The sequence below is a fragment of the Rhinatrema bivittatum genome, unplaced genomic scaffold (assembly GCF_901001135.1).
Source record: "Rhinatrema bivittatum unplaced genomic scaffold, aRhiBiv1.1, whole genome shotgun sequence".
Taxonomy (NCBI): Eukaryota; Metazoa; Chordata; class Amphibia; order Gymnophiona; family Rhinatrematidae; genus Rhinatrema; species Rhinatrema bivittatum.
In genome coordinates this window covers 2,893-60,228 of record NW_021820852.1, presented here as the reverse complement: position 1 = coordinate 60,228, position 57,336 = coordinate 2,893, and the positions used below count along the sequence as shown (strand labels likewise).

The following is a 57,336-nucleotide window of genomic DNA, read 5'->3' as shown; positions in this document are numbered from 1 at the left end:
CTCCGTTGTAGTGACATGGGTGAGTGTGCTGGATAAGAGTAATGTAGCAGTTGGTCTGTAAACTTGTTTATCACATATTGTGTTGGTTGTAGGTCCTATTAGATGTAAATTGAAGTTGCCGTGGTATCTGTCGAAGCACTTTTGAAATAGAAATGTTATGAGGAGCAGCGCATGTTCTGACAGTAAATGAATAATTCTTTAATATTTGTACAAGTATTTAGAAATTAAAAAAATTGTTTTCCAGGTGTACTTCTGTATGGATAAAACTTGACAAATGTTTATATTTTGTGAAATACTGTATTGGTGGTAAAGTATCATGTGTTAAAATATTGGGGTATGTGAGGGTATCCCCTGAAGACAACAGGTGTCATTGAAACTAGGGTCCTACTCAGGGTATAGTTGATTTTTATGGGATTCGATTTAGTTGTATGATTAATAAATTTGTGCTGTAGCAATACATTTTTATATTCCTATGAGGAAAGGCTGAAGTGATTAGGGCTGTTCAGCTTGGAGAAGAGATGGCTGAGGGGGGATATGATAGAGGTGTTTAAAATCATGAGAGGTCTTGAACGAGTAGATGTGAATCAGTTATTTACTCTTTTGGATAATAGAAAGACTAGGGGGCACTCCATGAAGTTAGCAAGTAGCACATTTAAGACAAATCGGAGAAAATTCTTTTTCACTCAATGCACAATAAAGCTCTGGAATTTGTTGTCAGAGGATGTGTTTAGTGCAGTTAGTGTAGCTGGGTTCAAAAAAGGTTTGGATAAGTTCTTGGAGGAGAAGTCCATTAACGGCTATTAATCAAGTTTACTTAGGGAATAGCCACTGCTATTAATTGCATCAGTAGCATGGGATCTTCTTAGTGTTTGGGTAATTGCCAGGTTCTTGTGGCCTGAATTGGCCACTGTTGGGAACAGGATGCTGGGCTTGATGGACCCTTGGTCTGACCCAGCTTGGCAATTTCTTATGTTCTTATCTATTTATTAAATTTGTCACTCTTTTTAATAGTACTTATATAATACCTTCATTTCTTATAATACCCATCAGATCCCCAGTAGTTGATCTATTTCTTGTCTCTCACTCCCAGGGATAAGTATTGGCTTTCCCAAGTCTATCTACTGTTTATGGACTTTTCCTTCAAGAACTTGTCCAGTTTTCTTTTGAAACCCACAATGTTAGTTGCCTAGATCATGTTCTCTGGCAAATTTCATAGTGTTACAATTTCAACTGCTACGCAGCCTCATCATACCCCGACCATGATGCCTCAACAGTAGAGGTCTCATCAGAGACCCATTCCATGCTACCCATGCCAGCTCCTCACTACTCAGCCTGTGGTGCAGCCTCCTCGCCACTAGGAGTCCTCAGTATGTCTGTTCTCCACCCTTGCCACACTCCTCCTTCTTGCTTGCACCACACCCTCAGCCCTACATCACCCTGTCTGTCCCTTGCATCAATACTTTTGCATCGGGTTGCCCTTGGCTCCTTGCCCTAGCCATTGTTGCCTTGTGGCTTAAGGGCCTTCTTTCTCTTTTCCCTCCCTTGCGGCCCCATCTAGACCTCCCCCTCACCTCTGGTCAATCTAGGCCTTCTTCTGACCTCCGGGCCTATCTAGGTCTCTCCTTTGTCTTGTCCCTCGGTGCCTTCCCTGCCAAAACTCTGTCTTTGGGCCTTTATGTTCCATGTTTTGTGTTGTCCTTGTCTCACCATATCCTGTTTTGTCTTAGCTCTAATTCTAGTGCTTGCCTACTCTCAAGCTCCAGTTACTGTCCAAGCCTTTGGAGCCTGTCCAAGTGTTGCTCCAGACTCACATGATAGCCTGCTGCCACAGAGACCTGCTGATCCCCATAACCCAAGGGCTGAACCTGCAGGGGAGGGGGCTGGTTAGGCAGAAGACAGGCCCTAGCTTTGCCCTGCAGTCCAGCACCCTCCAAAAATGATTTTCTGTACATGCAGCTAGGACCTGAGCCCTAGCACAGCTTGATAAGGCATTAGGGAGAATATGCTTCATACAATTTTTATTTATTTTTTTTAATCTGCCAGTTGCTAGTTTCATGAAGTGCCCCCTAGTCCTAGTGTAATTGAAAGAGTAAATAACCTTTCCCTATTTACACATTCTACCACATTCATGATTTTATAAATCTCAATCATATCCCCTCTGTCATCTCTTCTCCAAACTAAAGAGCCGTAATCTGTTTAGCCTATCACCTTTATCATCTTTTCACTCTTCTCCATACTTTTTCTATGTCCGCTAGGTCTTTTGAGATGGGGCAACCCAATATTCAAGTTGCAGTCATACAATTAATGTATATAAAGGCAACATTTTCTTAGCTTTGTTCTCTATTCCTTTCCAAATAATTCCTAACATTCTATTTGCCTTTTTGACTGCTGCCACACAATGAACCAAAGATTTCAAGCTATTGTCCACATGGACTCCAAGGTCTTATCCTATGCCGAAGTGGTGACATGCATTACTTTGCACATGTCCACATGAAATTGCATCTGCCATTTAGAAGCTCAATATCCTAGTCTCACAAGTTCCTTCAATGAGCTTCAGTGTGCTGCGGCAGTCAAAAAAGCAAACAGAATGTTGGGAATTATTAGAAAGGGAATGGTGAATAAAACGGAAAATGGGTATAATGCCTCTGTATCGCTCCATGGTGAGACCGCACCTTGAATACTGTGTACAATTCTGGTCACCGCATCTCAAAAAAGATATAATTGCGATGGAGAAGGTACAGAGAAGGGCGACCAAAATGATAAGGAGAATGGAACAGCTCCCCTATGAGGAAAGGCTGAAGAGGTTAGGACTTTTCAGCTTGGAGAAGAGACGGCTGAGGGGGGATATGATAGAGATGTTTAAAATCATGAGAGGTCTAGAACGGGTTAATGCGAATCAGTTATTTACTCTTTCGGATAATAGACTAGGGGGCACTCCATGAAGTTAACATGTAGCACATTTAAAACCAATCAGAGAAAATTATTTTTCACTCAATGCACAATTAAACTTTGGAATGTGTTACCAGGGGATGTGGTTAGTGCAGTTAGTATAGCTGTGTTTAAAAAAGGTTTGGATAAGTTCTTGGAAGAGAAGTCCATTACCTGCTATTAATCAAGTTTACTTAGGGAATAGCCACTGCTATTACTGGCATCAGTAGCATGGGATCTTCTTAGTGTTTGGGTAATTGCCAGGTTCTTGTGGCCTGGTTTTGGCCACTGTTGGAAACAGGATGCTGGGCTTGATGGACCCTTGGTCTGACCCAATATGGCATGTTCTTAGTATCTGGATCAGGAATGCTAGTCCACGGTTGAGGTACTGGTACCACTATCAAAAGGAAAAGAATTCTAATTTTCTGAAAAGGTGGGGAGTTCTGATGGCTTTTTTAGGAAACACACCTGTCAGATGCAGAATATAGTAAGCTAAAATGAAGTTCTTCCCTTTCACCCAGGTACAAGAATACCTCACTGCTTGAGCCATTTCCAAGTTGCTTCTAGAAGAGTTACCCTGTGAGAATTTGGGTTTCTGATAACTTGAAGTACTTTGTCAAACATATTTCTTTGTTTGCAACTCTATACCAGGATTTAAAGGATTGGCATTTTTTAATATCCTGGGCCAATTGCATTAATTTGGTTAAAATGTGCCTTCTACCTAAGCTCCTGTACTTACTCCAACACAAGCCAACAGGCTTCATGCATGGCCTTGAATGGACTGGAAGCTTTATTTGGAATGGTGAAGTGGCCTGAATTAAAATGGCTGTTTTATGCAGACCTAAGTGGTGGGGGGAATGGGGCTGGCCAGGCTGGCAGAGATATTGGGCGTTCATAGTTGGGGGAGCGATTCAGTCTGTGGGCCACCTGTTCCTGGTTGCAGATGGAGAGTGCTCGGAGGGAACTGAACTACTTCTGACATTGCCATCTCTCTTCCCCACAGTTAGGACTATTCAAAAAGCCTTATTGTTGTACTTATGTTTCATATTTGGAGGAAGGCGCCTACATGTTCAGAGCTCCTGGATTTTGGCTTCTTACCTATCATATCCTTGGCAAAAAAATCTTTGTCTTTATTGCTCCTTTTGCCGGAGTCGGTGGCTTGGCAGGAACGTAGCAGATGTGGAATGGGAGCACAATGCTTTTCAAGATTTATTAGGTAAGTAACATATTGATAGCTTAATCTTGCTACTAGGACATGTTTTGATGAAGCGAGTCTCGTGTCTCCCATCTAAATGGGAAATAGTGAGCTAGTTACTGCATTTCTGGCTGGGAGCAGCTCCCTGATGAAAGGATGCGCTCTCTGATCAGGAGCTGGTATGAGGACTTGCAAGGGTGTTTGGATAATAGAGAGTGGGATGAAGTTCGGCAAGCGACCCATTCCCTATTTATTTGCAGCAAGAAAATTGAAGTAATGGTTAAACTCCTTCATTGCACATATCAAGATGCTTTCTTTACTACTTTTTCTCATTCACTATCCTGTGTCTTTTGGAGGAGACGAGGGCTTAGAGACACATTACCTACAGGTTTAATAAAACACAAGACATCCATCACAAGGTAGCATTGTCCTGAGGAGCTCAGCACAGTACATTGTGCAGACAAATAGATTAAATACATTCATGGCAGATAGTTCAACAATTTCTCCTAAAAGTCAGGGATGCATCCCTGACGCCTGAATGCTGGAAGGGGGCTGGACAACGAGCAGGACAAATGCACTTGCCCTGCCCCGAGTGACATTATGCCTGCCTTGGAAGCTGAGACAGTCTCTTAGGATAGGGGGCCAGCATCCCCCCTTCATTCCTCTTCTCTCTAATCCTGATGTGCCAGGAGTGGGCCTTGAGCACTGTGCCCTGGTGGCATATCAGGCAGGTGTAGTGGCCTCCGTTGTTCTTGCCGGCAACGATGCGGAGATCTTGATTTTTCAGGAGGACGTAGCCTGGCACAGATGTGGAGAGAAGCTGTCCATCTTTGTACCAGCTGCAGAGAATCAGCAAAGGGTTAAAAGGTGGACACTCATGCTCCATTTGCTTTTACTAATTAATACAATGAGACTTGATAATCTTAGGGCAATCCACTGCTGCCAGACTGAAAGCTACCAAAATGCATCTGAGAGGTAAACAGCTAGACCTGAAGTGCTCAAAATGTGTTGAAGTGGAATTTGTTTTAATGAGCGTGTGGTGGGTGCACAGAGCCCTATGACTTGTGATAAAAGCAGCGAAGGGGCAGTGAAACATTTTTGATGTGACAGTCATTCATATTCTCTTAGGTTTTTTGATCATTAGTAGCTTTATAATTACTTGGAAGATTCTATAACATTTTTGGCATCAACTTTGTGCTTGAGTTTTGCCAGACACCACAGAAGGAGAAAGGCTAGATAGGAGTGGATAGAAAGTGCTGTATTAATAAGAACTGGGCCACAGAAGCAGATTTAGAACGGACCAAGGCCATGCTTGACACTGCAGCTAGTAGCCTAAATAACAATTACATACAAAGCGAGAATTAACATGCAGAGCAAAAGCAAATTAACATACGGTCATTTCAGAATGTTTATAGTAGAAAACCAAACAGACGTTTTGACAATTATGTAACCTAATTGAGGGGTTGGAAAGATACAAGTGTAAAATCCTATATAATGTTTTATCAATGAAATGTAAGAGTTTTATACTGGTACTGTGTTTGCATAGTTCTCTGCCAGTCTCTCTCAATAAGGTCTTATATTAATTTGTAGCATTTAATAAAGAAATGTTTTCTTCACAGCTGTTTCCTTTAAGCCTCTATTTCAGTGAACCACATCAAGTACATTAAATATAAAGGAAAAAAAAAATTTTTAAACTAACAAACTGTCCCGTGGAGCATCCCCCAAGCCCAGGACTGGCAGAAGCTTTTATGGAGCTTCCCCAGACAGGAGCTCTTCTATGGTTAAGATCCCCTTTTACTTATCAGAAGAGCTCGGGCTGCGATAGTCTCACCTGATTTTCGGCAGAGGCCTGGAGGCTCCCAGCCCACAGCGGAACGTCACCACGTGGCCCTTGGGGATATGTCTGACTTGGGGCTTTGGAGTCAGAGATGTGGTGGCCTCTGGAAGAGAGGAAGATATTTCATTGGAGGCAGTAGCAGTGTTGGAGGAAGAGGAGGCAGAGTGGTGACAAGACAGGACAGACAGAGGAGATACAAGGCAGTGAAATCTTCAGGCACAAATGACTCATTTCACACTTGTGCTCAGAGTCCCTGTTTCTTGGTTCAGTAACTCCTCCTGTCTCCTTTTATTTCCAGCTCATTCAGAAGCAGGGCTGAGACCTGTCACCATGGGCCATTACTTTAACAGACCCGCCCCGCTACTCCTAGTCTGGTCTTGCAGCCAGAGTCCTCGGGCCAGGAGCCAAGCATTGGGGCTCCTTCTGGAACCCTGCATCATGGGCTTTATCTGGCTGGTCCCCTTATCAATGACCATGGCTCCCCTCCCCCAGGGTTTGTGACATCTGCTTTTTCAGTCTCCCCAGTCCCAGCTGATGCAGACTGTGAAAGGCCTGACCCAGGAATTGAAACCGGGATCTGTGCATGTCAGCACTGCAACTGAACCTCTGGGCCAGCCTAGAGTCCCAGTACTGAACGCCAGAAATGACCACTGTTGCTGCGCTGCTCGTTATGTATTTCCGCACTGCCCAGTGTTGTATATTCCTCCCCCACACAGATAGGAAGCCTGGCACTGCACCTCACCAGGTATTTCTGTACCATGCTGTACTACACATAAATAGTTCAGCCCAGCACATTTGCCAGGTTTTACTGCAGTTGTAATGGAACGTGGCATGCAAATAGCATCTGACCAAATTCTACTGACTGTACAAAGGAAAAGTGGTTCTTACCTGCTAAGTTTCGTTCTTGGAATGCCACAGATCAGTCCAGACTCCTGGGTTTTGCCTCCCTGCCAGCAGATGGCGACAAGAAAACCTTTACTGATGCTGCTACTTAATGTGATGTTACCACCTGCAGTCCCTCAGCATGACCTGTTCCCAAGCCAAGATGAGAATATCTAAACACAATAACTGAGACCCTCAACCCTAGTCAACAAGCAGAAGGAAGGTGGAACCTCTATGGAAAACCCGTTTAAGCAGAATATATAACCAACCACTCTGCATCATTTACATACTGCTATGATGAGCGGGCTTTACTGAACAGGTGAGCTTTTGGACTGATCTGTGGTATTCCAGGAACAAAAATTAGCAGGTAAGAACCAATTTTCCTTTCCTGTTCATACCCAGATCAGTGCAGACTCCTGGGATGTACCTAAGCTAGTCTATACTGGGTGGGAACGTGACAGCTCCACTCGTAGTACACACACCAAAAAGCAGCAGAGTCTGGCGTCCGGACATTAATATCAGGCGAAAGTGACTAGTGAAGACCAAATAGCTGTCTGACAAAACTGTGGGGAAGCTGGCGTACACACAATCCACAAGGTAGTTCATTCGTGCCTCAATAGAATGGACCCTTAGTCCCTCAGGAACTAGACAACCCCTGCAAATGCATAATCTGATTGCCTCCTTCAGCCGCTGTGCAATAGTAGCTACAGAAGCCTGCCTTCCTCTCTATGGACCATTTCATAGCGCAAATAGGTGATCCGATTTCCAAAAACAGATGGTAACAATGCTTGACCGTTGTCTAACCGATGATGCTCTGACAGAAGAAAAACAGATTGGCAGAAAGAAAGGCAGTGTGCATCATGACTCTCCTGCCTCCAAAATCTGTAGAAAAGGGTCCCAACAAGAGAAGGTCTGCAGCTCCAAAATATTTCCGACAGAGCAAAGAGCCACCAAAAAGACTACCTTTACAGCAACATCCTTTTAGAGAGACCCTTATCAATGGTTGAAACAGCAGCACTCCATGGAGCACTAGCAACACCAAATTAAGGTTCCACACGGAACACGTCTTTTTCACTGGAGGGTGCAAATGTTTCACCCACAAAAAGAAAAAACAAGCTTGAGCTACCCCCTGCACCTCACCCCCAAAACAACCTAAAGCTGCCACTTGCACTTGAAGGAAATGAAAAGCTTAGTCTATATTCCAGACCCCTTTGCACAACAAGTCAAACTATGTTAAACCCAAGCTTGAGTAGGTTCAACTCTACCCCCAAGACATGTTTCAAACACTTTCCACCCTCTCATAAGCAAAAGAAATGGAAGGCCATCTAACTTGTAGCAAGGTGATAATGACCTCTGCAGAGTATCCCCCTTCCATCTCAATCCTTTCAAAAGCCAGGCTGAGACACAGAAGCAATCCCCTGATCCAAGAGCACTAAGTGCTGTCTAATAAGCGCATGAAGACAACAGAACCTTAGTGGGATGTACAGTCAAATTTACTAGGTCCACCAACCACGGCCACCATAACCATTCCGGAGCTACAAGTATCACCTTTCCCTGGAGCTTCTCTATCTGATGTAACAATCTGCCTGCCAGAGGCCATTGGGGGAAAACATTTATTTATTTATTTTTAATTCTTATATACCGATGTTCCTGTATAGAATACATATCGCACACATATAGGAGAATCTGTTGGTCACAGTAGGAATAGAGCAACGATGCCATCTGTTCCGTTCTCTCACCTGTGACTAACAAAGGACTCGCCTTGGCGCTCTGTTTTGATGCCACCAAATCCATCTGGGGTCTACCCCACATGGAGCATTGCTCACTGCCTTTGTCAGTTCCACTTCTTTGGGGTCCATCGAGACACTGATAGAGCTGTCAGGTGTTGCTCTGCATAGCCCAACAATTCCTTAGTCTCCTGAGACACCATCCAATATTTGGTTCTCCCATCAGTTGATATAAGCCATTGAATTGACTGATAGGACTCACGTCGCTCAACTATGCACACGCAAGCAATGCTAGGTAAGGTGCTATCGCTTTTGACCGACTGATAAACCACGATGCTTCCTCCGTCGACCATCGGCCTTGAGCCGTCTGCCCCTGAGAAACAACTCCCAGAGGCTGACCTCAGTGGTTATTACCCGCCAGTCCAAGATGTCCAAGCCCATTCCTGCTCCAGGTAGCCCCAAAGAAGGCCACCATAATTTACCAGACGTGGACTCTCCTTGAGTGGCAACATACGTTGAAAACTTTTCTGAAGGGCTCCAATGGGAAAGCAGCACAGTCTGAAGGGGCTGCATATGAGTGAACACTCAGGGAAACTAGATTCAGCGTCTGTGCCAGAGAAATCAGAAACTGTAGATAGTCCCCAACCCTGGAAAATAGTAGCCTCAAACGGCAAATCTGTATCTGCAGCGTTGTCACCCTATCCGCTGTGAGAAACACTTTGCCACTCCTGGTGACGAAATGGTCCCCAATATACTTCAGGGAAGGGATCAGAACGAGATTGCTGCCCAGAGACCGCAATCTCTCCATGACCCCATGCATCGACTCTCGTCACAGGGCCTCCGACTTCACCCGAAAGAGTCAGTCATCCAGATGAGGATGTTCTAGGACTCCTTCCTAGTTTGCAGTGCTCTCTCTAGTCCGAATGGAAAAGCGTGAAAACGAAAAATGATCTTTTAGACTCATAAGTGTTAGGAACTCCCGACGCTCCATTTGAAAAGATGGACTACCTTAGGATCTTTCCTTTCAGTCATTGGTCCCTCCAGAGCAACAGCAAGATCCTGCAACAATTTACCTGCTGGAAACTCTGCTGTTGGAATATCCGCTCCCTGAGTCCTCCAAGTCCCCCATCAAATTGCCTTGTTGACCTCACAAACCAAATAGCCACGAGATATTCCTAGACCTCTTCTGAGGGTCCAGCCTTGGTGATAATTTTTTTTTAAACCAGCCTCAGGCAACTCGGAGTGGGCACCCCTCTCCCCTGCCAACTTCCCGGCCAGGAAGGTCTCACGCAGAAGCAGGACCAACTCCCAACGCAAAGCCTTGTGACCGTGCAGCACCATCCTCGATGGGGTCCTCGGCATCTAAGATATCCTGCACACGGCTGGGGATAAAGAGGGGACACACACCCCCCTTCCCAGCTCCTTCTTTTCTCCTGCACAGGTGGACAGAGTGGCATCCATTCCCATGCTTGCCAAAACGGCTGTGGCGCCTGCACCCAACAATCGGGCTACACTCTTGTAGTCTGCGTGGTTCAGAGATGCAGCGGCCACAGAGAACTGCCTTGCATGTGGCTGACCGTGTCACCAGCTTCTGCCACAAACCTTTGCCAGCACCAGCAAGGTCTTAGAGGGCACGCGCTGACATCCATGCATCGTGTTCATTCCCCCCCCCCCACCCCCCCTTAGTGGCCCTTCACAGATGGAAAGCTGTTGCCCCGTGGTCGGTCCCCAAGTCAGCCGCTGCTGTATCTGCAGCCCCTGCTGAGCCCGACTCTCCTGCCTCCCGTGCCCCCCCAGTAACGCTGCACGGCTCCTAATTTTAGTGAAGCAGTTGCACAGTGCACCTTAGCTGATCCCAGGTGTTTTTTTCCACTGCCGGCTTGAGAGCAGTGATCTCTCCAGGCTGGATCACTGAGCCACATAAATCCCACTCCCAGGCACTCAACATTTGCCCTTAGGCATGCTGGCAAAATTTTCTCTTTTTTTTTTTTTTTTTTTTAAATCACCCAACAAGCAAACCGGTAAAGAAAGGCAATACTTTCCTTTGCTGATCACCAGCCTGGGAGGTACGAGAGAAGACCACATGGGAGACAAGAAGGGAGCCAGACCACTGACTGTCCATGTCCTCGCCATGGTTGCGCTGAGGGTCACCATCCCTCGATCTGAGGGATGACCTTTCCTGAAGCCCAACACCCCTGGGAGTACAGACAAGTCTTTCCTTGTGAATTTATTTTTTTTTTAATTCCAGGCTGCAGGTTTTACATCTCTACCATCTGCTAGAGTCTGAAATCCTGAGGGACTGCAGGGGGCACCCTAGGTAAGTAGCAGTGTCAGTAAAGCTTTTCTTCTCTGTCTCCATCTGCTGGCAGGGAGGCAAAACCCAGGAGTCTGGACTGATCTGGGGTATGAGCAGGAATGTAGGATAGCAAAGGTTAGTCCTGGTTTCTGGATCCCAGAGCAGCTATTCCCAATTTTTTGTTTTTAATGCCACAGCACACTCAGGGCTGGATTCACTGTGCTGGGGCAGGCACACTACTCCCCCCCCCCCCCCCCCCCCCCCCTTCCTTCTCCTCCCTCACCATACTACCACTTTTTTTACCCGTCCCTAACTCCTGAAACACCTCCTTCCATTACCTCCCAGGCCCCCCCCCCCCCCCGACATCAGCACCATCATCACCTCCTACCCTCTGCCATCAGCATACATCCTTCCCTCTCACCACCTTCCCTCTCTCCCCTCGCCACACTGCCTCCTGTTCCACCCCAACACCTCCCCCCAGCATTACAGTCTTCCCTTCCAGCCTTTTATGGCATCACAGCTTCCCTTCCACGTCCCCTTGGCATTGCCACCAGTGAAAGATACCACCATTCACTCTCTGCGCCTCCTCCCCAGATGACCTCCAGCAAGAGGAATCCAGCAAGCAGAATTTCTTACCCGATGTTGACAGGTACCAGCTCTCTTCTGGAGTATTGTCGCGCCGCACAGAGAGGTGCGCGGTACCGCACATTGTGGGGAATTGCTGCACTACATAGAGGCAGAGTAGCACTGTATATTGACTGATGGAGAAGAGGCTGGAAAAGTATGCAGAGAAGCACAGTTACAGAGGAGAGGAAAGCAGGAGCACGCTGGCTGGAAAGGGAGAGGAAGAAGTATCCGAGATGAAATGAGTATGACAGGGACAGAGTAAAGAGTGAGCTGAGAAACCGAGAGGATGGAGAGGGCCTCACCAAAGCAAGCGTTGCAGGTGCTTGGACAATGCCTCTTCATATAGACTGGCCGTCTCCTACAGAGAGGAGCCCAGAGCTTGCACTGCTGCTTCTTGTCCACACAACCTATCGAACAAGAAGTGCAAACATGGTAAAGTCAACCTGCAGTGTAAGGCCCTGAAACAATGGTAGTAACTGTCCTGCATCTGGAAGAAAACAATTTGTTCTGTTTTTAAATTCAAACCTGCAGCTCCTCCCCTCCATAATATAGACTGAGCAGATCCAGTGTGCAGTCTGCTTCCAATTCCCTCCCTAACCTGCAGCTCTCTCCCTCCATTAACCAGACTATGTAGCACAAGCTCAGCACCTTCCATCCTTCCCATGCTCTCCCCCACCCCCCATCGCTTCCCATGCTCACTCCCATCCATTACCATACAGCTGCTGAATAGCCCAGATATCATCCTGAGCCACGTGTCGTATCCTGGTGTACGTGGCATTTGGGTGCATCAATGCACTTAGATCGTGGGAGTGCCAGAGTCCAAGGGCATGTCCAATCTCGTGTGCTGCCACCTGTACCAGGTCATTGAGCCACACCCCTGCCAGAGAGAGAGAAGAGGTAGAATCAGACCAAGAAAACTGAACTGCAAGACAGACAAAAGTAGAAAAAAAAATCACTGAAACAGCATGGGATGCAGTCTGTCCACTTCCTCACTATAAAGCATTCCTATTACTCTTCCTGGACTTCTGCGTTTCATTACACTAATAAAAGCCACAGAAGGAACAAACCCAGGGCAGAAGTGCCTGTGCCAAATATAAAGAAAAATTCCCCCATCTCCATATCTCTCTCCCCCCTCCCCTGCAATATTTCCTTTCTACAACTACCACTTGGAAGATCTCACCCCAAAATCCCCAACTTTAACTTCTCCTGCCTACAATCTCTCCCTCTACTTGTACTCTCTGCCCCCTCCTTCCTTAATTTGAGCATTTCAGAGACTTGTATGGCCCAGGGACTGTACAGCAAACACAGAGACATTGGGCCCAGAGACTGCACAGTGAACATCACAGATGTGCAGACAGAGCAGAGCAGAACCATGCAAGGACTGAGCACCCTGGGGGTATCTGTTGATGTGCTTTAGGTGTTGTCATGTAGAGCAGCCCCAGTACCTTGTTTCCAGCTGAAGCGAGAATGGCCCAGGATCCAGAACTCATGGTTGTCAAAGTGAATATCTCCCTGGGGAGGCAGGAAAGCATGTGCCAGCTCTCCATTCACCCCATCAAAGCAAGGATGGAGGGGAGAAGACCAGCAGTCTGTGTGGTTGGAAGTGTAGAAGCCTGGCAGAGAGAGAGAGAGACGAACACTAAAGGGGCAGATTCTACCCTTACCCGGCACTTTGATTCACCACCACAGACTAACTTGCTGCTGTGAACTGGTAGAATTGATGGGTCAATCAGGATCAGCTCCAAGGCAAATGGTGCCATGGGTGAAAATAGTTAATGGTGACCCCTCATATCCGCTGCCTCCTGAAATGAATCCATGTAAAGCATGCACTCCCGCATTAAGACCCCTTAGGGCTGGATATTAAAACATTGCTAAACCGGATAAGACTTATCCAGCTGGCTACCTTACAAGGGATATTCAGCAGCTGAAACTCCACAAAAGTCGCTAATTCTCTGGCAAAATTAACCAGATAAGCAGCTCCTCCCCAGCCTTGCCACATTCATTCCACCACCATTTCTCTGGCTGACGATTTAGCTGGACGAGTACTTACCTGACGAGTGGTGGCTGCTGACTGCAGCTGGATATTCAGCCACCGCCACTTAGTGAAATTAGTTGCTACTTATTCAGCTAAGTAGTGCTGAATATTGGTCTCTTAGAGGTTTCATTTTGAAGAGCTATAAGCCCATCTCTCACATCATCTACATAAACATTGGACTTTTGTGGATAGTAGGCAAGTCAGGAGGGGGATGCTCCAGTGAAGCTCTTAAAATATATTTTAGCTTTATATATCTTCATATTCTTGCATATTTTAATGTAGGGGAGATAGATATTTTTCCAATTTTCTTGCCATAACATTGGCATAAATTTAAATAGAAATAAGTTTAAAAAATATTTATAGAGGGGTCACATGATGCTATGGTAGGCGTTAGACATGCTTTTGTCCTGCTCCTGGGGCCTCCCTGAAATGCACCCTTAACAGAGCACACCCTGCTTGCGAGGACTTCAATTTGACCTTAGCACAGTTGAGAATTGTTAGGCTGAGTGCCCATGGTGTTTTTAGGCGAGTCCTGATCAGATTCGTGAAAAAAGAAAAGGAAAAAGTGAAACCGGCAGATCCAAAGATGGCTGGAATTCCAGGAGAATAAGATTCACAAGGCAGAACCTGCATTGTTCTGGGAGACAGGAAAGGTGGGTTTTGCTTATTTAGAACACAGGTGTAGTTTCATGGACTCAAATTCTAAGATTGGAACAACAAGTATGTAGAGACATGTTATATTTGGCAAATCATACACAAGAGTCGGACAAATATCTTTTCATTGACAGCTCTTAACTCGCTGCTCTATCAAAGAGCAGAAGTCTGTTTTATTACAAGTTTCAATTATACCAACATGCTAACAAGGCGAGGAAGTTATTGGCTTTCCTAGTCAAATGCAAGCTAGGGGCAAAATATATTACTGCATTATGGGACAGGGGGAATAATATTGTTAACTCTGCTGAAGAATTGCAGGATGTGTTTCTGGATCATTTTCAGCATCTTTACTCGAGGCAGGCAATGGACATAGAAGTTAGAGAAAATATTTTTCAGAGATTCAAACCTCTGCAGCTCAAAAAAATCGCAGCTTGCCAGACTGAATGCACCAATTAGTGTGCAGGAGATTCAGCTGGGAATTTGGGAGACACCCTACTATAAAGCCCCAGGACCTGATGGCTTTGGTGAGGAATCTTACACAATTTTGATTGATTGATAAGATTACACTTCCCTTACTTACCATGTATGGATATATGATAGACAGGTTTCCTTACCAAATGAATAATGCCCTGATTTGATTACAATATTGCCAAAAAAGGCTAAAGATCCGTCCTTACTGGAATGGTATCAGCTGATAGCCCTTCTAAATTTTGATCTTAAGCTCTTGGCTAAGATTTTTACAGATTGCCTAGCAATCTTTCTGCCAGATCTAATAGCAGATCATCAAGTTGGGTTTGTCTGAGACAGGCATTCTGTAATGAATATAAGGAAGGTGTTGTCTTCCTTATATCGGAGTAGGGGTCATGACATTCCCTCCATGCTAATTAGTTTTGATGCTCAAACGGCCTTTGACTGGGTGGCATGGATTACCTTCATGTACTTGAACGCTTTGGCCTCATAGGTTTATGGCTGAATGTCGTTTGGCTTCTGTATACACAACCTAGAACACATGTCTTGGTGCATGGTAGTCCCACAAGAGAGTTCATTTTACAATGAGGTACACGCCAGGGTTGTCCCCCTCACCTTTGCTTTTCATTTGACTATAGTACCTTTGAGGGGAATTCACCAAAATGATAGTATTACTGGGATTAAAATGGGTAATAAAGTGTTTAAGACTGTGGTATTTGTGGATGATCTTATGTATTTGAGTATCCTTACCAGTATAGATGGAAGAATTCTCTCTCTTTGAATCTTTTAGTAGATACAAATTACATTTTCACAAGTTGGAAGTGTTGGTGTCACATGCTTCCCTTAAATCACACTGGAGAGAAGGGTTTCCGCTGCGTTGAGCGGGTGACTTCTACATAGTTGGGAGTGGACCTTCCAATTAATCCAGGTACGTTATATGAATTAAGCATATTACTATTGCTTAACTTAATTTTTGGCATGATATGGCCTGCCACCTTCTGTAATGGGCAGAGCGAATCTTTTTAAAATGATTTTATGGCTTAAATAATTCTTACTCTTGCAAAAAATGCAATGTTACTCTCAGATATGCTATGCTCAAAGTTTCTGTGGTGGGGTAAGAGCCAGGATTTCTATAGTCAAGATGGTGGATAGCTGGAGGGAAGGTGGTTTGGGAATCCCGAATGTTGAGGACTATAACTTGGCTGTTATGCCATGTTAGAGACAGTCTTTTAACGGGTCGCACTTCACACCCCTGGATTTTGAAAAAAGTTTCATAGCTCCTTCTCAACTTAACTATATTCTTCATGCAAAGATTGAAAGTCTTCCAAGAGGAAATCTATAATTTAATAATTCCGTTACAATGGGCCCGGGTGTTTCTTTGCCACAAGTTGGGACATAGTCCGAGAGAATTGGGATACCTCCTAATCAAAGAATTTAGATTTTACTCTGGGAATGCAATCTGGAGCCTTTGTCCATTGGGCTGCAAAGGGTTTAACCTTGGTATCACAGGTGGTGGATGATAAAGGGAAAATATTATCCTATTTAGAGTTACAGTCCAACTTTGCATTACACCATAAATAATTTTTAATTACAGCATTATATTAGAACTCAAGAACTAACTTAGAGGAGACCTTTCAAGAACAGATTGAGGAATTTTTTTCAAATAGAGGTAAGAAGAAAACTGAGGGTGTCACGTATCCGTAAGGCTCTTGTACTTTTGGGGCCCAAGGCCAGTTATGCCAATCTGTTGAGTAAGTGGCAAACTGAATTGTCGATTGCTTTAGATGAGCTTCAGCTGTCCTCCGCTTTTGCTCACATACCAGAGTTATCGGAAGATGCAAATCTAAGGGAACTGCAATATAAATTTCTACATAGAGCATAACACCTACATGGCTGTTCAGAGTGAAGAGTATTGACTGGATAAGTTCTTGGAGGAGAAGTCCATTACCTGCTATTAAGTTCACTTAGAGAATAGCCACTGCCATTAGCAACGGTAACATGGAATAGACTTAGTTTTTGGGTACTTGCCAGGTTCTTATGGCCTGGATTGGCCACTGTTGGAAACAGGATGCTGGGCTTGATGGACCCTTGGTCTGACCCAGTATGGCATTTTCTTATGTTCTTATGACTCTGATCTTTTTGTTAAGGGCCAACAAAATAGGGGTCTGTTGGGTTACTTTTGGATTTGTCCTGTTATCCAACGTTTTGGGGCAAAATCTGTAAATATTTTTCATCTTTTAGGTCAAAAACTGACATTTCCCCCTGATGGGGTTCTATATCCATGTCAGTAAGAGGCAAAGGGCCTGCTCTTTTACAGAGGAAAGCCTGACACACGGGGAAGAAAGCGATTCTTATGGTTTGGAGTGATCAATTTCCGCCCTCTTTTTGGGATTAGAGGAACAAAGTGCATAGATTAATGCAAATGGAGAATCAGGCTATGTCCAGATCCTATAAAAGTAAGGATACGGTCATTGCAATATGGGACCCGTATATTCAACAACTTTCACCCAGGGCTAGAAGCGAGCTGATAAATGATCCTTGAAGAATCACATTCTGTTTCTGTTACTTTAAGTGGTGATGTGCATGTATTTTGTGCAGTTGGGTAGAATTTATCTCATTTCCTGGAGTAATGCTCTGTAAAGCTAGGTAAAAGGATTGGTGGGGGGAGGGATTGGTGAAAGAGCCCGATTACAATAGAGAGATTACTATTCTTATACTGCAGTTGTGTTTTCTATACTTAGATGTGCCTTTTGATGTGTAACTCTCCTCGTATTTATGCTGGTGGGGGCTGAAGGAGGGGAGGGTGAAAATTGGATAAAACTAAGTTTACATGACTGTTTTTGAATGTTGCTAGATGTGGATCAGTGTTAAAATGTATATCTGGTATATTTTTCCCTCTTATTAATAGCTTTAAATTAAATATTTTTATCATTTTCATTACAGGATATTTGCAGAGCGTATCAAATATTAACAAACGTTATCCATCCGCGTTGTTAGTATACAAAAGCAGACAGGTGTATGTACTCAGTAAATATTAACCTGCCAGTTGTATTGTGAATCTTTTCAATTTTATTTTTTTTTTTAGTAGAAATTAGGTAAACAGTTGAGGGTTAAAGTGGAAAAAGAGCCATTTCCTTCATCCGCCCCACCACCCCAGAAAAAAAAAAAAAAGTTGGTTTCAAAATTTCAGGTCCCTCCTGAAGTGCAATGCCCTAGGAGGTTGCCTGGTTTGCCCATTGATGCAGATTCTGCAGGATAATTCAAGAGCAATGTTCTGAAGCAATCCCAAGAATCTACCATTCCCTGTCCGTACCCAGATCAGTCCAGACTCCTGGGTTTTGCCTCCCCTCCAGCAGATGGAGACAGAGAAGTTTTGACTAACACTGCTATTTATGATGAGGTGTCACCTGCAGCCCCTCAGTATTTTTCTGTCTCCAGCAGATGGTGGAGGTGCAAAACCTGCAGTCTGAAAGATAGAAAAAGAATGTTTGACAGAAGATTCAAGTTCTCTAAAGCCTCCCAGGGGGTAGTTAGGTTTCAGGCGGGCTATCCCTCCTGGTATTTGAGGCAGAAGGGCTAAGGGTCGGGGAGCCTTCTTCAGCCCTCAGCTCCTTAGTGCTGGTCAGGATTGATACCAGGGGTCCTGGCTCACTCATCCTGCAGGGGACAGACAGAGCCTGCTGCCTTCTCAGGGAAATGTTTCTTTTTATAAATTTTAATTTAAAAAAAAACCCAGCAAAACAGTTTCTCTGGGCTGTGACGCACTTTCCGACATGGCTCGCACCCTTATTTAGTTGAGCAGCTCTCCGGCTCCCCGTCTCTCCAGCGGCTTCTTTCGCTCCTGCCCCGCTGCATTTCTCTTTCTGGCCATGTACGAGCCTTTCGCAGGCGGCTTGTGCTCCCGATGCCTCCCCGGTGAGGAGGGCCCATCTGGGAGCGGAACGATGGACAAATTGGGTGGGTGCCATGAACCTGGCTGGCTCTCTGGCGCGGCAAATCTCCCGGGGACCCCTTCCCGCTCAGTGTGGGAATGGAGGTCATTTTGGCTGCCCTCAAGAAAATAGCCACTATTACTAATATGAGTAGCATGGAATAGACTTAATCTTTGGGTTCTTATGGCCTGGATTGGCCTCTGTTGGAAACAGGATGCTGGGCTTGATGGACCCTTGGTCTGACCCAGTATGGCAGGTTCTTATGAGAGCTATGGGTGCTTCCCTGTATGAACCTTTGAAGCGAATGACTCTTAATGATCTTACTTTGAAGGTGAGCTTTCTGGTGGCATATGTTCTGCTTGGAGAGTGTCCGAGCTCCAGTCCTTGTCATGCAGGGAGCCCTTCTTGAGGATTACAGATATAGGAGTGTCCCCAAGGACTTTCCCCTCCTTTCTGCCCAAGGTTGAGTCCTGTTTTCATTTAAATCAATCGGTGGAGCTCCCGTCCTTTCCAAATCCGGTCTCCGCTACACCTCAGTCTAAAGACTTACGGAGGTTGGATGTTAAGTGGGTGCTCTTGTGGTAATTTGGAGGTGACTAACAGTTTCTGCCTGTCCGATCATCTGTTTGTGCTGTGGAGTGGTCCCAGGCAGGGACATAAATCCTCTAAGAGCCACCATTGCTCGGTGGTTGAAGGAAGCAATCAGTTCCGCCTCCATTACTCAAGGTTGTCTGATTCCCGTCTGTCTTCGGGCAGCTTGCACTCGTTCGCAGGCAGCCTCCTGGGCAGAATGTCAGGTATCGCTGCAAGAGATCTGTAGAGAGACTACTTGGAAGTCTTTGCACACCTTTGCCAGGCATTACCCTCTGAATGTCCAGGCCCCAGACACTAGAGGGTTTGGAGAGTGTGTGCTTCGAGCGAGACTCTCGAGGTCCCACCCCAGATAGAGAAGCTTTGGTACATCCCAGGAGTCTGGTCTGATCCGGGTGCGTACAGGGAAAGGAAAATTGGATTTTACCTGCTAATTTTCGTTCCTGTAGTGCCACAGATCATTCCAGAGTCCCGCCCAGTGGGGGATAGGGAGATTAGGAGAGTCCGTTCGTTACTTCTTTTCTGTATCTCTGAAGACTGGCACATGTTCTTGTTCGTTTTTGCTCAGGGAGGTTAATTGCTCTGGCTATTCTCTGGCTTGGGTACTTTTCAATACTGAGGAACTGCAAGTGGCACCTCATCATAAGTAGCAGTGTCAGTCAATACTTCTCTGTCTCCATCTGCTGGAGGGGAGGCAAAACCCAGGAGTCTGAACTGATCTGTGGAATTACAGGAACAAAAATTAGCAGGTAAGAACCAATTTTGCTTTTTTGTGAACACATTTTTTCATATGAAAGTTCTTTATTAAGTAGAACATTCTACTGCAGTGCTAGATGCTGCCTAGCTGAAGGTTTGGAGTGGGCTGATATGAAATGAATTTTTAATCTCATTCCTAAGCAGGTTTCATATAGACTTCACATGCTGTTTGAGAAGTGTTGCTTCATGGGAATCCCAGGGCTCCAGTTATCAGTTACCTTCCACCGTGCTCTTCCTGTATGAGCCAGAATGCAGAGCTGGAATGTTCTCACAGCACATTCTTCAAGGTAGAGTTGAATTTCCTGATAAACCTGCACCTCTCAGCTGAAAGACTTCCTGGCTTCTGCCGCAGATCCCATTCCACAGCAGCCTGCCAGGCGTCTCATCGCAAGATGGGGGTTCTGTGGTGGCTCCGCGGGACCTCTGTCTCTTTCGCCGAAGTTTTAAAAGACTATTTATATGTGAGTTATATGGTCAGCTCATTTTTACAAGACTGTTGATATAATCTGTTGGTTGTTGGGAGTTTTTTGTTTTTATTTATAGTTTATTGAATTTATCGATTTTTACATCAGTAAAAACATAAGAAATTGTAAATGATAACAACCATATTACAATAATAATAAGGAAAAATAATATGAGGTAAGAAAAACCCTGTTACAATTCTTTTAGTCCTCAGTTTGGGGAGTGTTATAACAGGTAATTATCACTCACAACTCCATATCTATACCAATGAGAGATATCTATATTAATTATTCATCAAAATGTGCCCAACAAGCGGTTTGACACCCCCCCCCCCCCCCGTGACATCATCTATCCGGGACGCTTACCGGCATAAAAGCCAGGGGCCTGCAGCATGCAGCCGCCAGCGTGATGCCTAAGGGGCGCGCCCCTTGCCGAGTTCATCTCACTCTGTCGGAAAGAGCCCAAATTTAACACACATGGGCAGAAAAAGGAAGATAAAAGTGTTTCCCTCGATACCATCTACTTCTACGGCAAGGGGTCCTATGGACACACATATTATTCGAACTGTAAATTTGGATTCTTCAAACCCCAATCCGGAAGTTCCTTTCTCATCAGGTTCCACATGGAGTCCTGGCCAGCATTCATCACCTCAAAACCTAGAGGTTGTAACTAATATTGATTTAGAAAATTCAAATGTGATATCAATAATAGAATCTCCTAGAGATAAGACTGAGGACTCAGAAGTTGTAGTGAAGGTGGAAAGTTGGAAACATCTACACAAGCAGCTACAGTTATGGTGGATAATAAAAATGTAGAAATATCTGACTTAAAAAATATAACTTTAATTGATGTATGGAGGTCAGTTAATAATATGGAGAAATTATTAGCGCAGGCTATGGCTCAATTTGGATCTTCCAGTACTGAGACCAAGAATAAGCTCCAGGAACATACAAATCATTTAAATAAATTGATCAACACATTACTAACTTACAAATGGCAAGTGCGTTGTTTGTTAAAGACAGCCTTGTGACACAGAGACAGCTTGAAAGTCTGGAAAACGGGATGAGAGTTAAAAATCTCTGTTCTTTTAAACTTCCCAGTCACAAGGCTGCTATCAGCAATTGAATTGCTTCGAAAATATCTAGGAGAGGTATTGCAAATATCAACTAGTAAAGAGATATTGATTTCCAAATTATTTTATGTTCCTCGAACTCAAGTTAATAATGGGGCTCTAGAGGATGATTTCATTGTGGTTCAAGACGGTAGCCCTAATCTAACATCTTTTCGGAAGCATCAATAGATGAAACTCCAACAAGGGCTACACTTCTGGTTACCTTTGTTTGTGAAACAGATAAAAATCTTGTTTTACAAAAAATACTTCAAAAACAAAGTTTTTTTTGTTCTGTGGAGGGAAAATCCAGATTTTCCCTGATGTTGAGAAGGAAGCAATTTTTCTTGTTAAAAGAACGGGTCCTAGCCTTAGGCACAATGTTTTTATTAAAATTCCCATGTAGGTGTTGTGTAACACTTGCTAGGAATAAGTTTATATTCTATGATCCATCACATCTTGAAACTTTTCTTCTTGATAAAGAATCTAGTAAATAAAGTTGTGTTAATTATCTGTAATAAAAAAGGGAGGGTTTTTTTTTTTGTTTGTTTTTAAACATTTTTGGTGAATGTCCATTTTTTGCATTTGTGACCGAGTGATGGGATCTTGCTAGCGTGTGTTTTCTGTGTAGGGATCTGTAGCAGTCCAGCTTGCTCTGTTTCCCAATTTGAACCTCCCATTAGGAGGTGCATTTGTGTCCTAGGGTACATTGTAGTATTTGCATTGCCATCTTTTCGTAGGCTGGGTTGCAGCCATTTGAGTTTCTGTTTTGGTGCAGTAGTTTAGTTACTGAGTGAATTTGCCATTACAGCTCAGGAAATGGGTGTGGGGAATTCATGGCGGAATGAGCTGGTACAGTTCAAATGACTTTATCTGATAAGGACATTGCATTTCTCATCCTTCTTCTTCTTTAAGGATGCCATGACAAATGAGCCTGAGGAGGGTCTGAGGTTCCACTTACCTATCTTAATATCAGACTCTTCCTGTGGTCCCACATGCCGGAAGGAGAAGGGAGAAATGGAGCTCCACATCCTGAAGGCGAGAGATAAGGCTCTCTCAGTATCTCCTTTATTCAAGGTGCTGGGATACTGAACAATCCTGGGGAGAAGAAAATCTAAAATTGAATCTCCTAGAGCCAGAGAGATAGGAACAAAAAGATCTCAAAGCAAGAGTAGATCCTGAGGACTGCTGTAGGACTGCTGGCTGAGAGAGGAGCTCATCGCTCCTGGAGTCTCACTCTCTCAGCAGGGAAACTCACAGCTCCTGCAGTCACAGCCTCTCAGAGAGGAGCTCATCGCTCCTGGAGTCTCACTCTCTCAGCAGGGGAAAGTCACAGCTCCTGCAGTCACAGCCTCTCAGCAGATGATGCTGTAGAGAAGTTTTTTTTTAACCCTCTCCTAGAAGCACACCTAACCATTTGAGATTTCAGCATTACCACAATGAATATGCATGAGAGAGCTTTGCATACCTTCAGTCTCTAAAGTATGCAATCTTAGCATATTCATTGTAGTAATCGTGAAAACCCAGTTGACTAGGTGCACCTCCAAGAGAGGCTTGGAGAGCCTCTCTTGGAGAGAAGCATTGTTGTAGGAGTATGGGCTGTGTAGGAGGTTCATTCACAGCTCCTGCAGTCCCAGTCTCTCCAAGTAGAAGGCACCACAGAATGTAGTCCAGTAGTGTAAAAAACACCAAGTTTCTTCTTTAGATCATTCACCTTTGAGCCCGATGTAATAAAACGATCTACATTTTAGTTCATATTTTCTTTACTCGCTTAGTAAAAACTGAATTAACTTTTGATGCAGTAATCTAATGATATGCAAATGCATCAGGAGCTATAAAGCTCGCAAAAATACGTCTAGTACACATAAAATATTTTATATGCAAAAGTCATGGTTTCTGTGCAGAAAATCTGTGCACAAATCATGTTTTGTCCGCATAAATCCAGACCAAATGACTGCCAGCACTGTTTAATAGTAAGAGCAAAGAGGCAATTAAAGCAAAAAGGACAGACCCAAAACGAAGAAATGCATAAGCGTTGGTAAGTTACATGTAAAATAGTAGTAAGAGGCTAAGACAGAATTTAAGAAGCTTGACAGAGGCAAAAACAAACAAACCAAAAAAAAAAAACATGTTCAAGTACATTCAAAATAAAAAGCATGTGAGAAAGTCATTTGGAGGGCTAGCTGAATGAAGGGCAAAAAGGATGTTAAGAAAGGAAATTGCAGAAAAACTGAATTCTTTACTGAGGAGGATGTTAAGAACTTACCCACACCAGAAATATTCTTTGATGGCGATGCTGAGTCAAAGTAAGGTCCATCGAGCTCAGCGAGTACCTGGCAGATCCCATAAAGTAGATCTGTTTCCTGTAACGTATTCCCAGGGGCAGCAGTAATTTTCTTTAGTTTACCTGGCTAATAATGTGTTGTGAACTTTTCTTCCTGGAGCTTGTCTGAGCCTCTTAAATCCTGCTGCTCTAGTCCCCTTGATCACCTCCCTCTGGCCACACATTGTACAGTTTGATTGTGTGTTGATAAAGCGCTATTAATTGTTTTGAATCTGTTGGTTCGTTTCATGGAGCATCCCCTTGTTTTAGTATTTTAAAGGGTAAGTTACCATCCTTTGTTTACCCCTTCCACCCCACTCAATTCTATAAATTTCAATCATGCCCCCCTTCTCAGCCATCTCTTTTCCAAGCCTGTGCAACCTCATCATAAGAGATGCTCCATTTCCTTTATCATTTGTGTCTCCCTCCTCTGAAATTTTTCTGGTTCCACTATTGCCTTCTTGAGATGGGGCAACCAGAACTACCCAACAGTACTCAAGGTCAGGTCAAACCAGGGCTCGATACAGAGGCAACGATATTTTCTGTTTTATTCTCCATTCTTTTTTGGATCATTCTTCACATTTTTTGCTTTTTTGATCACTGCCGTGCGCTGTACCAAGGATTTTGACATTGTCCACAAGGACTCCCAAGATGCTTTTCATGGGTAATGACTCCCAGTACAGAATCCAGCATATTTTACCTGCCAATGGATTTTTCCCTATGTGCATCACACTTTGCACTTTTCCATTTGGTCTTTATCTGCCGTCTTTACTATATTACTACTATGTTGGTTGGAGATTTTAATCTGATGGAAGTGGATGGGAGCATCCCTTCTGCAGAATCTAACAGCAGTAGAGAGATAGTGGATACCCTGCCAGGGGCTCTGCTCAGACAGATGGTAATGGAGCCCACGAGGGAGGGTGTGATACCTGAGTTGGTGTGCTGTGCACTAATGGGGATAATGTCCCTAATTCCTGGTGGGTGGGTGCTTACCCGAGCACCAGTGATCAGACAATATGGTTTGATATTGCAAATAGGATCCAGAAAAGTCACATGAAGACCAGAGTTTTGAATTTAAAAAATATGGTAAATTCTGGTAGCAGGTAAACTCTGGTAAGTCCAGTAAATCCTGAAGTGTTCCAGTAGGGTGCTTTCACACAAATACCAGCAGACGGGGGTGCGACAAGAGGACACTCATCTATTATTATAGAAGGGTGAACCAGAAGAATGAGTTCTGCTTGCTTTGGAAATGTGCAGGGGAGGGAGAGCAGAGGAAATGCCACTCAGTGAAAGTGGATAACAGCATCTTAGCACTGAGCAGGAACATGGTTAGAAACACAGACCCCTTCTGTTAAATGATAAATAGGAAAAACTTGTTTATAAGATAAGTACCCAGAGCTAAATTTGTAAATACACAGGAAGTAGAAGGGGGTATAAGCTGGAGCAGGCTAGGTGTGAAAACTCTCCACAAAACACACACACCCCCCTATATGCACACTATGAGCACTGGTGGGTGAAGGAGAGCTGAGGGGTCACAGCACTGGTGGGAACTGGGCGTGGAGGATCAGTGGAGAGAGAATCGGCCCTGTATCCCCCCAGTGATCCTCATTCCCCCCCCCCCTCCAATACAGGGGGGTGGGGGGGACAAGAAGTGCTGGATTAGGGAGCAGTTCCCTGCTCAGTCTGCTCCAGGCTCACCCCCCCATCTGCACTGCCTCTTCAGCCTGAATAGCAGTGCTGGGACCTCATCCCCCCCCCCCTGTAAGTGCTTAATGCTGCTCCGTATGCAAACCTTTGGCCTCATTTCTTTGAGTAGAATTCATTGTCCATGCTTAACTTCGTTTTTGCCTGCAGGTTTGGAGACCGACCTCACATGAACAAATAGGAAGTATGCAGGAGACGAGGACATGATCATACAGCAAGGTTTTGGCACGTTCTGTATATATTTCTTATCAAGGGGGGGAAGTAAAACTTTCTCTCTTCCGTCGTCTTTGCTTGTTATCAGTTTGTCCTTAGGTGGTTTAAAAAAAGGAAAAACAAATATATTCTTTCTGCTCTTTTCTGCTTGCAACCTAAGCTCTTAGGAACGCAGATGACTTGTGCTTGCTTAGATTAAAGCAGATGTATTTTAAGGTAGTCTAAATAAGGAAGAGGAAATAGGTTTCATCAATTTTAATTAGGTGTAATTGAATCTAGTCAGTTCTGAACAAACTACTGGCAAGGACGGGTTTTATCATTATCAGGCTGATTAAAAAAAAACCCGCGGGAGAGCTGCCGCTCCGTGTTGACTGCCCGCTGTCCTGACGCACGCTCCGGCACCTCTCCTGGGCGCGCAATTCTTCATTTAAATTAGGGCCCACACCGATAAGGAGGTGCTAGAGACACTAGCGCATCCCTAGCGCCTCCTTATTAGCGGAAGCTGTGGCTGTCAGCAGGTCAGAAAACCAACGCTTAACTTTACTGGCATCTGTTTTCAAACCCTCCAACAGCCACAGGTTCAGAAAACCGACGCTGGCAAAACTTGAGCATCTGTTTTCCAACCTGCCAACCAGCGGGCAAATTTTTTTTATTTTTATTTTTTGGGGGGGGGGGGGGGGGCTCCGACTTAATATTCTTCTAGATGGTTTCAATATATCATTAGTTGGAAGAGATATATCGACGATTTATTTTTCATATGGCAAGGTCCAGAAATGGAGTTGAATCAATTTTTACATATGTTAAATATGAGTGATGTAAATCTGAAATTCACTATATCCAAGGACACCCAGACAGTTAATTTTCTAGATACTCAGGTGTTTGTCCATCAGAAGAAATTGGTTACAACCGTTTATAGAAAGACAATTGATAGGAACACCCTACTACATTATAATAGGTTTCCATCCGAGATGGTTAAAGGACAATATTCCTGAGGGGCAGTTTCTTCGCTACAGACGTCTATGTAACTCCACCTTGGACTTTAAGATTCAAGCCCAAAAGTTGAGCAATAGATTTTTGGCTAGGGGTTATTCGAGATCTTGCATTAAAAAAAGCTTATAAGCAAGCATTATATGCTATCAGAGAGAACTTCTTTTTGTAAAATAATAAAGATGTTCCATCTAGATTAATTTGCACTATACCCCATTTCAACCAAGGTTTTGGTGTATAAAATATTATATTAAAATATTGGCATATATTATCACCTTTGAATATTTTCAGCCAATTACCTATTTTTGCTATTAAAAAACATCAGTCCCTACAGGACAGATTAAAGGGATGTAGAGATGCTGGTAGACGTCAATCAGGTCAAGGACAGGTTTCTTGCGGGTCGAGCTCGGTTTGCAGGCACGTTCTGCAATGTACAAAATTTCAGCCCCCTAATACCAATCGCATATATTTTTTGCCTGAGTTGTTCATTTGTGATAGTAGTGGTGTCATATAGATTATAAAATGCCCCTGTGAATTGTTTTATGTGGGTCAGACAAGCAGATTGATTAGAGCTTGTATTATAGAACATTGTAGTCGAGTCAAAGCTTTAAAAGAACATGCACCCCTTGTAGACCATTGGATTGACTTTAAATATTCTTGGGAGGATATTAAGTTCTTTGTAATAAAGAAAGTGTATTTAAAGAATGGTGGGAATCTATCTGCAACACAGCGTAAAGTGGAACAATGTTTTATTTTCAATTGGTCTAATCTGCCCCTAAAGGACTTAATGGTCCTGTTGAATGGAATGTGTTTATGTGAATGGGGATTGTTTATCTTTTGCGGACGGGATAGCTGGTTAGCTGGTTCTCCTCATTTTATCCTTAGTGGATTTCACGTGATGAGTAATGATTAAAGGTGATTCAATTTGATTGGATCACCGGTTTGGGTTGAATTCCCTGCGACATGTTGTATATAATACATGGAATTTGGAAACACGTCATTAAGCTCCCTTCAAACGATGGGGACACGTCAGTTCCGTGTAGGTGTAAGGCTGATCGGTTGGAAGACAGCGTTGGTAAGCGAGATAGTATGTAGAGAAATTTGTCTTATCATTTGGCATGTTTGTGTCTTGCAGATGGTGAATTAAGATCCGGAATTTGGAACTTTAGACATATATGGATACGGTGAATTAACTGTAACCTTTTGAACAACTGTTGGATATATGATGTATCTCCATTTGATGTTTGGGTTATGCAGATGGTAATTTTGAATTTCTGGTTAGTATCGAGTCCTTAAATTTGCTTGTGATGGAGTTGGTTTAATTTCTGCCTTCATCCATTTTATATATTATTCATTACTTTCCATCCTTTTTCTCAGATGTATATAACGGACGGCTAGTGGTATACGAGACTGGTCGGCAAATTCTGCCGCAGTGTGACTTCTTGATCTGGTGAAGAAATTTATTGGAAACATTTAGGAATAGCTGGTGGGTTGGAGTATGTATAGAGCCATTTTGTTTCATAAGTTGATGTATTTCGGTAAAATGCAGTACATATCCTTTAAGTAGAAACTAGATACTTATTACATTTTTATTTCATTTAGAATTATCTTGTTGAAATTTATGATGATTTATTGAGCTTGAATGACTGGAGAAGTCACATTGCTGAGAGGAATAGTATGATCAACTTTATTCCATTGGATTTTCTTCTCTCTATTGAAGATACTTTTACGAATGCTGTGTGTTGAGTCCATCCCTGAGGAAGCCCTCAAGATAAGGGGGTGAAACAAAGATCGTTGTAGGACTTATACATTTATTTTCTAAATATTCTTCATGAATTAGTTACTAACATTGTTTAAACATTTATGAAAATGTAATGAGTTTGAAGTATAAACATGGTTTTCCTGGCGTGTAGCCAGATGGACTCAGAACAAATGGGATAGTATCCACGTGCTAGCAGTTGGAGACGGATCTGACGTCAGCACGGGGGCGTATATATCCCCACAGGAAGCGTAGCTATTCAGTAATTTCCATCTCCAAAGCAGTTTGGAGTGCCTGCACGCTAGTTGAGCGTGCTTTCCAAGACTACTTTAAGTTTTCTCTTTTCTTCTCATTCTAGATTCTACTTTGTTTTTCCCGTCTAATCGACTTAGAGCCCCGCGCTCCTGCGGTAGATACCCAAGGGTTCCTCCCCCAGTGAGCTCCCGGGGTGATAGCCGTGCTCCCCCGACGGTGAAAGTCCTCGGTCCTGCCGAAGCACAGCAGATTTCCTCAGCAGAGAAAGCCTAAATCCAGGAGTGGCAGCTCTCACCCACGGCCTTCCAGATGATTGTGGATCATTGGGGGATTCTGGACATGGATTTACTGGCGGACAAGTCCAGTGCTCAAGTACCCAGATACTTCAGCCGCAAGCGCGACCCGTTCTCACACGGAATCGATGCCCTGGTTCAGCCATGGCCTCCAGGGACTCTACTGTACGCCTTTCCTCCGTGGCCTCTGCTCGGCGCTGTCATCCGCAAGATTCAGAGACACCGGGGCCTAGTTCTTCTAGTGGCGCCAGACTGGCCAAGAAGACCCTGGTATGCGGACATGAGAAGACTGCTGGCAGGGGAGCCTCTTCCCCTGCCTCCTCTCCGGGACCTTCTACATCAAGGTCCCATTCTTCACGAGGATCCGGCTCAATTCTCTCTTACGGTATGGCCCTTGAGAGGGCTAGATTGAAGAAGAGGGGTTACTTGGAGCCCGTGATTGATACCTTCCTCAGAGCTCGCAAGTTTTCCACATCCCTCACATATATCCAGATCTGGAGAGTATTTGAAGCATGGTGTGACACTCACGGCACCAATCCACATGCACCCACAATCCCTATTGTGTTGGATTTCCTGCAGGATGGACTTCAGAAGGGTTTGTCCCTCAGCTCCATCTGCGCTGTCTTGCTATGGTCCCAGGAGGGAGGGCAAGACCATCGCCATGCACCCAGATGTTTCTCGCTTCCTGCAGGGAGTCAAGCATATTCGTCCACCACTGAAGTGGCCTGTGCCTTTGTGGAACCTCAACCTGGTTTTGGATTTCCTTGCAGGATCCACCTTCAGGCCCCTTCGGGGCCTGTCTCTTCGTTCTCCAACCTTGAAGATGGTGTTCTTGCTGGCTGTATGTTCAGGCCGCTGCATCTCAGAGCTACAAGCATTGTCCTGCCGTGATCCCTTTCTCAGAATCACGCTGGAGGCTATCCATCTTCGTACGGTTCCCTCCTTTCTACCTAAGGTGGTTTCACAGTTTCATCTTAATCAAACCATATCCTTGCCTACCACGGCGGGTCTGAAGAAATCTGAAGAAGGGCGTTTATTGCGCCATCTCAACATTGGCAGATTGCTGCCCAGATATTTGGAACTTACACAAGACCTACGAAAGATGGACCATCTATTCGTCCTGCACAGCGGGAAGAAGCAAGGTGAAGCGGCCTCGTGGCCCACCATCGCCCGCTGGATTAAAGAAGTTGTCAGAGCAGCGTACGTAGAGGCTGGGAAAGTCTCCGCCTCTACAGGTCAAGGCTCATTCTACCAGAGCACAAGCGGCATCCTGGGCTGAATCCAGGATGCTATCGCCTGCGGAAATCTGTAAAGCGGCGACATGGTCCTCCCTCCATACCTTCTCCAGGTTCTACCATCTGGATGTCCAGGCCAGGGAGGACTCAGCATTTGCGAGGGCGGTACTACATGGGCCTCAGGCAGCCTCCCGCCCAGGCTGGGAGTAAAGCTTTTGTACATCCCATTTGTTCTGAGTCCATCTGGCTACACGCCAGGAAATGTTGAGATTACTACCTGATAATCTCCTTTTCCTTAGTGTAGACAGATGGACTCAGCATCCCGCCCAGCTGCCTGCATACATGGGTTTCACCGATTCAAGGTAAGCCATGTCATCTATTTCCATAAGAGCGTACACTCTACCAGGTGTCAACGCCTTCCGGTTGGGAATGCTGGCGGTCTCCAGCTATCATCAATCGGTCAGGGGAATCCTGTTTCACTTTTTCACTAAGCGTCAGTACACACATCTATAACAGCTTTTGCAAGGAAGATTACTGAATAGCTACGCTTCCTGTGGGGATATATACGCCCCTGTGCTGACGTCAGATCCGTCTCCAACTGCTAGCACGCAGATACTATCCCATTTGTTCTGAGTCCATCTGTCTACACTAAGGAAAAGGAGATTATCAGGTAGTAATCTCAACATTTACGTGTAATGTGTGTGTGAGGGTGTGTGTGTGTGTGTTAGAGAGATTTTAATTGTTTAGATAGGTGTTCAATATGCGATAGTACAAATAAATGTTAAAAAATTATTACAAAACATTTCTTCTTCTTGTGTGCACACTACAGCCATGGCATTTCCATGCCCACGTGGATCCACATGCTACCTTCCTCCTCATCCTGCCTGCATAGATGGCAAGGAGATGCCATTGAAACAGATCAGAAATTGATCCAATATTGCAGTAGCAACCAAAGAAAAACAGGATCAATGAACACCGGGAGGTCTTTATTAAGCACAGAACATATTAAAAGCCCAACTCAGGCCGAGTTTCGCTCATTGAGCTGCTTCAGGGGCTAGCAAAAAATAAAGCATGTATAGAAACAAATACATGAAAATAGAAATAAAAACATATACACCTTACATAAGTAAATATGAAATTATATGCAGTAAAAATAAATAGAACAAACTTAATCACAAAACAAACATACGTCATTCAAACATGGTCTAAAGTTTTGTGTATAATGATTGTTATATGTCCCCATATAAACCCATGCTTAAAAATTGTGCAGTCTATCAAAAACATTGGTGCAATCTAAGATCAACACATTTTTACCTATTCATTCTACTGCTGATAATTTGTCTCCATACATCTGGTAAGCTTTATCAGTGTGCTGAAAAGCCAGACATAATTAAACATAAGACACATTTCACTTGTATAGAAACAAAGTAACAAGTCATTTAACAAAATAGCAATTCATAGTCTGATTGAAACAGTATCTGCTCCGATCTAAAAGACAATCTTACAAAAGTTCTGACTTCTCTTTGCTGGAAAGAGAGAGCCCCGGATGCACAAATCACAATATCCGCACTACTCAAAGGAATCACAATTAAGAACGTGTCTGCTCAGTTTTAAAAAATTATTTTAATTGCCACGGACCGGCTGACTATTAATTTGACAGCCCATGCGTATCAAAGGAAGGAAAAAAGTTTATTCAAAACTTGTCGCCACAATTAAGTCAGCGTTCAGCATCGGCTGATGGCTCAGTCAAACCACAATAGGTGGTGCTGCACTGTGTCCTAATATAGACTCAAAATTTTGAGTTAGATGCCTAACATTTAATAATGAATCAAAAGAGTAAAGCAAATTTTTAAAAACTTAGCACCACGACTAAGTCAGCATTTTGCATCGGCTGATGGCTCAAACAAAAATAAATCACCAACCACCGTGCTGACCATAACAACAATTTACAGTCAGTCAGCGTTCCACCGGGCTGCACATCATCCCATCACCTTATACCTTCCTTTTCGCGCCATTTATTTAAAAAATTAAAAGATTTTTTTTTAAATTAGTATTAAATAAATTAAAAGCATGCCACTGTGTTATAATCATAATTAAGCTTCTTATACATGCTTTATGAAAAAATGACAATCCAAATAAAAACTAAAATTTGGTCCTCCGTAGTAAATATAAAACATAGCACCAATTATATTAACTTTTACATGCTGTTTTTTTTTTAAATGCAATATTACATACTAAAAATATAAATAATGTAAACAATATATAGAAAATATAAAAACTATGCACCATTAAAAATCATTAATTAAATAAGCATGATCCTATGGGAACATATATATATTTTTTACATTTTTGCAGAAGAGGGGAACAAGGAAGATTAATGTGAATATGGCACCAAACCAGAGGCACTAGCCAAAAACCTATGTATAAATCATAAATACATAAAGGGATAAATCAATAGTTTGATGAAAACAATACATAAATTACAAAAAGTAACCAATATTAAAAACAAAATAGTAAAACCAGGCACAAAAAAACCGAGGGAATAACTTAACTAAACATATTGTAAACCTTTGGGAGCACAAAGGGTCAAATCATACAACTGAGTACAGTAAAAATAATAAAATGAGCCAAAAAATAAATATATATATATAACCGAAATCTTAAAACCAGATCCATAAAAACAGTGAAAAGCAGCATCTGGGTTTGACAGGTCAAGGTTCTGTGCTGCTTTGTCGAGTGCTATAGAAATGTCTTCTGAGGAGCAGGGTTTACGGAAGGAGATGGTTTTCTTCTGGGTTTGTGTTGTCATGGAGGGGGAATTAAGGGAAATTTGGGCATTAATGATTAAATGGTCAGACCAGGGGATGGGGGTGGCTAAGGGAGTCTTGGGTGCTGAAAGGTGGGAGTTGACAAAGAGGAGGTCGAGGGTATGACCCGCTTTGTGTGTGGGTGAGGTAATGAGCTGTCTGAAACCCAGGGCTTCGAGGGTGATTAGGAGGGTTTCACAGGCAGGTGTACGGGGGATGGTGTCCACGTGGAGGTTAAAATCTCCGAGGATGACTGCGGGAGTGTCAGACTTGAGATTGTCTACAATAAAGTCAATGAGGGGGGAAGGGTCGTGTTCGAGGAGATTGGGTGGGGGGTAGATGAGGCAGATCTGGAGGGCGGATGATTTGAAAAGTCCAATCTCTAACCTGGGGGGGGGGGGAGCAAGAGGGTTGAAGTTTGAGGTTAAGGTGCTTTTTTGTGGCCAAGAGTAACCCGCCAGCCCTTTTTTGGGTCTCGGGATCGAGAATATGTCGTAGTGGTGTAGGGGGAGCTGGTTGAGGAAAACATGGTCTGAATCTTTGAGCCATGATTCGGTAATGGCGCATAAATCAGGATTGTCAGCTGTGAGCAGGTCATGGAGAATGGGTGCTTTTTTGAGGATAGATTGTGCATTGAGTAGGGTTAAGGCTAGGGTGGCTAGGCCTAGGAATTGGGTGAGGGGTGAGATCATAATAGGCACTAGTGAGTCCCGGCAGTTGGATGGGTGAGGTTGAGATGCTTTGGGTCTGCGCAGGTGGGGGAGGTGTAAGGTGGGGATAGTTAAAATGCACATTTCTGATAGAGGGAAGGAGTACAGGGAGGACGGTAAAGCTTTAGGGTGGGTGTGGAAGTTGGGGGTTAGGGATAGGCTACAAAGTGACTGGGAAAGGGTACAAGGTGGATAACACTAGCGAAAAAACTGTGCTATCTGGTACCTATAAGATCAGAGAGAAGAGGAGAGACTGGGTTAGGCTGCACAGAGTTTAGAGGACAAAGAAAACAATTCAATGAGAGAAAAAAAAACCAGAGATTCATGTAAAAGTATGTAAAATATTGAAGAACGTTCTTAATTGTGATTCCTTTGAGTAGTGCGGATATTGTGATTTGTGCATCCGGGGCTCTCTCTTTCCAGCAAAGAGAAGTCAGAACTTTTGTAAGATTGTCTTTTAGATCGGAGCAGATACTGTTTCAATCAGACTATGAATTGCTATTTTGTTAAATGACTTGTTACTTTGTTTCTATACAAGTGAAATGTGTCTTATGTTTAATTATGTCTGGCTTTTCAGCACACTGATAAAGCTTACCAGATGTATGGAGACAAATTATCAGCAGTAGAATGAATAGGTAAAAATGTGTTGATCTTATAGATTGCACCAATGTTTTTGATAGACTGCACAATTTTTAAGCATGGGTTTATATGGGGACATATAACAATCATTATACACAAAACTTTAGACCATGTTTGAATGACGTATGTTTGTTTTGTGATTAAGTTTGTTCTATTTATTTTTACTGCATATAATTTCATATTATTTACTTATGTAAGGTGTATATGTTTTTATTTGTATTTTCATGTATTTATATGTTTCTATACATGTTTTATTTTTTGCTAGCCCCTGAAGCAGCTCAATCAGCTAAACTCGGCCAGAGTCGGACTTTTAATATGTTCTGTGCTTAATAAAGCTCTCCTGGTGTTCAAGGAGATGCCATTGCCACACCATCCCCAAAGTTGTGGCACTGCAGGCAGCCACCAAAGCTGTGTAATACTTCCACTGGCCCTGGATGAGAAAAAGACACGATAGGAGCTTATAAAATTATTTGTGGGGTGGAACGTGGAAATAAAGGATGGTTATTTACCCTTTCAAATACTAAAGCAAGAGGACACTCCATGAAACTAACAAGCAGTAGATTCAAAACAGATCATAGAAAGCACTTTCCACTCAGCACACTATCAAGCTACGAAATTTGTTACCAGTGGGCGTGGTGAAGGCAACGAGCGTAGCAAGTGAGAGGTTTGGAGAAGTTCCTGGAGGAAAAGCCCATAACACATTGTTAGCCAGGTACATTAGGGAACGTCATTACTATCCCTGGAAGTAACAGGAATTAGATCTATTTTATGGGATCTATTGGGTACTTGTGACCTGGACTGACCACCGTTAGCAACAGGATGCTGGGCTCATTGGACCTTGATCTCACCCAGTATGGCAGGTCTTATGTTCTAATCGTGTGCGCCCACTTTAGCACCATGCACACACAACTCCTTAAATCAGGAGTAAAACCTGCACTGCCATATGCGTTACCAACTCATATACCCACTGCTAATGTGGGTATATGAGTTGGTACATATGGCAGTGCAGATTTTACTCCTGATTTAAGGAGGAGTTGTCTGCAAACCCCCGTACATTCTGAACTCTTGGAGTTTGAGTCGACCTAAAAGTAAATCAAAGCTTCGGTTAATAAGATGCCACCTGGTCTGATTCCATCCCCAGTTAGTCTGCCAAAAAAAAAAAAAAAGAGTCCCTTGTCAGAACTCACTCTCACCAAAAGAAAATTTACAGAAAGAGTCCCTAGAATTTCATAGGCTATGTTCCATGAAGAGAGAGACTTCTTGCTCCACTAAACCAAAAGGGGACAGAGAAGGCAGGAATAAGAACATAAGAAAATGCCATACTGGGTCAGACCAAGGGTCCATCAAGAATGAAGGGACACTGGGAGGGGAGCAGGGGTGGGGGAATGATGGACAAGAGGAGGGCAGAAGGAACAGCAAGTTAAACTTCAAGTTCAGAGCCTTGAGCAGCTTTGCTGTCAGGTTCAGCTGGTTTGTGCTTTGGGACCCTGCGGTGTGAATGTGAGATACACTTGAGGGGCTCCAGGGTTTGACAAATCACCACAATCCCAGCCAGAGTAGGGAAAGGTGATGAATGTCATGCACCTAGGGTTTCAGGAGATGGAAATCCAGCCCTGCTCATAGGTGGGATACAGGCTCTCCTGGTTCTCACCTGTAAGTCAGGTTAAAGTGGTCCCACTTGTACTCCAGTGGGTTGACTGTGTAGCGCTTACTTCTTGGCCATGCCCTGGAAGTGTCTGCAGCAGGTGTCAAGGACTGACCGGATCTCTGAAGAATGCACTCTCCTCTCTCCTACAGTAAGAGAAAAGTTTGAAATGCATGGGACAATCTGAGCTGCCTTAAGGCCCCCCCCCCCCCCCAAAAAAAATACCTCATTCCTATCCTGCACTTTCTTCTATGCCAGTACTGAGACCCCACTAACGCAGAGCTCTGCCCATGCACTTCCCTCCTGCCCTGGCACCACCTCCTGCTATCCTAGTAGACCCCCACATACAGCTTTGCCCATGCACTTCCCTCCTGCCCTCAGGTACTCTTGCCATTCTAGTACTGATCCACACACAGCTCTGCCAACGCACCTCACGCCAGGCCCAGCACAAGAACTTGGGCTAAACCCAAGTGCGGATGACATCCAGTAAGTAACTGCAGTGAATAGGGACCAAGAGACATGCAAGAGAGTCCATACAGCTGTTTGGATGTGGGTGGAAGTTAGATCTGAGCGAGTCAGGGCTACTCTGGGCTAGTAGAGAGGGAGTTGACTAGCTATTTCTGAATTCAGGGTTACAGATTAAAACTGACAGAAGGAGCCTGTAGGTTGGGTGTCTCGTTGGCCCCTCAGTTCCTGTGATGCTTCGATAGCAGTGGTAATAAATGACCTTGTGCTGGATCCATGCTGTGACATAAGGATTTATTGCCAGTAGCTTATACATTAGTATCTTGCAATGCCCTTTATCAGGGCATCTCAGATTCAGTGGCAGCAGCTCGTGTAGGTAGGGGGCAAAAGTTTAGATCATGTGACCCCCCCCCCCCCCCCCCAACATTACACTAGCTTCCAGTGAGTGGGTAGGGACTGGGGGAGATTTGTAAGAAGTTAAGTGGATGCAAGAAGTTAAGTGATTGATGATGGTGAGAGGGGAGTAGGAGGATGATTGGAGGAAGTGGAGGAAGGGGAGGAAGATGTGGGAAGGGATTTTACTGTGGAGATTTTTTGTATTTTTTATACATGATCTTTTAATGTATTTGTCTTGTTTAGACTAAGCTCTACTGAGAAGGGACTGCCTTTTTTTGTTTTTGTACAGTGCTGTGTATATGAGACTTTCAGATATGAGGCAGGAAATCAGCTTTGAATTATCAGCAAACTCGATTTGGCTGGTGTGTTCACGGGTCTTGCCACGGCCCTGGCCTCTCACATGGGATTTCTTTGATGACAGGAGCGGGAGACTGCGGCAGGCCCTATGAGCATACAAGCCGGATCACAGGCCCCAAGCCAGCTCAAGGTCCTGGGGCGGCCCGGACGGATTATCTCCAGAGGGGAGGGGAGAGGAGACGACATGGGAGGGGCAGAGGGAAAGGGGAAAATGGGGGCACCTTCCAATGCTATCTGATAGGGGCAGACGACTCATACACTGGAAGGAGGGGGTCTGACTCCCTTGGAGGTCTAGGCCTTGGAGGAGAAATACAACTTACTCTAAGTGCAGAGAGGCAGACAGGAACCAGGTGAGGATGATAGAGAAGATACAGCTAGAGAAATTGGGGTCAGAGGGCAGGGCAGGGGTAGAGACAGTCCCATAGTACTGTAGCCACTTGGGAAGATTTTGCCGGGTTGATAAAGCAGTGTGGACATTCCTCTCCTCCCAACAGAATACAAAAAGGAACCCCAATAATATTTATACAAATATAGAAGACTTCAGTGCACCACAGAGCAATAAAGCTCTCAATTAGATGTAACACTATCATCCTATTTTTTAAATAGGCAAATATATACTGAAATAAAACAAATCATGAAAACTAATGAAAAGCCCCTTGCATTAAAAATAAAAATTGCAGCTTGTTATAAAAAACAGCAGGATAAAAGATAAGAGCACCTTGCTATGTAGAATTCAAAAACATGGTGTACAGACCTGGCAAGATCATCTCCAAATGATAAGTTCTTGAAGAATTGCCTAAGTTGCTTATTGAAGATCTCTTCTTTTTTTTTTTTCAACTTTTTATTTAACACAAGAATGAAAGGCAGAATATATGAAGTGCTTCAGACTCAAATGAAGACAGTACAGTCCACTGGCACACCCACCCATCCCCGAGCCAGGGGATATTTACAGCTTTCATTTCGTAGAGCAAAGCATAAATGCTCAATGTCAGCTATTGTTCGAACCTGGTCCTGCCAGCGGTGCATCCCAGGGCTAGTCTTCCAAAAAGTAGCAATGGTGAACCAGGCAGTAACCAAAACCTGGCCCACTAGTGGCCTATACTTGCAGGGAATCACCGAACCCACCCATCGACCTAGAAGACCAAGTGCAGGAATAATACCAATAGAAATACCCAAAATGTCATCAATTTCCTGCTTTACTTGACCCCAAAACAGACACACACTGACAGCGCCACCACATATGCAGGTACATACCTAACTCACCGCAGCCCCACCAACAGCTAGCGGCAGCATCCCAGTGGATTTAGCTATAAGAAAGAGTTGTTCTGTATGTATGATGCAAAAATTGAACCATAAGTTCAACCCATTTAATACAGACAGAGCTGCAAAAGGCATCGAACCAAATAGGTTTCCAAACCTTAGGATCATAAGCAGTTCCCAAATCAGAATTCCATTAGATATTAATTTTTGAGATGTCATCTCAGACAAACACTGTAGTATGCCCAATAAATGGCCATTATTCCTTTAGCAGAGGTGTCAGGATCCCTCAAGTACCTCTCTCCGTTTTGTACAACGCTCCCCAGGGTGAGGAAATATCTAGGTGAAGGGCCAGAACTTCATGCAACCGCAGGTAGTGAATCCACATATGCCAGGTAAGTCATGCTCCTCGCATAAGTCCTCAAAAAATTGGAGACCATCTTCATCCCAGAGTCGCATGATCGTACATAGACCCAGGCCTCTCCATATCAAACTCAGAGGAGAAAGTATACCCTGAAATACAGGTTATTCCCATAAATCGGTGGGAGAGGCAACATCTTCCCACCCGAAACCTGAAGAAAGTGAAGGGCCCGAGAGCATACCTTAAGTGTATGTGAAAGAATAGGATGGCTCCTGCTGGCTCTACATCTCACTGGGGAGGGATCAGGAAGAAATGGCGACATAAGGGAACCACCCTCTAATTGTATATGCTCTAACCCCACCCACGGGGCATCACTGTGGCCAGCCCAGCCCTTGACACACACCATCCGAGCGGTCCAGTAATAGACAAAGTTCGGTAGGGCCAACCCACCCCGCCACTTAGGCATACATAGCTGAGCAAGAAACTGATCCACGCTTGCTTATGATTCCTGGATAGGATTATAGACAGTGCTGGGGAGGAGCCGGCTGTCGTGGTACATGTGGGCACCAACGATATAGGAAAATGTGGGAGAGAGGTTCTGGAAGCCAAATTTAGGATTTCAGGTAGGAAGCTGAAACCAGAACATCCAGGGTGGCATTCTCTGAAATACTCCCTGTTCCACGTGCAGGTCCCCAGAGGCAGGCAGAGCTCCGGAGTCTCAATGCGTGGATGAGACGGTGCAAGGAAGAGGTTTCAGTTTTGTAAGGAACTGGGGAACCTTTTGGGGAAGGGGGGAGTCTCTTCCGAAAAGACAGGCTCCCCCTTAACCAGGGTGGAACCAGACTGCTGGCGCTAACCTTTATAAAGGAGATAGCGCAGCTTTTAAACTAGAACAAGGGGGAAAGCAGACAGTCACTCAGCAGGGCATGGTTCAGAGAAATGTATCCTTGAAGGATACTAATGAAAAAGGAGAGTTAGGGCATCCCAACAGAGAGGGTCCAATAAAAGCAAACATAGTCCATGTGCCTATATGTAAAAAAATCACCAAAGCTAATGATTTCCGAATTATCCCAAACAGCTGAAAAGCAGGTTGTTAATACAAACAAAGAACACACTTTGAAATGTCTGTATGCCAATGCCAGAAGTCTAAGAAGTAAGATGGGAGAGTTAAGAGTGTATAGCAGCAAATGATGAGATTGACATAATTGGCATACAGAGCCTTGGTGGAAGGAAGATAACCAATGGGTCAGTGCTATATCAGGGTACAAATTATATCACAATGATAGGGAGGTTCAACTGGTGGGGGTGTGGCACTTTATGTCTGGGAGGGCATAGAATCCAACAGGATAAAGATCATACAAGAGACTAATTGCTCAGTAGAATCTATATGGGAGCAATCCCATGTGTGTTGGGTAAGAGTATAGTGATATGAGTATACTACCATCCACCTGGACAAAATGGTCAGGCAGATGATGAAATGCTAAGAGAAATCAGGGAAGCAAACCAATTTGGCAGTGCAATAATGGGAGATTTCAATTACCCCAATATTGAGTGGGTAAATGTAACATCAGGACTTGCTAGAGACAAAGTTCCTGGATGTAATAAATGACTGCTTCATGGAGCAATTGGTTCAGGAACCAACAAGAGAGGGAGCTATTTTAGATTTAATTCTTAGTGGAACGCAGGATTTGGTGAGAGAGGTAATGGTGGTGGGGCCACTTGGCAATAGTGATCATAACATGATCAAATTTAAACTAATAACTGGAAGGAGGACAATAAGTAAATCTGCAGCTCTAACACTAAACTTTCAAAAGGGTAACTTTGATAAAATGAGGAAAATAGAAAAAAAAAACTGAAAGGTGCAGCTGCAAAGGTTAAAAGTGTTCAACAGGCTTGGACATTGTTTAAAAATACAATCCTAGAGGCACAGTCCATATGTATTCCACACATTAAGAAAGGTGGAAAGAAGGCAAAATGATTACCATCATGGTTAAAAGATGAGGTGAAAGAGGCTATTTTAGCCAAATAAATCCTTCAAAAACTGGAAGAAGGATCCATCTGAAGAAAATAGAACAAAACATAAGCATTGTCAACTTAAATGTAAAACATTGATAAGACAGGAGAAGAGAGAATTTGAAATGAAGTTGGCCATAGAGGCAAAAACTCATAATAAAAACTTTTTAAAATATATCCGAAGCAAGAAACCTGTGAAGGAGCCGGTTGGACCATTAGATGACCAAGGAGTTAAAGGGGCTCTTAGGGAAGATAAGGCCATTGCAGAAAGTCTAAATGAATTCTTTGCTTCCGTGTTTACTAATGAGGATGTTGGGGAGATACCAGTTCTGGAGATGGTTTTCAGGGGTGATGAGTCAGACAAACAATGAAATCACTGTGAACCTGGAAGATGTAGTAGGCCAGATTGACAAACTAAAGAGTAACAAATCACCTGGACCGGATGGTATGCATCCTAGGGTACTGAAGGAACTAAAAAATGAAATTTTTGATCTATTAGCTACAATTTGTAACCTTTCATTAAAATCATCCATTGTACCTGAAGACTGGAGGATGGCTAATGTATCCCCAATATTTAAAAAAGGCTCCAGGGGCTATTCGGGTAACTATAGACCAGTGAGCCTGACTTCCATGCCGGGAAAAATAGTGGAAACTATTCTCAAGATCAAAATCGTAGAGCATATAGAAAGACATGATTTAATGGAACACAGTCAACATGGATTTACCCAAGGGAAGTCTTGCCTAACAAATCCGCTTCATTTTTTTGAAGGGGTTAATAAACATGTGGATAAAGGTGAACCCTTAGATGTAGTGTATTTGGATTTTCAGAAGGCATTTGACAAAGTCCCTCATGAGAGGCTTCTACAAAAACTAAAAAGTCATGGGATAGGAGGCGATGTCCTTTCGTGGATTACAAACTGGTTAAAAGACAGGAAACAGAGAGTAGGATTAAATGGTCAATTTTCTTAGTGGAAAAAGGTAAACAGTGGAGTGCCTCAGGGATCTGTACTTGGACCGGTGCTTTTCAAGATATATATATAAATGATTTGGAAAGGAATACAACGAGTGAAGTTATTAAATTTGCGGATGATACAAAATTATTCCGAGTAGTTAAATCACAAGCGGACTGTGATACATTACAGGAGGACCTTGCAAGACTGGAAGATTGGGCATCTAAATGGCAGATGAAATTTAATGTGGATATAGGGAAAAATAACCCTTGCTGTAGTTACACAATGTTAGGTTCCATATTATGAGCTACCACCCAGGAAAAAGATCTAGGCATCATAGTGGATAATACTTTGAAATCATCAGCTCAGTGTGCTGCAGCAGTCAAAAAAGCAAACAATGTTAGGAATTATTAGAAAGGGAATGGTTAATAAAATGGAAAATGTCATAATGCCTCTGTATCGCTCCATTGTGGGACCGCACCTTGAATACTGTGTACAATTCTGGTCACTGCATCTCAAAAAATATATAGTTGCGATGGAGAAGGTACAGAGAAGGGCAACCAAAATGATAAAGGGGATGGAACAGCTCCTCTATGAGGAAAGGCTGAAGAGGTTAGGACTGTTCAGCTTGGAGAAGAGACGGCTGAAGGGGGATATGATAGAGGTCTTTAAGATCATGAAAGGCCTTGAATGTGTAGATGTGACTTATTTACACTTTGAAATAGGACTAGGGGGCATTTCATGAAGTTAGCAAGTAGCACATTTAAGACTAATCGTAGAAAATTGTTTTTCACTCAACGCACAATAAAGCTCTGGAATTTGTTGCCAGAGGATGTGGTTAGTGCAGTTAGTGTAGCTGTGTTTAAAAAAGGGTTGGATAAGTTCTTGGAGGAGAAGTCCATTAACGGCTATTAATCAAGTTTACTTAGGGAATAGCCACTGCTATTAATTGCATCAGTAGCCTGGGATCTTCTTGGTGTTTGGGTAATTGCAGGTTCTTGTGACCTGGATTGGCCACTGTTGGAAACAGGATCCTGGGTTTGATTGACCCTTGGTCTGACCCAGCATGGCAATTTCTTATGTTCTTATTTGATTTTCTGGTGCAATTTTTGGGAAATGTGTATCTGATTTTTTTTTTTTTAATTTTGTTTTACACTGTGCAGGGAAAATTTAGAAATTTTGGAGGAATCTAGAAAATTTAGATCACACTCTCTCATTCTTTATCAGGGGCTGTTTTTGTTTGCTTGCAGTACCATACAGGGAAACTCTTGACAGCCTGGCTTCAGGCAGGGATGCTTTTCCCTCCTAGGCAGCTCACAGTAATCTGTCAGTTCATTTCTTTTCTGGGTGTGTATTAGTGTGACTGTGATTGCAAACTTTACTACAAGGAACATGGGGAGGGGGCATGGGAGGCAGAGACCCTCAGTATGTGTCTGCCACTCACTCAACTTACCGCTGATACTGCTGCCCGCTGGGCTAGAGGGATCAGATGTCCACAGGGTGGGGCTGGAAAGGTCAAGAGATGTGGTGGACTTTGACCATCCTTCATCCTCAGAATCGTGTTGCCGTAGGCACCAAGAAGTAGAGGACAGCTTACACTATACATATCCTGGCCTGCTAGGAAGGGCATCTGGGAGTTTTAAAATTGCTCATAAAGACACAAGAAAAAGCTAAGAGCCCAATATGCAACAAAAACCTCCTACAACCCCAGTAAAACTATTTAAACTTTTTTTCTATACTGACGATCATGAAAATAGATATCACATCGGTATACATAGAACCAAGGTTAGAATTACATCGAACAAGGGTTACATCAAACAATGGATAGTCATGAATAGGTATAAGTGGTTAAAAAAAACCCAACACATAATCAATAACCATTGAGTAACTGTAGAAAAAACTGTAGAAAGGACAATAATAACTGTAGAAGGAACAGATGCGGGAGTATGAAGTGAATGGCTACATATGAAAAACAAACGGTTCGGTTAATATGATGCCAAATGCCCTGATGAAGAAATGCTAATGTTTGATTAGGCTTGGTGCTAAAGAGGATGCGAGCGGGAGTAAGGGGAAGGTGATGAAGGGATACAAGGTGCTATGGACCAATTACAACATGTTGCTTAAGAACAGTCTATGACAGGAGGCTGAGTATCAATGTAGGGTGGTGCTAGGGGTAATCCAATATTCTGGCAAGTACTGGGCAACCGATAGAATCGGTAACGTACAGGCCAGTGTCAGGTGGCAATTAGGGTCAGTGAGAAGCATCAGTTCTTTAGGGAAACGCTTGTTTGAAAAGCCACGTCTTAAGCTTTTTCTTGAAAGTCAGCAGGCAGGGTTCCTGGCGAAGATCTGGGGGAAGAGCGTTCCATTGGGCGGGACCAGCTGTGGAGAAGGTGCATTTCCTTAGAGAGGACTTGGCAGGAGGAGCATACAGGGTACCTTTGTACGCTGGTCTGATTGGTCTGGAGGACGTGTGATGCTGAAGTGGGATATTTAGCACAAGAGAGGTCTGACTGTGAATGGTCTTGTGTATCATAGTTAGGGCTTTGAGAAGGATTCTGAATTTAATGGGGAGCCAGTGTAAATTCTTAAGAATGGGGGTAACATGCTCTCCTCTGCTGGTATCAGTCAGGATCCTTGCAGCGGTGTTCTTTAGCATCTGAAGTGGTCTGGTGGTATTAGCGGGGATGCAGAGGAGGAGGGAATTGCAGTGGTCTATTTTTGAGAATATGATGGCTTGGAGTACCTTGCGGAAGTCGTGAAGGTGTAGGAGGGGTTTCAGCTTTTTTAGTATTTGTAGTTTGTAGAAACATTCTTTTGTGGTGTTGACAAATTTTTTTAGATTCAGATGGTTGTCCAGAATTACACAGAGGTCTCTCACATGGGTGGTGGAGGTTATTGATCGCAAGGTCATTGTCATCCTGTGCGATAAGCAGGAGCTCAGTTTTGGCTGTGTTGAGTATTAAGTTGAGGCTGGCGAGGGGGAGGTTGATAGACTGCAGACAACTGTTCCAGAAGATGAGGGTTTTGGAGATTGATAGTATTATTCAATCAACGGCCAAGAGGCTATCATTAACCCAAAAATATACAGAATGGGACAGATCCTGTAGAAATCCTACACCTCCAGTTCTGGAAACAAGCTCCATGTCCACAGAAACCCCCCCTCATAATGGGGGCAGAGCAGTTAGGGTGCTTCCCCCTTTCTACTCACCCTGCAAACAAATAATTCAAATTCTGGTCTTCTCAATACAGTGAAACAAACTCCCTCCATGATCAGCCTCTCTGAAGTGATTCAATATACCTGCAAAAATCCATTGTATTTCTTTCTTTACCTATCATTTTCGGAGTCTCCAAGACGTGCACTTGTTTTCCCAAGTCGCTAAATGGGGTTACATTGTAACATAGTAATGATGGCAGAAAAAGTCCGAAATGGTCCATCTAGTCTGCCCAGCAGGCTTTCTGAGGATGTACTTCCGTAGCATGGGTCATCATTTGAACTGCAGCACAGTGCCAGGGTCAGTGGGGCTTTAACTAGCAATGCCAACCAGAAAACGAGAAATGACTAGCCAAGGGATACTTACCCTCCGACCACCAAAGCATTAGACCAGACTTCAGACTTCCCAGTTGGTAGCTCACAGGCCTCGCCAGGACTGGGTTCAGTTCTTAAGGACAGCAGCATAGACCAACCCTGTCTGGCACAAACGAAGCCTGGGATATGTCCACCAAAACCTTTATTCATTTGGCCCTATTGTACTGTGGCTGCTCTTTGCTAGGAAGGTCTGTCGTGACCTCGTGAATCTCAAGTCCTGCCAACCTGTCTTCTCCATCAATTATATCAGTGTTGGCCTATGTCTTGGCCCCTCCAGACAAATATGCACTACCTTGCTCTCGACTCTGCCAACCATGGCTTGATAAGCCAATGATACACAGCTGGAGCCTCTATGCCAGCACACCTATGACATGCAACTGGGACATGGGTGATCCATAAGACAACTGATGTTGAATGCCTGCACAAAGAGTTTGGCCAGTCCTGAAATGAACTAGAAGAAGCTACAGTTAGTGTAGAAGACTGAAACCAAGGGACAAACAGTGGGGTCTGAGACAAGCGAGATTGCACCTGCCAATCCTCCCATCACCTGTCCTCACCTGTTACATCTTGGCAGAGTGGAAATAGCTACACGGGATGCATGATGGGAGGCATACTGCCGGGGAATTAAAGAACGCATTGAATCAGAGGAGACCTGAAGCAGAGTAGACCCTCTCCAGCAGCTTTCCTGTTGCAATCACCTTCCTGACATACGAGGAAGGCATGTATCACCATTCTTGTTACATCATCTGCAACCATTTATTTCCCCTGGCAACACTGGGGAAATAAATTGTCTGCAGCCCAGACAGCTCACAGTTGCCGAAGCTTGGTATCACTGAATTCAAACTGCCAGAAACCGTTGCAGCATTACAAGAATCATGTAATCAGTCCCTGTGCCCGACCCTAGGAAGTCAATATGAGCAATTGAGAAATGCGTATTCCATCTAATGAAGCAGAAAAATACAAGATCCAACATACCTTGCACATCCAAAGCACAGTTGTACTACTCTTCTTCAAACAGCCAATACTGATGCTGTTCATCTGTTTTCCACCAAGTTCACCATCAGAAATGCTTTCCAGATGTAACTAAAGGCCACTAGATTCCACCATAGAAGAGGTAGAATTTGCACGTGTGTATTTGCGGTATATAAAATATTTTAAATAAAAGGGGAGCACATTAGTGGCAAGTGATTGATATGGTTCACCCCTCCCTCCCTCCCTCCCATGGCAGATCCCTTTTCTGATATCTCTAAAGGCATCGCTATAAGACACTAGGAGAGTCTCATTCAGCGCCTTGGAGAAATCTAGCAAGCGTGCTGCCTGTTTGGAAACCATTATTTCAACTTATTTTCTCCAGTGGCAAGGCTGCTTGTCCTTTCCCAGACACGAAGGAGACCCATTCCCCACATTTTCTTATTTTTGGGAGTGGGGGATGTTTCCCCTGGTTTTTTTCCACCACAGGATTAAAGCTCAATCCCTCTGCAAAATCTTTATCAAGGAATTTCTAGCGAGGAACTACTAATTCATAGCAAGGAGCTAATTGGTTGATAAAGGACACTGTAGGTGTCCAACACAAGGGAGAAAGAGTGGAACAAACCATGAAGGACTGTCTCGCTTTCTGGTACCCAAGGAATGTGTAATTGGGACATGCAAAGCCTAAATTATTCTGGGATGTCTTAGAGACAAAGGGAAACAGAAGGAGCTGCTAGAATCTGCTTTTACTATTCAATCTTTACATTTCTGTTTTCTCATCTGAACTGTGAACTGTACATTTGGAACATTCAAAAATTTGGAACCAATTATTTTCTTTCCTATCATTTTACTATTTTCCAGTAAACGGAACCTCACATTTTGTGAGTTTTTCTTTTGACCGTGCAGGATCTCCTTGGGTCTTACTGCATTATGCTGACCCCCAGTGGAAAAATCCTGATGAGTCTGTAGTCAGTTTCACCTAATTTGCAGAACCCAAAGCGGGCCCCTTGCCTGGTACAGGGAGAGCCTAGAGAAAGGGAGTTATACCGATGACAAACCTCTTATAAGCTCCCCCGCATGTTAGCCAGGATCAACATGTGGCACCCAGCCATCTATGCTAAAGATTTTAAGTTATTGCACAGACTGGTGCTGTTGAGAATCTCATACAAATGGGGGGGGGGGGGGGGGGGGGAGGAGAAGTATGAACTGGTTTTTCGAAATGATTTCAATCTAATTCAGAACCCAGGTCTGCAACTTTATATTCAGCTAAATGGGAAAGTAACCTTCCAGTAACAACTCTACCTATGGAAAGGCAGCACTGCAGATCTTACACGGACCCCTAGAATACCAATACACCTCCTACTGCAAAAAAACAGAATACGTTGGACTGCTACAGACCCCTAAAAGAATTACATGAGTAGAATTCCTCACCTCTCTCAAACTTGCAGAACGTGGACCCTGACCAAATACAGAATAAGGGAGCACAAACTAGAAACAGGAATATGCAGACTGAAGCTGACCTGGAAACCCCAGAGGCCAGACTCTGTATGCAACGCAACAGAGAAATAGAAACGAATGCATTTCATCCTATGCAAAATACAGAGATAGATATGCACATTTCCCAAGTTGAGAAAAATCAGACTTCTCACCTAGGGAGCAAGCAAAACTTTATAATCTTTGGAGGAAAGGAGAAACAGCAGATAGAGCAGCAAAAAATACATGGGACCCTACCATGAGAAAGAAGCTGACCAGAGACAATATGGACCAGCACCAGAACCTAGGAATTGTCCTTGTTCCTGGCCTCTCTGACTTTGTAATTCTTTTACCACTTTCTGTATTACTTTTGCAGCACATGTATAAATTGTCAGGACAAAAAAAAAGCCTCTAATCAGAGAGAAGAGCAAGCAGAATTTTAAGAAAAGCAAGAAGAGAGAAATAAAACGAAAAATGTTAGAAAAAGAATAAAGGTGAAGAAGTGAGTATAAAACAGAAAACTTGACTGACCAATTCCAGTTTCCGTGTGGGGAAACTCTCTGCTCCCTGAAGGCTGTATGGCCAGGGGGGCAGGAGAAGCAGTAGGACTGCCCCAGTCCAGGAGGACAAATTCCTGCACCTCCTTCCCCCTGCTTCCTCTGTCCAGGGATTCATCACCCGTGAGAGGAGCTGTCTGGCCACTTCTGCTCTTGGAGGACAGCCTCCCATCCTCCCCGGTGAAGGATACAGCTGGCAGCCCCTGCGTTCAACCCTGGGGCTCTGAGCCCACCCCGTCTGCCTCAGAGTAGAGTAGGATGTGCAGGAGAAGCAGGCACAGGATGGCGGGATCTCAGCTCTGCACTGGTTTAGATTGGAACCATCTGGATACAAAGCATTGTGAGGAGAGATTGTGAATTTCCTCCTGGGCTGTACATATCCAGAAAGATGCAGGTTTCCCAAAAACAGACAGGGGAAAAAAAAAATCAAAGGCGTCTCATGAAAGAATGAGCAGGAATAACCTTGTAATCTTGGGGAAAGAGGAGAGATAGCAACAAGAGCAGTTATGATGCCTGGGATCCTCTCAAACCAGAAATAGGGACAGCGCCAGAATCCATGAATTGTCGTTAGTGTCAACATCTTTCTTAAGACAACAGAATGCTTCAAACAATGCCCGAAATGAAAATACAAGTCAGATAAGCAGCAACTACAAAGACAACAAAGCCTTTTTAAATCTAGACAAGCCCATTCTTCTCACTTATGACAGTTGCCCAATTCTTTCCCTTTTAAAAAACCTCCAAATCCAACCCTAACAAATAGATCTAGATGCCTTTGTTCTGGTACATCCAGATCCCAATTATTTGTCGCTTTTATTAACCCACCCTACAAATGTTTAGCCAAATACACTTAAGGGTTCAGTAACTCTAAGGTATCGGTATGGAAGTACATACCCATAAGAAACTACAAAGTATGCAAAATCTAACTTTGAAACTTGCCCGAGAACGTCCAGAAAGGTTTTCCTAGGATTTGAGAGATGTATGGACTGCCATTGATTCCATAAACATATCATGCACAGCATTATGCCACTGCCAAACGGAGGGTGAACAACCCTCTCTCCATATCAATAAAGGTTTGTCGCTGTATCAGCAGCTTTTTTTTTTTAACCAGAAGTCTATCCCCTTCTTTTCTCACATAGTTGAACAGTTCTACTCCATAAAGCACCAATTCTGGCTAAGGGGGAATGGAGCAGTCCAAGATCATAGGACATGCCCAAAATGCACGAGTTTGTGCATCTTTCTCTTTCAAAGATTTTAAACAGGTTTCCGACAGAGATAGGTGCCTTGAAGGCAACAGAAACATAGGCCCTGTGGAAAAATTGAAATTGTATCTCTAAGGTACATATTGGAGATTTTTTTTTTTCACATTTCTGAAACAAGCAAGTAAAGTCCCTTGAGAGAGAGAGAAATTGCTCTTTTCGGACCACCTGCTCCACGAACCACCAACCCAAGAACCTGTAGTTCATTTTTGCAACTTCTTATGAATAAGGGAGAGAGAAAGCTTTGTATGTTCCTATGAAAACTTCTCTCAATAGATTCAATATTCATGTTCATATTGTCTTGTTTCAACGACCATACATAACATAACTGTAAACAGAAAAAAAAACAAACAGTCTTAGAGCAAATTGACTCGTTACTTGAGAACTTAATAGCATACCGTCCTCTACCAAATCATGTTGAATCTGTATAATACCTTGGGCTTTTCCAATATAAAAAAAAATATCTAGATTGGGAGCCAGGCAAAAAAATCCAGATTCCCCTGAATTAGCAGAAGCGGTGAACAACTACTTATCCACCTTAAGTGCAGTGAGCTTCCTCCAAGCCCAACGCATCGGAACCACCAGCATAAAGCTTGCCAACCCTGGAGGTAGGCGGTTTGATATCGCATGCAATACATATCTCAGATCTAAGTCAGTCATCATGGCCTTATCACAATCGATATACGTAAAAGCAGAATTATTAGTCACTCAAACTAGCCAAAGAATAAAATTCCATATCTGGCAAGTCCATCCTCCCTTGGGACAAAGGTTTTTTCAACCAACAAAGGACTATTCTAGGCTTCTTCCCAGACCATACTAATTTTTAGGGGTTTGCATTCGTTTTGGAACGCATATGTAAAACGCAACATATATATATTTTTTTTTTTTGTATTGAAATTTTTATTGAATGTACATAATGGCAACAGTGTATAGAGCTATAATGAACAACCACCAAAGACAACAGATCATCAACACAATGGAACATAAAGAGTTGTCATAGGTACATCGTGAGTTTATAGAACCGTCCTCCTCCCCCACCCCCCCACTCTTTCTGCCCCCCCCCCCATGTGTGATCAAAGCATAATATAAACAAGATACATAACCATGATAGTCAGTCTGGATAAACACCTGATACAAGGACTGTTCACCTAGAAATAAGGTAAAGAGGGACTGGTTGACGGCTCATCCCCCGTCTTTGTCTGGTGCCACGTCCTGTAAGGGCCCCACAGATCCTGACGTTGCTTCCCATCCCGGGGGCTATTCCGTCCCATCTTTTCATGCAGGAGGAATAATTTATGTAGTCGAGAAGAGACCCGTCCCATAAATATAGGTCCTGCATTTCTCCACTCCAGAGCCACCTCGCACTTGGCAGCAGCTAGAATAAACGTAATCAGTTTCCCCCTGTGCCACCGTCACATTGTAAGGCAGATTTAACAGGGTTTGTTCAGGAGTAAGGGTGACCTCTATCCCCATAATATTCTTAATTAGCTGGGTAACCCCAGTCCATAGAAGTTTGTAAGGTAAGAGCATGACCACCACATATGTAAAAACGTACCCTCCATGCCACACCCCTTCCAACATCGGTCACTATATTGGGGATTAAATCTGCGTATTTTAGCTGGTGTGCAGTACCAGCGCAGCAGAATCTTATATCGGTTCTCAGCCAGTTGCGAGTAGGGAAGCCCCCGTTGGTAAAAGAAAAATCTGATCCCAGGTGTCGTCCTCTAAAGTGCGGCCCAGGTCCCTCTCCCAGGTCTTCATAAAAACTGGTTTTTGCTGTGGGTCCTTATTCAAATAATTATAAACCTGGGATATGGCTTTCCGCAGGGTGTCAGCCTGATCGCACCAGGCCTCCAATTGTGTTTTGCCCAGGACCAATTCCCGCCCCACCGATGTCAGTCAGAAGAAGTGACGGATTTGTAAATAAGGGTAGACATCCAGCCCCATTAGGTCATATTTCGGCTTGTAGCGTGGGGAATGAGACAAGCTATCCATATCCCATAATTGCCCAAAATGCATTGATGCCCTTCCCACGCCACCGCTGAAAAGAGTCATGGGCGGTTACCAGCTGGAAATAAACGGTTCGTCTGGAGGCCAGAGCTTGTAATAGTATCGTCTGTCTCCCGTTCAACTGTCTACCCCACTGTGACCACACCTGAAGAGTGGTCTGTGTCGAGAGCGCCAAGGCTTCTCCAGGGAAGGAGTGTGTTCCTAGGTTGCCATATATCGAGCTGAGGGGGGTCCCACCATATATAGCCTGCTCAATGTGCACCCATTGTTTCTGTTCCCCTTTGCGATTCCAGTCAAAGATAGCCCTAATTTGGGCCGCTATATAGTACCACTGCAAGTGGGGGACACTCAAACCTCCCCTATCTTTTGGGCAATACATAACCCCCCTGGAGACCCTAGGCGGACGCCTCCTCCAGAGGCGTCCGCCTAGGGTCCTCCAGGAGAAAGATCCGTCTCTGCAGCGAGTGAGCACTACCTTGGGTATAAGTATAGGCAGTGCCTGAAATAAGTAGCCCAATCGGGGCAAAAGATTCATTTTCACGGACGCTATGCGGCCGAACCAAGATAAGTAGAGTCCGGACCATCTATCCAAATCACTGAAGATTTGGTGTATAAGGGGTGTGTAAATTAAGCTTAAAAAGGTCGCCGGGATCCTTGCTAATATAGACCCCTAGATATTTGATTTTGTTGGGAGCCCATCGGAACCGAAACTGAGTACTTGTAAGTTATCAAGTTCTCCTGTGGTAGGAGTATCCTTGTACTCCTACCACATGACCTACCTGTCATGTGGTAGGAGTACAAGATGGCGCCGGTGGACCATGTGACAGGGGCTGACCAATGGCACGGCAGCCCCTGTGACACAGGCTATCGGCGCCATGAGGAAATCGCAGACGAGTGCAGGGATGGCTTCCTAACTCCCCCCCGCTGGACCACCAGGGAGTTTTGGTAAGTCTTGGGGGGGGGGGGGGGGATTAAGGAGGGTGAGGGGTTTTAAATTTTTATTTAGGGAACCGGTGAACGTATGGACAGACCCTCAACTTATGGAATTCTCCATATGTCCATATTGAACGAAATCGACCCTCAACTTCAGCTTATCAACGAAAACTTTTTGTCTGCACATCCCTACTAATTTTATTTTTTCTAGTATTTAATATCTTATTTTGACATAAATTGAGAGGGTCTTGCAGGATGTGTAGCCATTTGGGAAATAGGACCATTTTAAAGAGATTTATTCCACCACCAAAGAAAGCAGCATTTTCTGCCAAATGTTTACCTTATCATTGGTAAAGATCATTAAAGAAGGTATATTCAACTCATAATTGCCCAAATACATTGATATCAACTTCCAAATATTTTAAAAAAATGCCGGAGCCCATTTCATAGGAAATTCCCCATCCAATTAGTTCTGAGGCTGTCAGTGCTACACAAGGGCTTCTGACTTGTCTGAGCTTAGATCGTGAAAGTTTTCCAGATACATCCATTTTACTTAGAGTTTAAGAGAAAAAACAAAAAAGGAGTTATACAAAAAAACACTAACATGTCATCTGCAAATGCTACATATTTAAATATCGCAGTGCCCAAAGCTACGTCATGTTCTCCTTGGTCCTGTTGTATGGATCGTAAAAGGTTCTAGTACTAAAGAGAGCAATAAATGGGACAAGGGCAGCCTCATCTTGTCCCTCTATTCACTGCCAATGCCAAACGTTCACCCATTTGCTGCTATGACTGCCACAGGGCCTTCACAATAATCTGATATCCTGCTTGAACGCCTAATCTAGCCTCATACTCCAACAACCCAAACAAGATAATTCTATTCCACCATATCAAACACCTTTTTGGCATCAAAAACCTCACCACTAAAAAGGGGGGAAGTTTTAGCTTACACAAAGTAATAGCAGCAATTAGCTCGCGCACATTCACTGCAGCGCATCTATTCCTTACAAATCCCGCCTATCCCCGAAGCAATAGAATCTGGCAGAACACAGGCCAAGCGATCCGCCAAGATCTTAGCTAACAATTTTTAATCAAAATTTAATAAGGAAATAGGGCAATAAGAGATGCTGAAGTAGGATTCTTTTCTAAGTTTAGGGATTGCCTTAATCACCGCTTTATTAATTCTCTAGGAAAACAGCCTGTCAATTAATGTGGCAAACTTTCTACAGAGTAGAGGTCAAATTTGCTCTGCCAGAGTCTTGTAAAACTCACTCGAGAATTCATCTGGTCCGGGTGCCTTCAGAGACAGCCTAGAAAGACATTTTATTGGGTATTTGTAAGGCTAATAGGCCTATTCAGTTTCTGCAAATGCTGACCCTCAAAGGACCACAGACCTGAATTCTGCAAATATGCCTTACATTTGGTGTCATTGTAGCCTTCCATGTAAAAGTCCACAAATGATTTCAGTATCCCCTGATTAGAAATGAAGACTGGAGGGTGGCTAATGTAACCCCAATATTTAAAAAGGGCTCCAGGGGCGATCCGGGAAACTACAAACCGGTTAGCCTGACTTCAGTGCCAGGAAAAATAGTAGAAAGTGTCCTAAAGATCAAAATCACAGAACATATAGAAAGACATGTTTAATGGAACAAAGTCAGCATGGCTTTACCCAAGGCAAGTCTTGCCTCACAAATCTGCCTCACTTTTTGAAGGGGTTAATAAACATGTGGATAAAGGTGAACCGGTAGATATAGTATACTTGGATTTTCTGAAGGCGTTTAATAAAGTTCCTCATGAGAGGCTTCTAGGAAAAGTAAAAAGTTATGGTATAGGTGGCGATGTCCTTTCGTGGATTACAAACTGGCTAAAAGACAGGAAACAGAGTAGGATTAAATGGACAATTTTTCAGTGGAAGGGAGTGGGAAGTGGAGTGCCTCAGGGATCTGTATTGGGATCAATACTTTTCAATATATTTATAAATGATCTGGAAAGAAATAAGACGAGTGAGGTAATCAAATTTGCAGATACAAAATTGTTCAGTAGTTAAATCACAAACAGATTGTGATAAATTGCAGGAAGACCTTGTGAGACTGGAAAATTGGGCATCCAAATGGCAGATGAAATTTAATGTGGATAAGTGCAAGGTGATGCATATAAGGAAAAATAATCCATGCTATAGTTACACAATGTTAGGTTCCATATTAGGTGCTACAACCCAAGAAAGAGATCTAGGCGCCATAGTGGATAACACATTGAAATTGTCGGTTCAGTGTGCTGCGGCAGTCAAAAAAGCAAACAGAATGTTGGGAATTATTAGAAAGGGAATGGTGAAAACGGAAAATGTCAAATTGCCTCTATCGCTCCATGGTGAGACCGCACCTTGAATACTGTGTACAATTCTGGTCGCCACATCTCAAAAAAGATATAATTGCGATGGAAAAGGTACAGAGAAGGGCGACCAAAATGATAAGAGGAATGGAACAGCTCCCCTTTGAGTAAAGACTAAAGAGGTTAGGACTTTTCAGCTTGGAGAAGAGACGACTGAGGGGGGATATGATAGAGGTGTTTAAATCATGAGAGGTCTAGAACGGGTAGATGTGAATCGGTTATTTACTCTTTTGGATAATAGAAGGACTAGGGGGCACTCCATGAAGTTAGCATGTGGCACATTTAAAACTAATCTGAGAGTTTTTTCACTCAAAGCACAATTAAACTCTGGAATTTGTTGCCAGAGGATGTGGTTAGTGCAGTTAGTGTAGCTGTGTTTAAAAAAGGATTGGATAAGTTCTTGGAGGAGAAGTCCATTACCTGCTATTTAAGCTCACTTAGAGAATAGCCACTGCCATTAGCAATGGTAACATGGAATAGACTTAGTTTTTGGGTATTTGCCAGGTTCTTATGGCCTGGATTGGCCACTGTTGGAAATAGGATGCTAGGCTTGATGGACCCTTGGTCTGACCCAGTATGGCATGTTCTTATGTTCTCTTTCAGCCAAGCAAGATGACATACTTTTATACCCATTAAAGTGATTCTCCAAGGTTCACCTAGACATGGTTTAATGCAAAAAAAAAAAAAAAAAAAGTCAGCCAAAAAGAAGGGATGGGATGGATTTAGCAGAGGAAGAGATTGGAACAAAGGTGTATCACATCCTTCCCTGCTCAAGCCATCACATGATCTCCAGGAATTGTCCTTACAACCTTGTGTGCTTTGTAATTCTTTCTATAGCCCCCCCCCCCATTAAAACATACTTCCACGAACTACTGTGCTTCCTCCCAGGGGATGTGCTTATAGCATATCTCTGCCGTCAGAGAGATGGTCGCTGCATACACAGGGTTCTTTGGTCTGTTGGGACAATGCAATCCTCCTGCTACAAGCTGCTCTTCTGTACAATGCTGGAACCCTCAGGCCAGCCATGCCAATCTCATGCATTTGGGTTGCTAATTTCAAGATGTTCACCAAATGGCAGGGATATTGGGACCATCTGCAAGCCGGGAGTGCTAAAATGTCTGGATTTTAGTCCTCCGGGTGCAGCTGCAGTCACTTCCAGTCGATCCTCTACACTCTGCCATTCTTGCCATGAAGCACTTCTGCTCCAACCTAGCACCAGCAGTGTCTTCAACTAAACGCTGCCCCAGTCATGTACACCGGGATCACGGCATGCCCCAGTCCCCCAGGAGGGGGAGGACAGGGAGCGCCCAGCGACCCCCAGGACCACCAGGTACCTGTAAAGTGTTTTTTTTTTGGGGGGGGGGGGGGTTGGGAGGGTGGGGGAAGCTAAGTGGTAACTTTTAAAGGGGCACAGCCGATAAACAAAACGCAATCGGGCCAGATGGGGAAAAACCCCATGTGAATCGGAACCCGAACCGATTCAGATTCACATCTCTAATGGTAACAGTGTTCAGACAGCTCTCGCTTAAGCGCACATATTTTGGGCACCTACGTGGGCCACAGCAAGGCACATGCACAACCCATGCACCCAGCTTTACTTGTACTCTGCGCCTAGTAAGTTATGTGCGTATGTATGCGAGTGAGCAGAGCCGACATGCACTGCTGTACCAAAGCTCTACAGCGGGTAATACAGGCACGAAAATGCATGCAACATGGCACCGCAGTGCGCCAAATCCTAAAGTGGGGCCTAGCCCACCAGGGGGCCACTCAATCTGCTTGGAAGACCACTTACCCCAATGGAATTGGGAAGGATGTCTGTATGGCCTGCTGAGCAAGGAGACCGGAAGTCTTTACAGAAACCCCTCCAACTTCTCTGAATTGGGAGGACATATTTTTTTCTCTTACCTGGTCTCAGAGCTTACTGGCTGAGTACAAGACTGTCTCTGGCCGCTGGGGGGGGGGGGGGGGGGGAGGAAAGAGGGCTCTGGTCATCAAACCCCCCCCCCGGCTCGGCTTCCTGCACCTGCTGCCTTTCAGCTGCTTCAGCAGCAAAATCAACGCTGGGAACCCGCTACTGGACCAAGGCAAACCTGAGGATCTCAGAAATTCTCATCTGGGGGAGGGACCTCTAGATATCACTGCATGAGAGCAGGGCTCAATCTTTTCTCCAATTTAAAAATAGAATTTCTTCCAAAAAGTATATGTCTGCATCTGCTGGAAACTGAGAAATACTGAAGGGCCGAGGTCACTGCTGGGGAGTATCTAGGGTGACGTCAGCTTTGAAATCTGACTCA

General features: G+C 43.9%; 1 protein-coding gene across 1 annotated transcript; it reads right to left on the bottom strand.

The window, feature by feature from the left end:
- Positions 1-4,497: 4,497 nt before the first annotated feature.
- On the bottom strand, positions 4,498-48,573 carry LOC115082223 (matrix metalloproteinase-23-like). Its single transcript, XM_029586478.1, has 8 exons — positions 48,430-48,573; positions 36,075-36,214; positions 22,460-22,596; positions 12,938-13,105; positions 12,205-12,369; positions 11,795-11,899; positions 5,955-6,063; positions 4,498-4,962 (listed from the first exon to the last, which is right to left on the bottom strand). Exons 1-8 carry the CDS (start codon positions 48,571-48,573, stop codon positions 4,722-4,724), a joined length of 1,209 nt encoding a protein of 402 aa, XP_029442338.1. The 3' UTR covers positions 4,498-4,721.
- Positions 48,574-57,336: the final 8,763 nt, after the last annotated feature.

What these genes read in the sequence shown, in the direction of transcription:
- LOC115082223 (XM_029586478.1), bottom strand. Translation starts at nt 48,573, where the DNA reads ATGAATCCCTGGACAGAGGAAGCAGGGGGAAGGAGGTGCAGGAATTTG. An exon ending in CACTTTAACCTGACTTACAG is followed by an intron (nt 22,597 to 36,074) that starts GTGAGAACCAGG and finishes TCTTCTCCCCAG; the next exon opens with GATTGTTCAGTATCCCAGCA. An exon ending in AGAGTCTGATATTAAGATAG is followed by an intron (nt 13,106 to 22,459) that starts GTAAGTGGAACC and finishes TCTCTCTGCCAG; the next exon opens with GCTTCTACACTTCCAACCAC.